The 68,676-nt window shown below is 47.9% G+C and overlaps 5 protein-coding genes across 8 annotated transcripts in view; all 5 read left to right on the top strand.

The window, feature by feature from the left end:
- LOC103049368 (solute carrier family 22 member 6-A-like) overlaps nt 1-1,174 on the top strand; it is a 14,855-nt gene extending 13,681 nt beyond the window's left edge. Inside the window, exons 9-10 of one of the 2 annotated variants that reach the window (XM_007440185.4) lie at nt 528-731; nt 1,037-1,174. In XM_007440185.4, coding sequence (XP_007440247.1) covers nt 528-731; nt 1,037-1,124 — 292 coding nt within the window. In that variant the 3' untranslated portion in view covers nt 1,125-1,174. The other variant, XM_025174369.2, reaches the window with a different exon arrangement.
- Nucleotides 1,175-4,832: 3,658 nt separating this feature from the next.
- LOC103052315 (solute carrier family 22 member 6-A-like) lies at nt 4,833-16,652 on the top strand. Of its 2 annotated transcripts, XM_015889887.3 has the most exons (10): nt 4,833-5,417; nt 6,776-6,879; nt 7,888-8,042; nt 8,926-9,094; nt 10,222-10,345; nt 11,315-11,430; nt 11,521-11,735; nt 13,400-13,508; nt 15,196-15,399; nt 15,694-16,652. In XM_015889887.3, exons 1-10 carry the CDS (start codon nt 5,037-5,039, stop codon nt 15,782-15,784), a joined length of 1,668 nt encoding a protein of 555 aa, XP_015745373.2. In that variant the 5' UTR covers nt 4,833-5,036; the 3' UTR covers nt 15,785-16,652. The 2 variants fall into 2 exon arrangements, with proteins under 2 accessions (XP_015745373.2, XP_087993543.1); XM_088137417.1 differs by lacking the exon at nt 15,694-16,652 and having other exon boundaries at nt 15,196-15,403.
- A 6,575-nt stretch (nt 16,653-23,227) lies between these two features.
- On the top strand, nt 23,228-35,500 carry LOC103051678 (solute carrier family 22 member 6-A-like). 2 transcript variants are annotated; one of them, XM_007438497.3, is made up of 10 exons: nt 23,228-23,798; nt 24,898-25,001; nt 25,301-25,455; nt 26,472-26,640; nt 27,780-27,903; nt 28,786-28,901; nt 29,836-30,050; nt 30,502-30,610; nt 32,088-32,291; nt 33,533-35,500. In XM_007438497.3, the coding sequence occupies exons 1-10, from the start codon at nt 23,394-23,396 to the stop codon at nt 33,615-33,617; spliced, it is 1,686 nt and encodes a 561-aa protein (XP_007438559.2). In that variant the 5' UTR covers nt 23,228-23,393; the 3' UTR covers nt 33,618-35,500. The 2 variants fall into 2 exon arrangements, with proteins under 2 accessions (XP_007438559.2, XP_087993542.1); XM_088137416.1 differs by lacking the exon at nt 33,533-35,500 and having other exon boundaries at nt 32,088-32,295.
- A 2,902-nt stretch (nt 35,501-38,402) lies between these two features.
- On the top strand, nt 38,403-49,674 carry LOC103052553 (solute carrier family 22 member 6-A-like). The gene is made up of 9 exons (XM_007438500.2): nt 38,403-38,801; nt 40,340-40,443; nt 41,874-42,028; nt 43,219-43,387; nt 44,851-44,974; nt 45,429-45,544; nt 46,315-46,529; nt 48,616-48,724; nt 49,293-49,674. The coding sequence occupies exons 1-9, from the start codon at nt 38,403-38,405 to the stop codon at nt 49,672-49,674; spliced, it is 1,773 nt and encodes a 590-aa protein (XP_007438562.1).
- A 4,049-nt stretch (nt 49,675-53,723) lies between these two features.
- Nucleotides 53,724-64,034, top strand: SLC22A6 (solute carrier family 22 member 6). The gene is made up of 10 exons (XM_007438501.3): nt 53,724-54,125; nt 55,334-55,437; nt 55,812-55,966; nt 57,037-57,205; nt 58,582-58,705; nt 59,315-59,430; nt 59,575-59,789; nt 61,147-61,255; nt 62,120-62,323; nt 63,685-64,034. Exons 1-10 carry the CDS (start codon nt 53,724-53,726, stop codon nt 63,779-63,781), a joined length of 1,695 nt encoding a protein of 564 aa, XP_007438563.1. The 3' UTR covers nt 63,782-64,034.
- Nucleotides 64,035-68,676: the final 4,642 nt, after the last annotated feature.

The raw sequence follows: 68,676 nt of genomic DNA, 5'->3' as shown, positions 1-68,676 counted from the left end.
TTTGCAGTTCCTCCCCAGCTTGGGGTTTGGGTGATTTTCAGTCTTCTTCCTCTGCGCAGAGGGTCAGCCCCACAGAGCCTCCCGATTAGTGGGGCAGAAAGTTCTGGGTAAATCCATTCAGAGGAAATAAATCAGTGGGGGGAAAGCTGGACCCCTCCCCAAGGGTGGCAAGGCGAAGCCGATCTCGGCAGGAGGCAACCCCGGCCGGCCTTTGCCTGTCTGAATTTCTCTCTGCCCCGGCTTATGCCGAACAAAATCAAGGCGAGGTCACCTTGACTTTCTTTCTGACACTTTCCTCTTTCTCGGGGCTAGGAAATCTTTTCGGAAAATCCTCCCTTCACGCTTCGCTCCTTCTTTCCCTATCCCCAACACAGGTTTGCCTTCCTTCACAAATGTGCCTGGCAGTGATGCGGCCACTTGGGATCCAGCTTGTCCACATGGGGAAAGGGATCTGGGGTTCCAGATCTCCAGAACTCCCCAATCTCACTGATCTGCCTTCCTTTCTCCCCATCCTTCGCCATCCCCAGACAGACGGGGCTCGGTTTCGGCAGCACGATGGCCCGGGTAGGAGGAATGGTCTCCCCACTGGCCAAAATGTTGGAAGACTATTACGCCTTCCTTCCTCCCATCGTGTACGGAGCTATTCCCATCACGGCTGGAATTATTGCTTGCCTCCTCCCCGAGACTTTGAACGTCCCGTTGCCGGACACGATCGAAGACGTCGAAAACAGGTGGGTGGCCGTCGTTAGGGCTTCTCTCAGTGGGGAGAGTGGTTGATTTGCCCGGGCTCGGCAAGCACAGCTGAGCCTGGTTAATCCTTGGATGGGAGACCACGAGGAAATCCCAAGGCTAGATGGGAAAGTTAAAAAAAGATACAGAAAGGTATGACAATGGTAAACAGAAATGGTTGATTGTGGCTGGCCTTTGATTAACAGTCAAAGGTCCAAACTAGACCTGGGGGGAGCGTTAAGTGAATGACAGGATTGATATGCCTTTCAGCTGACTTTTAATTTATTCTCTCCCCCCCCATCTCCAGATCCAGAAAGAAGAATAAGGAAGAAATAGCCCAAGAAAAAATTCTGCTTCAGAGGCAGGAAAAAGTTTTGTTCAGAGAGACTTGCTGACTTCATCTACAATTTGATTCTGGAAATAAAATTCTCAGAGTTCATTCTTGGATCTGCAGTTAGCAAAGTTGGAACATGGGACGTTTCTGGACGTTTTTCCAAGCACTTAAAAAATAGACCCTTGTTTTGGTCATTTTTCCCCCTTTTCTTGTATTCTACTTGGGCCCTGGGTCAAGGATGGGAGGTCTGTGAGCTCAGCCTGCCTGACGGGGAGGACGCAGTGCTGTGATAATAAAGATGGAGAATGCCTTCTGAACATGTGCAGAGTACATTTCCAAAAATCAACTCTTGAACAGTCAGGGACTTCCCCCTTTAGACAGGAGACCCAAGCTACCACCTTTTTTGGGCCAAGTCTTAGCAGTTTTACTTGTTCTTTCAAACTGGGGTCTTCTGAAGTCATGAGTTTAGGAGTTCTTCCTGATCTTGTTATCTGCCTGCAATTAATTTTTTTTTTCTTGTAATGTTGGAGATCGAACTCAAGAGCAACTTCGGATAATTTCATGGATACAACCATGGAGGCTTTTTTTGGTAAACAGTTAGTTTGGCTAATTGTCTTCTTGCTGGATTTTTGTAAAACTTCCCAGATGGGTCCTCCTGGTGATCTCCCATCCATGTATTCACCAAGTCTGGCCCTGCTTAGCTTTTGCAAAACACAAATGCCTTCAGACGTCAAACAGTAGTTGACTTTTCAGCCCCGGTTACGTGCCATATCTGGTGACGCCAGCCACGAGATAAACCTACATCTTTTGTCAGTTTGCAAACACAGCTTCTAGGCCACTAAGGGCAGGGGGACGTCTTCCTCCAGCCCTCCACCATCTTTCCAAGATGGCAGCCAACGGCTCGGATATGCCAAGAAGGCGTCGGTCGCTCGCCTGCATGGAAATCGTGGTCTCCTCTGGCGAGCAGGAAAGTTAATGAACAGCAGAACTCGCTTTGTGGTCTGGGCTGGCAAAATGAGCGGAATAAAGTCCATTTTTTCAAATCACGGTGGTGTGGGTGCAGTCGGGGGGGGGGTTGGACAGGAAGAATGTGTGTTTGGGTGTGAGGGGGTAGCCTGTGGTATAAACCCATCGCTTCCGATTAGATGGTGATTCGGGGCATTGTAGAAATCCAGAAAATGGCTGAATTTGATAGCCAAGTCGGGGGGGGGGGTGTAAATGCACCACCAGTCTTAGGCAGGGATGGGCAACCTGCAGCCCCTGAGTCAAATCTGGCCCAGAGCAACCTCTACGTCTGGCCCTTGAATGCCATCCCGCCTCCGTTGCTTACCACAGGCTGATGAAATCCCAGCTCAAGCCGAAAAGAAGAGAGAGGAAGAAAGTCTCATTTTTCCAGGGAGGGGTGCTTGCGTTTTGCAAAAGAGAAGAAGGTGTTAAGTCGCTCCCTGTGAAAAAAAGGAAAAAGGAGAGGGGAAGGGAAGGGAAGGGAAGGGAAGGGAAGGGAGGAAAGATGGAGAGAGAGAAGGAAAGAATGAAAGGGATGGATAGAAGGAAGGAAGGAAGGAAAGAAGGAGGGAGGGAGGGAGGAAGGAAGGATAAAGAGAGAAGGGAGGGAGGGGAGGGGAGGGGAAGGGAAGGGAGGAAGGAAGGAAGGAAGGAAGGAAGGAAGGAAGGAAGGAAGGAAGGAAGGAAGGAAGGAAAAGAAAAGGGAGGGAGGGAGGGAGGGAGGGAGGGAGGATAGAGGAAAAGGAAGGAAGGATAAAGAGAGAAGGGAGAGGGAAGGAAGGAAGGAAGGAAGGAAGGAAGGAAGGATAAAGAGGGAGGGGAGGGGAGGGGAAGGGTAGGAGGAAGGAATGCTGAGTTGTATTTTTAATGCAGTGGTCCAAGGCTATTGCAATCTCCACCTTTTCCAAAAGTAAATTTCTCTGAAGTTATTGTAGGACCCCCAGGAAACCGGACCCTGCCTGCCCCTCCACCTCATTCCTTTGGTGCATAACCCCTCCCCGCCCCCCCCGGCGGTCTCTGCCTTCCTGGCCCAGAAGAGCCCCTCGCATGGCTCACGAGCAGCTCGGATGAGGAGACCCACCCAACCCGTGGGGAGAAGCGCCTCCCCAGCCCAGCCCAGCCCAGCCCAGCCCAGCCTCAGCCTCAGCCTCCAGCTGGCACAGGGCCAGGCAACCTTTGGGGAGTGCCAAGACCCTCTTGTGGGCACTGTCACAAAATGGTTGTCTCCGACGGCTTGCCTGGTCCCCAACAGCTTTGTCCAGGGGAGGCACTGGCTGTTCCCAAACATCCCTGTTTCTGAAAAAAGCAAATATTGATGGAAATATTCCCCGTCACCCAATCTCTCCACAGCACCCCCCTTTTTCCTTGGGAAGTTTGTTCTCCCCCCCCCCTTGCTTTCCATTTCTTTATCCTAGACAAAGGCCAGAGTTTGGCAGGGAGGGGATTTTGTGACCCCGGTTGCAGAATGGGCTAGCTTTTACCCTAGTTTGGAGGCCCATCAGCGGGATCCGAAGGACCTGCGTCCTTCATAGTTTGGAGCCCCTTGATATCAGAAAACCCTTCCAGGGCATCAGAAGCCATTTTCCTCTTCCAAATGTTAGCCTCTTAAGGGAAGTTCTGGGGTGGATTTTACAGATCTTGAAATACCTTCCCCAAAACTAATACACTGCTTCATTTTCTGTAACCGATCAGGTGCAACTTCCTGTGCAACGTCTTAAGCATCAACTTAACTGACTTCTGGCTTGGGGGTTTGCAACAGGGGGGTCTTAATCTTCTTTCTTTGCTCATGCCCCCCTTCTGAGCCTCATTTACCTCTGGGGAGCCCCCTCCCCGTAGTCATTGACCGTAGTCATTTTCCAGATTTACGCGGCTGAAATTTGCACGGAGAATCAGATGGGAGGATTATGAGACATCCATCATACGCCTGGCTGTTCAGTTTAGGGGGGCTCTCAGAAGTGTACGATGCCCCCCTAGAAATATAGCATGGCCCCCGGGGGTCCTCAAGGCCCCCTTGAGAACATTAGTTTGGAGAATGAAACCAGCTGGACAATCACCAAGCTGCAAAAACGCATCGAAACCTTAACCCTGCCGCTAATATTCAGCCCAGCGTGAGCTAAACTAGAACGCCCATTTGCACTTGCAAAGAAGGGAGAAAAAGAAAAAATTCTTCTGTAACTTTACGACTTTGGAGGCCAGATGGAGCCCACTTCTGAGACTGGGGTCCCATTATGAAAATGTTCTTCATCTCCAGTTGGGTGGAAAAAGATGAGCAAGGACGCTTGTGGAACGGGTCTTCCATCGTCCATCGTTTTCTTGCAGACCATGAAGTCCGGTGCCGCCGGGCTACATCTTCCTCCCGTATCCCCCTCCTCATTCCTCTATCAGCAAAGTTGTCCATGACCACCAAGGCACCTTGGACGTCCTCCAAGGACAGTTAATTCCTAACACCCGCCATGTGAATTATACACCGCCCTGGGTCAGGAGGCTTCATCTTCTTCATTAAGGCTGCTCTTTGGGCTGAAAAGTCACACCAACATTGCTGCGTCTCGGCCCTGGGTCACATCTCCATCCACGCGGTAACACTTTAACCTAGGGATCAACTAGGAGTTGGCGTTATCTTGGTTTGGATTCTTGGAAGATGAGAGCTGGGGGGGAAAACCCAACTACGCCTCTTTCTAAGGAAGGAGAGAAGAGTCTTTTGGTGGGATGGTCCATCCCACCCAAAAAGGGGAGGAAGTATATTTATTCTTTGATTCAAGGGGAAAACTCCCAAACTCCATCCTTGTCCTCAGTGTCTTCTTGGAAATACGTCCTTCAGGAGGAAATACGCTTTTCAGGGTGGGGAGAAACTGGTTTACGGTCCTTTCTAAAATGATTGCTCAGTGTTAATGCAAGGTAGACGTCCACCAAGAAGGTCAATTCTCTCCTCCAGCTTCTCACGCAGCTCTGATCCTTCCCGTTGACCGTCATGAGCTTCACCGAGATCTTGGAACATGTCGGCAGCCTGGGAAGGTTCCAAATCGTCTACGTGACCCTCATCTCCATTCCGGTGTGCATGATGGCTTGCCACATGATGCTGCAAAATTTCACCGCAGGGACGCCGGATCACCACTGTGTGGTCCGCCGCCACGCCGCTCCTGGGAACCAGAGTTTGGAAGAGGAGGGTCTCCTAGTGGTCTCCCTTCCCATGGATGAGAACCAAAAGCCAGCGCAGTGTCGCCGTTTCCGTCACGAGCAGGGGTGGCCTTTGAACGGCACCGCCAAGAATGACACCCGGATGGAGACCGAGCCGTGTAGCGACGGGTGGGTGTACAACCGAAGCGTCTTCCGCAGCACCATTGTGACGGAGGTGAGACCAAATGCAATCGGATTTAGAAGTTCTCGGTTTGGGCACAGCCGGGTTCTCGAACGGTGGGGCGGGACTCGCCCAGGCATTGTGGCTTATTTTTATAAGATTGTATTGAAATTTGAAAGATACATATTCAAAAGTTAGGAATAGAAAAGAAAAATTGAAATACAAAATATAAAGAAAAGGAAAAGAAAAAGCGAAGTAACGTACAAGAAGAAAAGGGATGAAAAAGAGATAACCTCCAATCTATTTCTGGTCTTAGAAATAATAAGGCTATCATAAGTGCTAGTTTTTAATACATTAAATAAGAATAATTCTTTGTCTAATATATCCCGTTACATTTATAATCTAATCTTCAAATCCCCATGTAAGCTTCACCCCGCCTGCATTTTGCAAATAGTCCATCAACGGTTTCCATTCTTTAAGGTAGGAATTGTTTGAGTTGTCTTCTAATAAGCAAGTCAGTTTGTCATTTTCTGCCATGTCCATCAGTTTTAACAACCTTCTTGCATTGTTGGTAGTGTCTGGGTTTTCCAAAATTGTGCATAAATCATTGCGACTTATTTTTAAATGCCCAAATGGGATATGGAAATATTCTCAAAATGTCTTCAGAGTTTCCCTGCAGTCGGCCCCCGCTATCACTCGGTTTGAACTGCCTCGATTAAGAGGAAATTGGTTCATTAATTGCATTTGTTAGAGTGATTTTCATTCAGGGCTGCCAGGCAACTTCCATAGCACTCCTCCCTCCCATTTCCCCCCACAACAACAACCCTGTGAGGTAGACCACGCTGAAAGAGAGAGAGTGTCTGGCCCAAAGTCACCAAGGGGAGCTTCCATGGACATAAAGCCGGGTCTTTCCAACACCAGTCCAACACCCTAACTACTACACCACACTGCCTCTCCCTCGCAATCCCTGGTTTACACAACCCGGGCTCTTTTGGAGTCTTTTTCCATCTTTTTAACCAAGCAAATTATGATTTCACATTCTAGAAGGTCGAGTTCCTAAAAAAAAGCCTATGTATTTCTCGCCCAACCCTAACGCCAGGGAGGTTAATTTTTTTCATGGGGGGGGAGTTGCACGCAAAGGCATTTATCATTTTAGGGGGTTGTGGCCCTGCAAAGTTGCAAAACTCGGGGTGTGCAGGGCCTCGATTGCAAATCAGGAGTTGGGACACTCGGCGTGGTAGTGAGAAATCGGGAGCGTGCATGGTGTGTGAAAAGCAGGAGCTCCCTTCTCTGTCTCTTCCTTGAAGAAGGGAATCTATCTTTGGGGTGGGGAAAAATACCACGTGGCTTAAAAAAAAAGTGATTTTCTCTTTCCTCTTTTTTCCTCCGGCATCACCCCGCATCCTCGGTAGTGGGATCTAGTTTGTTCTTCCCGGACGCTAAAGCAAATGGCACAGTCGGTTTACATGGCTGGTGTTTTAGTCGGTGGGATCTTATTCGGAGGCCTCTCGGACAGGTGAGGGACGGGGGGAGGCAGCGGATTCGAAATCCAAGCCCCCAATGATGTGAATTGAAACTGCCTAGCTCAGCTCAGCCTGGCAACCCGGAAATGCCTCTGGGGCACGCGCAAAGTGCAAGGGTTTTTCTTTCTTAAATGCATTTGGCGTGCGCCAATTTCCTAAGCGCAGTGCAGACTCAGGATAAAAGGAGCAATTAATGTTGTAACACGCCATGGGGATAATTAACCTTAGCTTCCCTCTGACCCACCCAGTTTTGCACAGTAGTGTCTCACTGAATGACTAAGTAAAATATTTCTATTAATATTTACTCCTCTTTAGAGGGCTAGGTTGCAACGCTCGGTGCTAAACCTGCTAAGTGGGATAAAGCTCACGCACCTCCCTTCTGGAGAGACATGGAGAAAACGAAGTAAAACATCCAAAATGTCTCCCCAAAGCTGGGCCTTTCTGCCCTACAACTTTCCAAGCCGTGCCGAAATCAGTCCGGCTGTTTTCCGGCCGTGCAAAAGAGGCTTCCGTTTTTCTGTTTTCTTCCCAGTAAGCTTGAGGATTCCTTTCAAATTCCTCTTAGTGGGGTTTTGGCGCTGAGTTTCCTGTAGGAAGCGTGACTGTTGGTGCGTCACTTTCCGGTTGCTCCACAGCCTTCCTGCCTGCTCACTTTTTGCAATTGGGGGGGAAACACTCAAACTCTGAAGGGGTTCCTTCCTTGGATTGAATGGAACAGGGAGGCTGCATAGCGCTGGGGAAAGACACATACGAAGAAAGACACGTTTGTCCCTGGGACTCCTTGTTACCAAATTAGTGCAAGAATGCCATCGTCCATCCAGAATTTCACCAACGTTCTCTTTTCCTTTGCAAGAAATTTCAGAAGTCAATTTTCTCGCACCCGATTGAATGAGAACGGGGAAGGGAGGCAGAATTTGAGCCCAGTCATTCATTCCTACCGTTCTCTTTTCTTCCCATTTTCCTTCTCTTCGTCCCTCCTTATCTGTTTCTGCCTCTTGCAGGTTTGGACGCCGGCTGATCCTTTTGTGGTGTTACCTGCAGCTGGCCATAGCTGGCACAGCGACCACGTTTTCCCCCAATCTCAGCGTCTACTGCGCCCTTCGCTTCCTCACCGGGATGGCTTTCTCAGGCATTGTGCTCAACGGCGTCTCTCTGTGTGAGTCCCTGGGATCCTAACCATCGCCACGCAATCCACCTCGCCTGGTTTGGGCCCATCTGGCGTTTGCCGGTTTGCGATCTGTAAACAGAGCCTCCATATTCAGGAGCAGCAGGCCATCAAGTTAGCTGTGCCTGGAGAGCCCCAAAGGGAGGGGGAGGTTGCTGGGTTTATTTGAAGACACACACGCACGCACGCACAGGCACACTCATAGATGTGTAATTGTGATCTGAAAACACAGCGGGAGGATCACAAGATCATAAAAGTGGGAGGGAATTTGAATGCCCCCGTGATTGCCTCGTTGCTCAGTGTGGGATCTGCCCGAGGCTGATAAGCTTCCCAGACAGACGACTGCCTATAGGAAGACATCTTCCCCTGTTGAACTCACTATTAAGGTCCCAAGTGGGGTTGCTAAATGAGGACTACCAGTATTTGTGGTGATTTTATGGAATGTGACTGCCGTGAACAATGAGAATTTACTGTACCAATTGCTGCATTGCCCTCAGGATATGCCCAAATGACCCCCTTGGGGTGATTACAGTAGTTCCCAGTTGACGAGTGAGTTCTGTTCCCAAGATCTGTCCGTAAGTCGAATTTGTCTGTAAGTCGGAACAGTATGATTGTACAATACTGTCTAAGTAGTATCGCGTAATGAACTCGAACCCTTGTGTATTGAACATAAATCACTGTGTATTTAACTCAAATTTTTCTGCAGTAGGCTCTGATTGCTATGGGTCGTCCGTAACCCAGGCGTCCATAACCCGAGGACTACCTGTACTCCCAGTTTAATTACTCCCAGTTTACTCCTGCTGCCCTAAATGCTAAGTTCCCCATTTTACTTCTCACCGAGAACTCTGAATGCTGGTCCTGCTCTTCCCAACAGGCGTGGAGTGGACGCCCACCAGGACTCGCCCCGTGCTGGGGGCCCTCAACGGCTGCGCATACACCACCGGGCAGATCGTCTTGGCAGGCCTGGCGTATTTCCTCCCAGACTGGCGCCATTTACAGCTGGCTGTGTCTCTACCTTACTTCTTCTTCTTCTTTTATTCTTGGTAAATGGAACACGGGGAGTGGGTCGGGGGGGCAGGAAACGGCCATCTTTCCCACGACCCCTTCCTCGTTTTCCTGGGACTCTCGGCCGCGCAAACACGTCGACCTCTCGGATGATTGAGGAAACGTTTCACTGAATTCCTTTTTTTTGAAAGAAAGATTTTAATTCCATCTTTAAAGTCTTAAAAGCAGAAACAAAAAAGTGGGGTGGGGGGGAGAAGAAGATAAAATCAGGAATCTTGGGAGCAGCCAAGGGGGAGGTCAAAAAAGTCAAGATGGCATCCATGACAGTGTGATCGAAGCTCCCATTAGACACCCCTGGGGGAGCCATAGAAACGTCCATGTATTTTTCTCGGCAATCATAGGGAAATAGTTCACCACTGCCTTCTTCTAGCATGTCTCAATCCTAGACATCCTCCAATCTGATGTCCAGCTCAGGAGTGGTGGTCTCCTGGTGGTCTCCTGTCCAATTGCTAACCACATCGAAACTGGTGTAGCTAGCTGGAAGCAGCCAAGACTGGCCTGGTGTTACCCCCTGTTGAAACTAACAGGAGGATACAACTTAAGAAAATAAAGCAAATCTAAAAGAATAAAGTACAATAAAATAAAATAAAATAAAATAAAATCAAAACAAAAAATAACTAATATACCCAAACTCCAACATGCTTAGAGAAGTCACTGGTCTGATTTTCTTATTGATGTTCCTCCATCAATGAAAGCCAGTCAAGAATCTGATTGAATCTGAGAAGTCTCTACATGCTCAGGAACCCTATTTCATGAGATTTCCAGACCAGGAACCCTATTTTATGATAGGGTTCCAGGCTACCATTTAGAACCCCTTTTTAAGTTTTTCTGCTTTATAGCAGGAAAAATTGGAGTGTGAGAGGAGAGGCCGTTGGAGGCAAGGCCCCTATCCTGTCCCAAATTTTAGCCTTCGTGATGACGCGTGTTAATGCAGCAGTCCTCAGTGGGGAAACGAAAGACTCAATACCAGGTTTCCAAGTCCTGGTTCATTTGCAAAGCTGGAAACTGTAGTATTACCTGGCAAACAGCTGGGTAAGGATCTGTAAGCCTCAGTCTGGATCTCATTGTGGTGTCTTTTCCTTTCCTCCATCCTTTGTCCCCACAGGTGGCTTTCCGAATCAGCTCGCTGGCTGATTATATCTGGGAAACTCGAGCGGGCCGTGACGGAGCTGAAGAGGGTGGCCAGAATAAACAGGAAGCACGAAGCTGCTGGAAAGCTGGATGCAGAGGTGAACTCACAAAAGACGCCAAGATTCGTTCTGTTTTCTTTAAATAATTGCGTCTTGCCTTCTTCACAATCCTGTGAGGCAGGCTGGGGTGAAGGAAAAGTGGCTTGTGGTCGCCTGCAGCCAGATGGGGTTCAAAGAGCCTGCGGTTCCTTCAGTACCAGTAGTTATCCGGACAGAAAAGTCCATTTCAAAGATTTGATTCTAAGGAGATTTGATTCAGTCCACTCCGATTTGATTTGATTTGATTTGATTCGGTTCAGTTTCCTTTCCAAGTTGGATGGACTTTGCAGACCGCACTGCCAAACTGAATTAGGTTCCTCCAAACTAATCTGACTATTTTCACTGATCCAGTCTGATGCTTCAATTTTCTGACATGATCTGAATCAAACCGGTGACTCGAATCTGATTGGAGTCAATCTTTATTTGGTATTGGCCCCAAAAGCAGAAAATCCGGACAGAAACCATTGTAATAACTTGATGCAAGGCTGAAGGGAATGATTTCCTGAACCTGATGCCCTGTTCGATCTGTTGGCCTCCTGGAAACCCGACAAATTTTCATTAAAACCCCAAAGCAAGGTGCTAGTCCTTATGACATTTTCTTTTCTAAGGGCAGGGGGAACTGGTTGAAATCTTTAAAAGCAAAGTGGCTTTTTATAGTAGCAAGTGCCATTCTGACTTGAAGCCCCCTTGCAGAAATGGAATGGCCATTAAGGCAGATATATAAATATCTTCAATTAGTATCATATTAATATCAGTCCTGGGGGCCTCTGGTCTTTTGTTAGCCTGGGCAGCCCCCTTCTCTAAAGAGGCGTTTCTCCAGAGGTGTTGGACTACAACTCCCATAAATCTGGATGGGAACTGTAGTCCTACCTACGTGGGGTTTTGCATTGCTTTCAAGCTCCCCCCCCCCCCAGCATGCCTTAAAAACAGTCAAGATTTAAAATCCCAACCATGCCTTCCAATGTGCAGTTTTTGAGATCCAAGATGAAGGAGGAGTTGGCCTCCATGAAATCGAAGACTTCGTTCCTCGACTTGGTCCGGACGCCCACCATGCGCCGCATCTCCCTCTGCATCTGCTTCGTGTGGTGAGTTGTGGCGGAGGACTCTGGAGAAACTCTTTCTCGCTTTTGTGATTTGCCTGAATTTTCTCTTCCTCTGGTCTCCTTCCTTCCAAGGTTCTCCACCAGTTTTGCTTATTACGGCCTGGTTATGGACTTGCAGAATTTCGGGGGCAACATCTACTTGATCCAACTCTTTTTCGGAGCGGTTGACTTCCCGGCTAAATTTCTCTCGGTCCTTACCATCAGCTACATTGGCCGCCGGTTCACCCAAGCCGCTGCCCTCATCTTGGCTGGGTTAACCATCCTGGCCAACATCTTCATCCCTCATGGTAAGAGAGACCTTTGTTCTGAGCAGCACCACGATGCAATCTCTCTATTTCCCCAGAAAAGTTTTGGGGAAACTTGAACAAGGTTTCTGGTTTTCTACCTCATGCTCAGGAAGCTTTAGAATTTCATATTTGGAACTTCCTTTGTTTCTGTGATGGGCTAAATGTATCACTTGGCAGCCCTGATTGTCTCCACTTGCCAATTTGATAGATTTCCCCGCCACTTGGGCAGCTGAGAAGATGTTCCCCACTAGAGAGATTATCATATAACCTATAAATTTAATAATAAATATAAAATAAAATATAACGGAAGAACAGTGTTTTTCAGCCTTGGCAACTTTAAGAAGGGTGGGCTTCAATTCCCAGAATTCCCCAGCCAGCATGCTGTAAGATGGGTGGACTTCAACTCCCAGAATTCCCTAGCCAGCATGCTTTAAGATGCATGGCTGGGGAATTCTGGGAGTTGAAGTCCACACCTCTTGAAGTTGCCAAGGTTGAAAAACACTGCCCTAGAACCTCCTTTGGATTAAAGCAGTAGATAAATGATAGCCAACCATCATGGTTTGGCACTAGATCGGAGATGTGAGGGTAATATTCTAATCAGATAGACTGAGGAGGCTGTGAAGTTGTGAACAGAACAGAACCAGGTATTCTTGCAAACAGAACAGATTCTCTCCTCTGAGAGCTGGATTTGATTGATCGGCAAATTCAGACCATGGACAGCGACACTCTGACAGTGTTTCTCAACCTCAGCAACTTTAAGATGGGTGGACTTCAACTCCCAGAATTCCCCAGCCAGCATGGCTGGCTGGGGAATTCTGGGAGTTGAAGTCCACCCAAAGTTGCTGAGGTTGAAAAACAATGATGTAGAGCTTGTTTGAATGGAGCATTGTCTCTGGAAGGGAGGGAAGAAGACAAGCCCCTGGTCAAAAGAGGTCTTCTGCCGGAGCAAAACATGAGCAGAGCAGGCCCAATGATGTTCTGCTCCCATGAGAAGATGGGAGATGTTCTCCATGGGAATCACGACTTTGATGGTCCCAAGTTGGGGAAAGCCAGTTCTGATGCTCCACTGCTCCACCTCCACCTGCAGAGCCATTCCTGAAAAATGAAAATGAACGTTATCATAGCCCATTCATGAAGCCAGTAGGCCAGAAGCTGGGGAGGTTCAGGCCTAGAGATCTCCAAATTGGGCAGTGGAAGATCCGAAAGCTTGGCCCGCCCGATTGAAATCCGCCCATGGGCCAGAGAGGCAGAAACGGACTCTCTCTTTCATTTCAGTAAAAGTAGAGTTTTGCTACTACTTTTATCAGATACTACTGATCTACGTTCAGGGAGAAAGCAGATCTCTTGCGAGCAAAACCGTAAGCTTTCAAGGTTGCACAGGGTAGGAAGAACCTGAAAAGGCCCTTGCTGGAAATCTCGGAGAGGTGATTCTTGTCTGGATCCTCAACTCTGTTTAATGCCATCGAGGTTAGCCTCCTGAGTGTCCCTAATGATGCTCCAGACTTTGGGTGGCAATTCCCAACTCCATAAAAAGATCTCTTGGGGGAAACAATGCTTGCTTCTGAAGGATGGGTTGGTGGGCCTCCAGGAGACAACCTTCACCCTGAACATTTCGGAGGGGCCGAGAACGTGGTCCTCACCAGAGACCTCTCCTCTTCTCCCAGATCTGCAGACCGTGCGGACTACGGTGGCCGTTTTTGGGAAGGGCTGCCTAGGTGCCTCTTTCAATTGCATCTATTTGTTCACTGGAGAACTTTATCCAACGGTGCTCCGGTAAGAGCTCCCCAAACGAAGGGCAGCAAAATCATTCTTGCAGGCAAGTGTGAAAGGAGAGCTTGGGCTCAGGCGGGGAAAAAGAAGAAGATTGGGCACAAGACGGGGACCTGCTGGGTGTCATTCCAAAGGAGGCTTCAAGTTTTGCTCAGCTCCTGCAGTTTTTTGGCAATCAGTGGAAATGATTTCGTAGAATCATAGAATCATTGGCTCGGAAGGGACGTCAGAGGTCTTCGAGTTCAACCCCATTTCTTTGGGATCTCTTTGCTAACTCCTCAGCCGAGCCTTCAGGTCTGAATTTCCTGGGGGTTTCCCATCCATGTCCTAACCAGGCCCTAACCAGCTTAGCTTCCAAGCCCAGACACTCAGCCGTTAGCTGTTATCTGCTGAGACGTAACTCTTCCCGGTCTCTCTTTCTCCTCTCTGGCCACATCATGCCTTACCCAGATGCCACCTTTCTTCTCTCATGGAGCTCAGCTCTCTTCAGAGTCCACTTTCTCAAACTCATTTCATTTCATCTCCGCTCACTTTGGGTTCATTTGGACGTGGGGGCTGAAATGGGCTTGTCTGTTGTTTTCCAAAGTTTCTCAAAAGTTTTCTTCCCTTGCAAAAGAGGATTTTTTCTCCTACCTGGTTCTTTGGGGGCTTAGGAGTGTCTTTGGAGTGTCACTTGGGGATTTTTTCAGCTCTTTTCACCCCTCTGCAGCCCCCTCCACTGAGAAAGACAGAAGTGTAGACAGAAGTGGGGGTGCAAGGAAAGACCTCCCGTATATACGTCTCTCTTGGCCATTGTCACTAAAGCAAGTCGAGAACGCCACCCGTGGCCCATAGGAATTTCTCTCCAAAGTTTTTCTCCTTCTCTTCCATCAAAACCAGTTGGAGAAAACGCAAGACTGTTTTTCTGCAGAGGGCTCCTTGATGAAGCTAATTTCCTTCCTCTTTTTCTTGCAAGGAAAAGAAACTGCAGCAGTTCCCCTTCATAAGAAAGGCAGCCCCCTTACGCCCGTTTTCCAACCCAGATGGATTAAAACAGGACTATGGTTTGGACCCGGTGTCAAATCCTGGGTTCAACTGAAGCCTCATTGCACTTGAAGGTCTCTCGTTCCTTTTCAGACCCGTTTGCTTGGTCCTTCTGGGTTACAGCCCGCCTTTACGAATCTCGCTGGGTTTCAAAACCAGGGTTCAACTGAACAAGCCCGTTTCAAACTGGTTTTTCTGCAATCATCTGCCGCCCTCTACGTTTTTATAATTACAAACCGCAGTTAAGTCACTTGTGGAGCTGATGTAAGGACACAGAGTTCGAAACACACTGGAACAAAGATGCTGGTGTAGGAAGGAAGGGGTGGGACCAGATGCAGCCTTCCCCAAGTTACGGACCGTGGCATTCATGGGCACTCCGCTTGGCTAATGCATCTTTCACTGTCCTCCGCTAGCGTGACTGGTGGCCTACCACTCCCATAATCCTCAGCCAGGCATGCTGAATGGGAGTTGTAGCCCACGTTGTCTAGAAGGCAGCAGAGGGTGGGAGTAGTTTCATCCTTGAAGGGGAGGGCTGAGATAGGCTAGTAACAAGAGAGTTTTCCAATTCTTGGATCTGGAGACCCTACAGTTGGGAGATTCTCCGTAGAGGGCCTCCATGAGGTCCAGCGGCATGACCAATCCTTTTGCTTGGGGTCTATCCATGCAGGCAGACCGGCATGGGCCTCAGCAACACCATGGCCCGCTTGGGTGGCATCGTGGCTCCAGCGGTGAGGATGACAGGAGAATATATCCCATTCCTACCCCATCTGATCTACGGGGCCGCTCCCATCATATCTGGAATCGTTGCCACCTTCTTGCCGGAAACGCGCAACATCCCATTGCTGGAGACGATCGAGCAGGTGGAGAACAGGTGAGGAAGAAAAGGTGCCCCAGATTTCTGCATTGTTCCTGGAGCCCTCAAAGATCTTCTCTTTGCACGTTGATCCTACGACCTTCTTTAGTAAGAAAGCCAATTTGGGGGATGCACGTTTTAAAATGAAAATGGTAATTTAAAAAGTGAAGGGGGCAGACACCCAGCCTCAACCACTTGAAGGTGAAAACTAACTATGGTCTAGCACGGTTGTCCAGAGTCATCTGCTTGCTTGTCAACGGTGGGTCCCGTTTGCCAACCCGCCAACATTTAATGACATTTTCTTTGGTGCAGATCCCGGAATAAGGGCCAGAAGCTGGACGCACAGCAAACGGAGGGCCTCTTGGTCCCCAGCATGCATGAAAGCAAGAAAATCACTGTTTAAGGAGAGAAAAACAAGATCCACAGGGCCTACCTTTGCAGGAAGATCCATGAGGAACAAGGACAGGGCCACACTTTGGAACAATGCGTCCACGTGAGCCGCCCAGGCAGAAGTGACCGTGCAGATGAAGGGGACCAATAATATTCCGGATTTGGGAAAAAACCAAACGCTGTTTGGAAGATATTCCACTCTCTGTACATTCATTCTGTCTGATTTCTTCTTCTGTTTTAAACCTGGATCCTTTCGGTTGCAAAGCATGGCTAGATCCCCCCAGTTTGCTAGTCCAGGCCAAAACTGGCTTGTAGTTTAATGTGTCTCAGGAACCCAATCCCTATCTTAGCTTGTTGGTGAACGGGGCCATCTTCTTAAACGGGGGCTAAGTCTTGAGCTGCTAACAAAGATTGTCAAGAGGTGGCAGCAGTGAGACACAGGAAGAACTAACTTTGGCTTATCCAGGATCCTTTGAACCTAGCCCCCGAGAAGCCAAAATATGGTTTGTTTGGGTACCACACACAGTGTCAATACAGCCATGCGTTTCATTCACCTGGGTGTAAGTTTAGGATGTTTTGTGCACCCAACTCATGGGGTCTACGCTGAATAAAACGTTCTGGGCCCCAACTCCTCTCTATAAAATGAATTAAAATCCAGAGTTTGAACACTGAGGATATCCAGGTTCATTTTCTCTACCTGCCATTCCGGATTCACACAACATGCTTCATCAGATCAATTAAATGCTGGGTTAGTTTTAACCTCAGGGTGCAAACCCAATGCAGCTGGCCGATGTATAAATGAACACATTGCATAAACCCAGAAAGCAGGTTCATCCCGAAACCCGGTTAAATGCAAATAAACCCAGCCTAGGAAAAAGTGATCATTGCTCTGTTTGGTCCTAACTGATTTCTCCATTTCTGGATTCTGTCGGGGTCTCTGGTGTCGATTTGAGGGCTGGGGGCCGGGTTTGGAAAACACAAGCAATGTCCTCTCGCAAATCCAACCGAGGGGTTGGAATGAAGAAAGTCTGTATCCTATTACAAACCGGTTTTGTCCCAGTCCCTTAATTTAGAACCATGAGGACTAGAAGCTTTTTATTAATAGGGGAAAACTAAAGCAAAGCAGAAGGCGTGCTTTGGATGTTGGTCAGCACAAGTTGAGCTGGTGAATGCGTCTGTGCAATTTTGGGGGGGAGGCATTTCATTTTCTGAGAGTTTTTTTTTTTTTTTTGGACTTCCTAGTTGAGTCTCCCATCTTGGGAGTTCCTGTTCACTCCTATTCATTGCTAACCTGAGCTGACCCTGCTTAGCTTTCTCAGGTCAGTCTTCACCTGGGAAAACAGGAGTTTTTTACTCATCAGATACGACTTTCTGTTTGGTTCATTACATTGCAGAATTTTCCTTGAGAAATCATTGACAAGCCGTGAATAGAAATTAATCTAAACGTTAAGCATCATTCTCAAGCAGGGGCTCCCAGCATCTTTTCCCCTGATCCGAAAAATCCCTTGGAATTGCCAATTCCAATATTGCCAATCTATCCCAGAGAATAATCAATGGGGGGAGTGATGGATTCCAACATGGTTATTTCAATTTCTTCCGCTTGGTTCAAAACCATGAGGACTAGAATCTTACTTCCTTTTTAGGGAAAGGTCTAACAAGGGCAGCTTGCTTTTGAAAAGATCTTGCAAGGAGGACTCCCCTCCCTTTGCTCCACCACTGGGTCAACACAACAGTGCTGGATCCCCAGGGTGAAAGACCTGGGCTGAAAGATCAAGATCCCCAGGGTGAGAGATCTGGGCTGAAATATCAAGATCCCCAGGGTGAAGGACCTGGGCTGAAAGATCAAGATCCCCAGGGTGAGAGATCTGGGCTGAAAGATCAAGATCCCCAGGGTGAGAGATCTGGGCTGAAAGATCAAGATCCCCAGGGTGAGAGATCTGGGCTGAAAGATCAAGATCCCCAGGGTGAAAGATCTAGACTGAAAGATCTGTGCTGCCAAGTCATCCATTTAATTGTCCACCATGCCTCACTGCATGGTGAAAGAGGCTGGTAGCCAAAGAACAGCCATCCTGGCAATGGGAGAAGCCAACTAGATCCAATCTTGCCATTGCAAATCTACCTCCTTGGGACTTCAGAACCTCATGCCGAAAAACAGGGACTTGCAAATCCTTGACACAAATAATGGAAGATGTTTGTCTTGGAACGCAGCCTTAACAAAGCCCATGGAGAGAACGCCCAGCCCGTTCTTCCTGCTCCCCCTCTTGTGCACCTTCCTCTCTTTTGCACTTTTTTGTACCACCCTTCCAATTCCTTCCCCTTGTTTTCCAGGGCTTGGTTAGCCAACAAGAAATAAGTTACAGAACCATTGGAGCAAAGTTGTTGACAAGCCCGGGCAGGACCCTGTGGCTTCCTCTCCAATTTTTCGGAAATCCACCCCCCAACCTCTCCAAAGAATAGAATGGAAGCCCTACCCCTCAATTTAAATATTTAGCCTTTGAATAACTGTGCACATCTGGGTTAATTTTCTATCAACCCACATCTGGGTTTGCACGCCACATTTAGCCAGGTCAGCGAAAGTGTGTGGAGCAACGTTGGCACAACTGCTGATGTGTTATTAATTTTAACTTGGGTTAGTGATGGGGTGTCATATCTGTCATCAAACAATCTTGGATAATTCGGGGTTCAACTGAAGGTGCAGATCCAGAAAACGGATTCCTTCCAGAACCAAATTAAGCTTGTATAAAACCAGTGTATTTGGTGATTGATTTATTCATAAGTCTCTGTTTCTGATATTATATAGTCAATGTTGACTCGTACATAGTGAAGATTATACCATTCTTAAATTATACCGTTCCTAAATAGGAAAGAAGGTTTGGGCTGACTCAGGAGAAATTCAAAGTTTGCAGAACTATTTCTACATTTCCTTGAAAAAAAAATCCTTCAGCCCAAAAGCTTACTTTCTTAGTGTACTGTGGAAATGTTCAAAACTGAACTGAACAGTCAGTAGCAAGAGAATAGATTCTTTTTACACGAGGTAAACTGTGTCTGAAAATTGAATTGAAAAGGGATTCGGCCATTCTTGTCTGGCTGGGGAATTCTGGGAGTTGAAGTCCACACATCTTCAAGTTGCCAAGGTTGAGAAACCCTGGTTTAAACTGAGCCAGACTTAGGAACTGCTTCAGGTCAGGCCTCTTGCTCCAGGATGTGAGAACGAATCCCCAAGAAGAAAAGAACTCTGCACATGGGCAGAGTGTGAACTGGCTGGATTCAGGACTTCTGTGCCAGATATTGGCTGAGTTCCTTTTGGAAGTTAGGCAGAACAGTTGGCATCTTTAGCCTCTAGAAAAGGTGGGGAGACATGAGATTTCTGAATGGTTCTCATTCAGGTAGAAGATTGAGAGTCCCAAGTCACTTATTGAGATGACTTGTTGAGATGGGTGGGCATATAAATCGAATGAATGAATGAATGAATGAATGAATGAATGAATGAATGAATGAGTGAGTGAGTGAGTGAGTGAGTGAATGAATGAATGAATGAATGAATGAATGAATGAATGAATGAATGAGTGAATAAGATGGGGTAGTGGTTCAGGGGTCTTCCAGAAGCCAGGACAAGAAACAAGGGGGTTACATTGCAAGGAATTGTTGAGGTGACTTGTGACATGGGTGGCCATATAAATTGAATGAATGAATGGATGGATGGATGGATGGATGGATGGATGGATGGATGGATGGATAGATAGATAGATAGATAGATAGATAGATAGATAGATAGATAGATAGATAGATAGATAGATAGATAGATAGATAGATAGATAGATAGATAGATAGATAGATAGATGAGGTAGTGGTTTAGGGGTCTTCCAGAAGCCAGGACAAGAAACACGGGGGTTACATTGCAAGGAATTGTTGAGGTGACTTGTGACATGGGTGGCCATATAAATTGAATGAATGAATGAATGAATGGATGGATGGATGGATGGATGGATGGATGGATGGATGGATGGATAGATAGATAGATAGATAGATAGATAGATAGATAGATAGATAGATAGATGAGGTAGTGGTTTAGGGGTCTTCCAGAAGCCAGGACAAGAAACACGGGGGTTTATATTACAAGGAGGTTGATTTTGGTTGGAGGCTGGATGGCTATCCACCAAGGATGGTGAAGTAGTGGAGGTGGGGAGGGGCTGAGTAGGGGATCTCCAAGGTCCCTTCACTGCTGACTTTCTATGATTCTGTGTAGTCGTTTCCAGCCCTGAGTAGGGAGTTAAACTAGATCACCTCTAAGCTCCCTTCCTACCCTGGTATTCTAAGATGAAGCTCAGTTACAAGGAAGCAGATTCCAGTGGAACATCAGGAGGAGGCTCCTAAGAGGAAGAGGAATTCATCAGGTGGTGGGCAATCCTCTACTCGAGGGGTGTAAATGGAGGCTGGGGGGGGCACCTGTCTGGATGCTGTTCTGGTGGTTCTGCTAGAGGCAGTAGACAGCAGTGGGTTGGTCTAGATGATCTTCACACTCCCTCCCAATCTTGGTATAATGGGTAGAAGGAATCGCCTTGAGGAACAGGAGGAACAGCCTCAACCAAGACAATGGTCAGATAAAAGAAACCTGAGTCTGGGCCAGAACCGTAACCTGAAAAAGCGCCTCAGACAAGACCCTCCCTTGTTCTCGTGAAGATAAAGGAAGGCGGGGGAAGCACATTCAGACATGCAAGATTCTGTCACTGTAACCTTATAATAAAAGTAGTACTAGCCTAGTTGGGTCTACCTCAAAGGGCTGACATCAATCTTGCAAGTCTGAATGCGCCAGCCCAGGACTCAGGTTCCTTTTATCTGACCATTGTCTTGGGAGCGGCTCTTCCTCCCATTCCTCAAGGTATTCCTTCTCCCTGTTCCAGTAGCCGGCCACTGGCATTCAACAGGAGAAAGAAATGTGGGGAGGAGACTTTAGCGTCTGTGATGGACATTGGAATATTTGCGGTCCAATATCCAAGAGGGAAACAGACAGACCGAGGCTTCAGGCCGTGGGAAAACGAATAGGAAATGCAGAGGATGCTGTGAAGGTGTCTGACAAAAAACTGAAAATCAGAAGACCAGAGATGGCAATGGAAAAAATTGTTCTGGAAAACGAACACAACGGGAAATGGGAAAGAGAAAGGGAGGGAGGCACTTTCTGACATGCAGGATTCTGTTACTGCAACCTTATAAGAAAAGTCGCATTAGCATTCATAACTTTGGTTTCCCAGTCTGGTCTGCCTTGAAGGGCTGATGCCCTGACCTTCGAGGAGCCCATGCCTTCTCCCATGCACTCAAGTCACCCTCTTCCCAAACCTGGAGGAGAAACGCTGATTCTTGATTTTCCTCCCTGGCCGAAGCACCGATCCGAAGTGCCACCCGTTCCCCTTGACCAGCTGAAGGGTTGGAGTGAGGGCCAGCTGGGTGAAGCATCACCGCGCCCGAGGTCATTGCCCGCTTCTTGGATCTTTTCCTGCCCTCTCTTGGCTGATCTTCTTTTTTGACTGTCAGTTGCCAGGGTGCCACCTCGCTGAAGGGGCACCAGACCTTTGCACACGATTGCCCAAAAAGCAAATGATCAACCAGTTCCGTGGAATTGGGATCGCACCCAAATGTTCACAATTACCCTCCAGAGCAGGGCAGGGCTGATATCAGACTGGAAGGATTGATTGTCCTGCAAGGGGAGAAATGCCAGCCTGGAAACGTTCAACCCAGACCCAGTTGGTCTACTCTTGTCCAACAAAACTTCTTCCAATTTCATCAGTGAGAAAATCAAGAACCTTTGGGTGGGAACGGAGCTCCAGAACAGCCAGGATCAGGAGTAAATGGAAAACCATTCCAGACTTTTCCCACCAGAAAGCTGAGTTTTCTGAAAACAATTCTGCACTTACGAATTATTTTAGCCACATTACACCCCCTCCATGTGATGATTGATTCACTTGGAGATGCAAAGGCATTCTGCCACCCAGCTTCTGGACGTCCCCCCTCCCTCGAAAATGCATTCTCCCTCCCCAGAAGATTTTATAATTAGGATCATGATTTTATTTTATTTTTTTATTGGCCGCAGCTGCGAAATCTATCAGGCTTCAAAACGGCAGTGAAATCACTGTTAAGCAGAGGATGCTCTGCGCTGAACACTTGTGTTAGTTGCATAAAGGGGGGAAATTAAATTCAAACTGCACGGTGAAATTGATTAAGAGGTTCTGAAATTAACTAGATCCGCTTCCCCAGCAAGGGGGGTCAGTGAATTGATTAAAAATGGAGTAAAATGTCAAGGCAACTAGAGGAATATGGACAGGAGAGGAGGGGCTGTGCAAATCCAGAGAATGGGTTAATTCAGCAATGAGGTTCAGGGTGTCTTACAAACCCAGCCAGGAATTTTGCAGCCCTAGAAAATTAAAAAAAGGTGTCCAGGATAATGCACGAATGATAATGAAAGCTGTGCTCTCCAACATCCCTTGTCTAGCTCATTAAAATCCCTCAATCTGGGAAAAAAAATTATTTTTCTAGCAGGCCTCCCAAAAGGAGACAGAGAAAGAGAGAAAAGAGGCCTTTGTAACCCCCTTAAACACTAATTTTTTAACAAAAATTGCCCAACGAAGAACCAACATGATGGAATCTGTTGGGAATGGATAGGTATAGGTGTGTGTGCGTTCTGTCGTTTTACGGGAGTTGAAGGAAACGCGATTCTAGATTTTTTAAAACATCTGGAGTATATATTAAAATATTTCTTCTGAATATTAAAATTTGAAAAAGAAAGATCAAGGCTAACTAAAACTAATGTAGAACAAGGAGAAGAGAGGAAAAAAGAGAAGAAAAGAAAGACAAAGCCGAAATGCAGGAAAAAAAAGAAAGAGAATAGAAAGACGAAGTTTCCCATTTTCTTTACAGCAGTCAAGTATAAATTTGCCTCCTCCTCTATGGTTACAACATGCCTTTCATTTTTTCAACAACCTATTTTTTTTTCAAATCATCAAAACCATCAATCATTTTTTTTCTGTTTCACGCAAAAAGTCCATAAGGAGCAATAAATGATGATTCTAGGTTTTTAATGATCTGTGTCAAAGCCACTTCTCCGCGGAAGCACCTACATATTCCCACGAGGAGCTGGAATTGGCGTGCAAAATAGGAAGGATATTTCTTGGGGGGGGGGACCCGGAGGGCTGCTCCATGGGGGTTTCTTGGAGTTAAAATACAGGGCGATTTTAGGGGAGTCTCAAGCCGCCCCATTTTTTCTCTTGCTCTCCAATGATGCAATGCAAAGTTCATTTTCCGGTTCACTTGTTTCTTGCCCCATCTCCTAAGTATCTTTAGCAGTCCGTGACGTTGGGTAGGAAATTTCCCTTGGAGTAACATTTTAACTAACGTGGCTGAAATTTTATATAAAGCTAGGTGGGCCTAACCCAAAGGACTAAGGCCGAAAGAGTATTCCTTTGAAAAGCTGGAGATTGGGGGCTGCAGGGTGCAGAAGATCTCGACTGACACAAGGCAGCCGGCCAGCCTTCTGCCCATCTATCCATTTCCACGCGTGGGGGTCAGCCTGGCCCTTTCGTGGATCGTTTCCCACCACTGTCGCCTCTCTCATCCGGTGCTGCGAGGACACCATGACGTTTGCTGACGTTTTGGACAATGTCGGAGGAATGGGGCGTTTCCAAAGGACGCTGGTGAGCTTCTTGGCCATCCCGCTCTTGATGCTGGCCAGCCATAACCTCCTGCAAAATTTCACCGCCGGGATCCCTCAGCATCACTGCCAGATCCGCCTCTCCTCCAACGACACGCGCCAGGGCAACAGCACCGTCCGAAACCTGGGGGCTCACCAGCTGCTCCGGATCGCCGTCCCCACGGGCCCGAACCAACAGGCCGAGAAATGCCGGCGTTTCGTGGCCCTGCAGTGGCGCTTCCTGGACTCGAACGCGACTCTCAGCAACGAGACCGTCTTGGACACCGAAGCATGTGTGGACGGCTGGACCTACGACCGGAGCTTGTTCACCAACACGATCGTCAGCGAGGTGAGGAAGAAACCGTTTTTCGATTTTAGAGCTTTCTTGGGACGAGAAGGTTGAGGTATCCCAGACGGGCATCTTCTAGAGCGGTTGGGCTACATGTTCCACCCGAAGGGTTGGGATAAGCAAATTAGCTTCTAAGCTCTTGAGATGTTCAAGCTACAGGATGCTACCAAAGAGGGATAAGAAATGATGGCGGCCAGTATCTGGTGGCAGTGAGTTCCATCATTTATCGGAGCATTAAGATGCTCTCAACCTGAATCTCCTTGGGTTTAATTTCTCTGGATTACCTAAGATTGTGAGAAAGAGAAAGAATCATTTCTCTCAATCTGCATTTTCCTGATTCCTGAAGATCTCAGCCCATTTTGATTCCAAGCTCAGACACCCAACTCTGGTCATTCCTAGTAAGGTAACAGCTTTCAGCCCCCACCCCACCCCCCAATCAATTTTGGGGTGTCTTTCTCTGTCCCCTTTTCAGCTCCACAATCTCCTTTTAAAAGTTCACAAAGGGTGGGTTTTGAAAAGATTGCCTCCTACCTTTTCTCAAAAAACTAAACTGAGTTATTCTGGTGAGCATTTGGATGGGACACCACCAGGAAAGCCCAGGGCCAGGGGTTAGACTGGAAATTTAAAAAAGCAAACCTTGGATTGTTGAATGATTGTCAAGAAAACTATATCCATGAAGTGGCCAGGAATCAAATCTGACTCAGACATTTTAACTTTTTTAAAAATTGCATTTTGAGCCCTCCATGGATTGACTGCTGTGATTTGTTCAGCCATGAAATATGGTGTATTTTAAAGCTTTTTGGAGATGAGCTGGTGGCTCTAAGTGGCTCATAGGTGAGCAGAAAAGGACGCGCTGGTAGGCAGAGCCCCTTACATTGTGGAAAGCCACAATTGTGTGCTCTCGGTCTTCAGGCCACAGAACTTCAGAGCCAATCCTTGCCCTCTGCACAGGCCCAGAAACACTCTTCCACTTGGTCCTTCCAAACAAACGGTAGGAGGTTTAAGGATCCAAGCTCGTAGATCGATGGGATCTGAGGTCCGCAGAAATTCTCAACGGCTTTGGTTTTTCTCTTCCCTGCGCCCCCCAATTATTTTCCAGTGGAATCTAGTGTGCGAATCTCGGTCACTGAGGCAAATGGCCCAGTCCATTTACATGGCCGGCGTGTTGATCGGATCGCTGCTGATCGGAAATCTCTCGGACAGGTGAGAGGCAGCGTGGGGTAGGGGTTAGAGTCCTGGACTAGGAGTGGGGAGGGGGCTAGATTCGAGTCCAGCTTCGGCCCTGGAGGCTCCCCGAGGGACTCTGGGGCAGCTCGGCTCCCCGACCCCAAGGCCAGGTGTAGATGCTGGCCAGGGAGAGGAGAAATGTCATTAGCCCCCTTGAAGCACCGAAGCAGAAATAAAATAACTCCGTCTGGAAAAGTGATTTCCAGTCGCTCCTGATCTCCGTTTAAAAGAAAAAATATCTCTGGTTGCAGACTGTCTGTTGCTGTGTCTTGCAGATTCGGCAGAAGAGCCCTGATCATTTGGTGTTACCTGCAGATGGGGGCCGCCGGGGCTGGCACGGCCTTCGCGCCCAATTTCACCATTTACTGCATCCTCCGGTTCCTGTGCGGGATGGCGATGTCAGGCATTTCGCTCAATTCCGTCTCTCTTTGTGAGTCTCGAGCGACTCTCTTCCCTGTCAGCCAACTTTTCCAAACCCCGGCTCTGTTTTGCAGAAGGGGTTTTCCATTTCACTCTCTAAATCGGTGGCTCTCAGCCTTTTGGGGCCCGCAGCAGAGTATGAAAGGGGGCTGTTGTTCGGTGGCACGCCGGAAAATTATTAATTATATATGTCAAATTAATGGGGGGCTTTTGCAGAAGGCCAGGAACTGCCCAAAAGGACACGGCCTGTTTGCAGAAAAGGTAGTACCCCCTAAAAAAAAAAACTGGGGTTCAGGTTGGTCAAATTCAGGGTGCCACAGAGCGGCTTAAACATACTGCGTCCATCTGACCCTAAAAAGGTTGCTGAACAGTGATTTAGAGCTGTGGTTTTCAAATATATATAAATATACTTTCAAATATAAAATGCATATATATATATATATATATATACGTATGTATGTATTTTGAAAGGTGTAAGACATGGTTCGAGGGGATGCAATTCTTTAAAAATATCTGCCCTGTAGTGAATCTAGGGATCGTACAGAATATACAGCATGCAAAAAAAATTGAAAAGGAAATGAATGGAAGGCAAAAATCGCGTGCCATGCTAGAAGCCAGCCCGTGGCACGCTGCTTGAAAAATTCTGGGAGTTGAAGTCCATCCCTTTTCAAGATTGAGAAACACTGGCCTAGTTGCTCCTCCCACCCACCGGAAGAGCTCTGTGACTCAGGGCAGCGCCCACTGAATCAACTCGCGTTTCATTTAATCAACTCAAAAGTGAAGTCAACCGCTCTGGGTCAAGGCAGGGAGCTGGGGTGGGCATTGCAAAGTGAGCGGACCCCTCCAGCTAGGGCACACCCCTCAAGAGGGGAGCCCGGCTGGCTCCATCCAAGCCCTGCTTTGCCTGTGCCCGTGTGACCAACGAGCAGGGCTTGGATGGCATGGGGGTGGCTCCCATCTTGACTTTTTTGACATGCCGGTGGATGCCCCTGCCCGGCCCATCACCGTATCTTGTCTCCTGGCCAGGCATGGAGTGGATCCCCAGCAAATACCGGGCCATCGTGGGGACGATCAACGGCTACAGCTACACGACTGGGCAGTTCATCCTGGCCGGGGTGGCTTATCTCATCCGTGACTGGCGTTGGCTCCAGCTGGCCGTCTCCCTCCCTTACTTCGTCTTCTTCCTCTACTCCTGGTAGGTGGGCAGGTCCCCGAAAGGCTTTCGCCGAGCTCTTTGGCGAAGTAGTTTTTGCTCAGGTGAAATTCTTTTCCGTCTGACTCTTTCCATGATTTATATCAGTGTTGTCCAAACTTGGCCACTTTAAGATGAGTGGACTTCAACTCCCAGAATTCCCCAGCCAGCCAGCTGGCTGGCTGGGGAATTCTGGGAGTTGAAGTCCACTCATCTTAAAGTGGCCAAGTTTGGACAACACTGATTTATATTATTTATCCCTTTTTATTTTATTTATTTATTTACTTACATTTCAAAGTTAATCGCTGCCCTTCTCGTTCAAGAGCGCCTCTGAGCAGTTTTGCCTTTATTTGATACTTTATATTTGATTTGATTTGATTCTTTTGTCTTGCTTTATTTATAATCTTTCTTTTATTATTTATATTATATTTGATTACTTTGTTATTTTAGCTTGACTTTTTATTCTCTTGTTTAAATTTTATTTTGATTTCATTCTTGGTTCTTTGTATTTTATTGTTTAAGTTTTATTTCATTCTTTTATCAAAATAAAAGCAAGGTCAGATAAACTGTAAACTACATAGTTTATAGTTTATTTGATCTTGCTTTATTTTCTTTTTAAATTTTCTTTTATTATTCATATGATTTATCTTTTATTATTTTCTTATTTTAGCTTTATTCTGTACTTTATTTTTTAAGTTTTATTTTATTCTTTTATTCTTTATATTTTACTTTATTCTTTTATTTTTTCTTTTTTTTAAAAGGAGAAAGCTACCCGACTCACATGATGCTGGGTGGCATATATCATTAAAAATAATACGAGCAAGAAAAAGACAGGGAAAGGACATTGTGCGTCCATTAAAAAACCCACATTTCTGCTAACCATAAAACCTTATAAGGGCCTCAGCACCCCGCCAACCCAAGGCCTGGGGAAAAAGCCAGATTTTCAGGGAGTTTTAAGGGTCCCTGGTTGCTTCTCCCCCCAGAAACTGGTTTTGAATGCCCACCTCCGGGTTCACTGCCTTCAATCTGGGGCTCCTTTCACTCGATCTTCAATTCTGTCTCTTCTTCCAAGGCTCAGCTCTAACCACTAGGTCTCAGGGCTGTCAGAGAGCTGCAGAAATCATGTTCTCGGTCTCTTGCAGGTTTTTCGTCGAGTCCGCCCGCTGGCTGGCCATTTCGGGCAAGCAGGAGAAGGCGGTGAAGGGGCTGAAGAAGGCAGCCTGGATAAACGGGAAGAAGGAAGAAGGCAATAAACTTAGCGTCGAGGTATGAGGCCTAATTCAACCTGAGCCACTTTTGCAAAATACGATACAGGTAGTCCTCGTTTAACAACCATTCGTTAAGTGACCGTTCAAAGTTACAACAGTGCTAAAAAAAAGTGACTTACGACTGGTGCTCAAAGTTACGACTGCCATGCGATCATGATCTGGGCACTTGGCAACCAGCTCGCATTTACGACAGTTACGCGTCTTGGGGTCACAGGATCACCATTTGTGACCTTCCCTGGGGGCTTCCAACGAGCAAAGTCGATGGAGGAAGTTGGATTTGCGTAGCAACCCCTTGCTTTGCTTAACGACCATGGTGATTCACTTAAAGATCACAGCAAAAAAGGTCGCAAAATCAGGTCTGATTCGCTTAACAGCCGCCCCGCTTAACAACCAATTTTCTGGTCCCTATTGTGGTCATTAAGCGAGGACTACCTGTAAAAATGATTTTCAAAGGCGCTTGAAGGCTGGGTTATGAATTCCTAGCAGAACTGGCCCTTCCGTGCGGTACCAGGAAGGGCAGAGATGTCAAAAGTGGCTCTTCGGTGCCGTTAGCAAAGGATGCTGCTTTTCTAGTGTGCAAACCATCTTCACTGCCCTGGCACACTCAGACATCGCCACCTCAAGCCAGGCACTTCTTTTGGGCTCAGCTCTCCTGAGCCCGGCTGAAGGTTCCCCCACCTGCCTCGAAGAGCTAAAAAATGTCGTGGCACAAGGGTAACATCCTTTGGGATGAACGATTTGCCCATTCCCATTGCAAAGAACCGAGAACCCCAAAGGTGCTTCCCGGTTCTCTTTGCTCGTTCAGGGCTGGGTCAGACCTTATGCCTTGCTCCGCTCAGTGTGCACCGACCCATCCAGGCCGCCCTCTCCTTCTCCGCAGGTTTTGAAAGCCAGCATGCAGACGGAGCTGTCTTCCACAAAATCCAGTCACAACATGGGCGATCTGGGGCGGACGCCTGCCATGCGCAAGATCTCCTGCGGCGTGAGCTTGGTTTGGTAAGTGGTTTTCCTTCCCGGCTCCCTGCTTCTTTTTTTTCCCCCTGGATCTGCGGTTTCTTTCCCCTCGAATGTGGTTCAAAGGGGAGCAAAGAGGGGTGGGAAGGCCAGCCTCTTCTCCCTGGCCACCGGCTGGACGTCTGAGCCTCCTCGTTTGGTGGGGATGGGAGAACTCGACCTCTGGAAGAATCCCGAATGGTTCGAGCTGCCAGCCGGCGGAACGGGCCGCCACCTGGAATGGCGATCTCCCTTTCGCTGGGAGTCTTCAAACTAAGGTTGGGTGGTTCTCTGCTGGAGAGGCTGTCGTGGGTTCCCCGCGGAGCAGGGGGCTCGACTAGATGACCTCCAACCCTGTGATTCCACGTTTTATTTTCAGCACCAAGGTAGTAAATGTGGATTTGGAGGGGGGTTAGAAAGGCAGAGAAGAAACGAGGAAGAAAAGCAGAAGAAAAGCAAGAATTCACCTAAAAGGAGAAGTCCTAGTTTTGGGCCAGGAATACTGCCAAAAAACCTGGAGACCAGTCAGGGTTGTCCATGGTGACCTAGGACTCGTGGAGAAGTTCTCATATGAGCTTCTAAGCTCCTGTTTAAATCAGGACCAGGAGATCTAGGAGCTTTGTTTCAAACCGATGAGGACTAGAAACTTTATTTTAAAGCCTCCCCACGGAAGCCACACATCCCCCACTTCCTCCCACTCTCAGCAATCCCCCCCCTCCTAGCCTTCTAAAAAAGGTGCTGAGGTGCCCCCCTAAAAGGGCAGGAAGGCGGTCCCCTCTTTTGCTCAGCCCCATGGGTGGGATTATCCTGGGAAAATGGGAGGGGAGGCGGGGCGAAAACTTGCATCAGGATCTGTAGGGCCAAGGGGGTCCAGATGTTCTCAGAAAAAAAGGGCCTTTTGGGGTCCAAGCTTTCTGATGCTCTCCTCCCCTTGTAGGTTTGCCACCAGCTTCGCTTATTATGGGCTGGCCATGGACTTGCAGAACTTCAACTTCAACATCTACCTGACCCAGCTGGTCTTTGGGGCCGTCGACATCCCTGCCAAGTTCATCTCCGTCCTGACCATCATGTATGTGGGCCGGCGGTTCTCCCAGGCCCTTTCGCTCATCTTGGCTGGAGTGTGTATCTTGGCCAACATCTTTGTTCCTCAAGGTAAGGGTCCCACCAGGAGTAGACCGGAGCATGGCATTCTGCCTGTCTGCTCTTTCACTGATAGTGTATTATTATTATTTTTGTGATTTGTTTTTCTATTTCTTTTTTGTTATTAATTAAAAAGCAATAAATTATTACTATTATCAATAATTATTATTATCATAATACAATATATTAATATTATTGATAATATTATAATTAATACAATACAATATAATAATATTGATAATATTAATATAATATTAATATAATATTATCAATATAATTATCAATATCATTATCATTATTCCAGGTCCTTGGGAAGGACTCGATAGGTGGATAAAAATGCCAAATCCAGTCTAAACATTTGGCAGGCTGTGCAACCAACTAGAATAATACTACTAATAAAAAGATCTTCCCTGAAAGCGAAATATAAATTTGTCCCTGACTGGTGAGTTTCTGGTCTCCCTAGGTCTCAGCAACCTGAGGATGATTTTTGCCGTAATTGGTAAAGGCTCTCTGGCCGCTTCGTTCAATTGCGCCTACATTTTTTCGGGAGAACTTTTCCCGACCGTGATCAGGTGAGTGAAGCCAAAGTGTGCAAATCCTTTCTGCCACCCCAGGGTGTTGATTTTAAGACCAAGAGAGCTTGTGTTGACTTAGGAATGATTTGCAGATCCTGTCTTTTCCCCTTTCTAAAATTAAATTTAAAAAATTTAATTTAAAACAATTTAAATTTTAAAGGGTTCTTCGTCTGTTTTATCCGCCGTGGGCTGCGTTTTCACGCAGCCGAGGGGACCCGGGTTCAGTTTACACTTTAGTTGGTTCATTTCCAAACGTGTATTGGGCAAACGCAGAAATGGGAACGAGCAGATCACAGGAATCGGCCTGTCGGTAAGCCGCTGGTTCAAAGAGGAAGGGAAGAGAGAGTTCAACAGGTTGGGCGATCGACGGGTTAGCTCCTTTTCCAAATCCCTGCTAAAGCCGTGCGGAACTTGTGGGGGGATTTTATAAACTTGTCGCTCTGCCTAAACTACCTCACAGAGACGTTGTAAGGACAAATCGAGGAAGTGACGTTGCGCTCAGTTTAGCCTACCTTGCAGGGTCGTTGTGAGATTAAAACGATGCTGGAGACGGCTCCCTCGGTTGTCATTTCAGCACCATCTTCTAAACTGTGGTTTCTATACCAGGCCCTTTTTTTGCACGTGGTTCGCCAATGGGTTTAAGTTTTGTGGGTTTTTAAGAATATTCTTGGGGTTCTCTGAGCTTGGTTGTTTTCTTGCAAACATTTCGTTACCCGGCCAGGTCACATCTTCAGTGCTTCCCTTATGTGAGTAAGAATATTCTATCATGTACCACCGTATTGCGCACTTAGCGAGCACGTTCGCACAACACGCTCTTCCAGATCACTCAAGGACCAAACAGAGGCATAAACTCTGGACCTGAATTAAATTTCCGTGACATAACGTGTCATGCAAACTGAGAAAAGGAACTATTGTGGTGACCATGTTAGATTCAGTGGGTAAACCAAACCATTGTATATCGACCGTCTCACCCCATAAAAGGCGCTGGTTTTGCAAACTTCCTTGTTATCGGTGAAGAGACCTTCCTCTGTGCTGTTTTATCAGACGGGGCTTAGAAAAAGAATCGGAGAGTCTCCACTTTTAACGGAGATATTTGGGTTCTAACTTGAAACAAAATGACTTGCTTGAATTTTCGCAACATCCTTCCTTTCCTCTCCAGAAATCAGCATCTTCCTTCACCTGGTTCAGAAATATGCTTGGAAAAGAATCACTGACAGCACCATCCACCGGGTGGTCAAAAAGGTCAAGATGGTGGTGATTGAAGCCCTACCCCCTTTTTATGAGTGTTGCACACTTACACGCCACACCTAAAAGCAGGGCAAAGCTTTGACTGCACAGTCAGGGCCACCATCTTGACTTTTTTGACCTGACTACACCTGATCCCCTCCGAAGGTGCTGGAAAAGGCTCTTCTAAAAGCAGCTGGCCCTGATTCATCCTACCAACAAGGCTTTCGATGTCCTTTCTCACCCACAGGCAATCCGGAATGGGCCTGGGAGGAACCATGGCTCGGGTGGGTAGCATGACCGCCCCGTTGGTGAGAATGAGCGGAGAATTCTTCCCACCGCTGCCCCTGATCATCTACGGAGCAGCCCCCATCATTTCTGGCATCGTCACCTGCTTTCTCCCGGAGACCCGGAACGTCCCGTTGCCGGAGACGATCGAACAAGTCGAAAGACGGTGAGTCCTGACCTGTCTCCCTGGTCGTGGGGAGGCTCCGCTGAGATGCAAGAAAGGGTTGGGGCTCCCTAGATAGGAGGGGGTGCCTTTGGGGAGAGGCAAAATGGGCAGTGGTTACATCAGGGATGGGGGCCAGGCTGGGGGGTTTCTTTTCTTTGCCAAGATTTTTTGGGGAGGGTCCTTGAGAGTTTCTCCTTGCTTTTCAAACCAAAGAAAGGGCACGTAATGACTTACAACAGAGTTTTCAGCTCTACCCTGTCGCAAAACGTCAAGGCCACCATCACGCTGTTGGCTTTTGGAGAGGGGCCCTTGAGCAGCAAAATGGGGCTGTGTGAACACTTGGGAGAATTGGTGAACCATCCTTGCCCTAGAGCTCCTCCCTCCCTTCCTTCCTCACCCTGTTTCCCTTCCCCTTCCCCTTCCCCTTCCCCTTCCCCTTCCCCTTCCCCTTCCCCTTCCTCCCTTCCTTCCTTCCTTCCCCCCTTCCCCCCTTCCCCCCTTCCTTCCTTCCTTCCTTCCTTCCTTCCTTCCTTCCTTCCTTCCTTCCTTCCTTCCTTCCTTCCTTCCTCCCTTCCTCCCTTCCTTCCTGACAAACAGCATCTTTCACACCCCATATGTAACCCAAGGCATCCAACTGGGGACTATCATGAATGGAATGCTGGCTTAGGTTGATCACAGAACAAAAGATCAGGAAGGGATCTCAGAGGTCCCCTAGTTCAACCCCTGCTGGGTACAGAATCTGCTGAAGCATTTCCAACCTCTCCTTGAAGACCTCCAGTGAAGGGGACACACCGCTTCCTGAGGCAGCCTATTCTGCTGGTGAACAACTCTTGCCACCAGGAAATGTCTCCCAGTATCTAATCTGAATCTACTCCCCAGCATCCATTTAAACTCTGGCTAGAGCTGCAAAGGACATTCATGGACAAAGACAGTTTATTTCTAAGCCTATGTCTGGGAACAACAGTACAGGGCTATTGTATCTGTGGCAGGCCTGTTTGGCTTCCTAGAAAAATCTAGTGGGTGAATAATGGACTAGAGAAGTCTTCTCCATCTAGATGTGTTGGCCCATCCAGATGTGTTGGCCTTCAGACCCCATCACTGGGAGATATAGTTGATCTAACTTAGTACCAAGGTGTGGTCTGGGTTTCTCTGTCCATGTAAGCTTCAGCTTGGTTGCTTCCTGTGAGATGATTTGTTGACCCATCATATGGATGATCTTTCTCCAACCCTTTCTCCTAAAGGTCAAGACCCAACGAAGAAGATGAGCTGCAAATGAAGGTCCTCCTGCCCTCAATCAAATCAGAGTACCTCAAAGACGAACGCTAAGGGGCGAAATCAGACCGCCTCGCTCCCCACCATCACCGCACGCTATTCCCCATCCCCAGGGCTAGACACTGTTCTTCTGGGACTTCTCAAACTCGGGCTGCTAACCAGAGCTCACCAAAAAAGAAACATCTGAAGGAAGACATGGGTTTGGCATGAAACTCACATCTGTGAACGAAGCTGCAGAAAGGCCAAACATGGCATAGAAACGCAATCTGTTTCATGCTGGTGGAGAAGACTTGGCTAGTGGGGCTGTCTGGAACTATGGTCCGGCATCTGCTAACGACAAAGGGGTATCCTTCTGCTGTCCCTTTTTCGATTCTTCCCATGTAAACGAGACTCAAACTATCCAGGTCTTCCGAGAGGACACCTGCAAAATGAGGCCCGTTGTCTGTATCATAAGACACACGAATGCCTTCTCCAGAAATTCCTGGCTGTGCACGCAGAAGACAGGCGGAGGTGCTGTGATACGCCTTCGTCACTGACACAACTTCTTTGCGGGGATCAATTTCGTACAGGTCCAAGGGCATAAAATGTGAACTTGTCGGCTGTCCCAGACGAGCGAATGTTGCTGCTCATGTTTACGTTGCTTCTATGACAAAGATAGTCACTTTTCTTTTCTTAGATCCCAGCCAGGGTTACAAAATGGCTGGGTCCACAGAATACACTCGGTTATGGGGTTACACAATCCAGTGAACCGTAAATGAACCCAATGGGCTGGTTTTGCCCACGGAGCTAAGCCCCACGTGCGCACAGACGGACACAGTTAGTTCAACTAGCTGAGCGGAGCAGCGGAGCTCGGTCGGTCTTCCCCTGACCTGGTCCAGCGTTTGTGTGAATTCAGCCAATCTGCATATTGGGTTGGCCTGAAGCAAGACAAGGGTTAGATCGACAAAGCACAATCGGTGACTGGAAACTCCATATGGACTTTCTGCGTAAACGTGAAAAAAAAAAAAGAACTTGAGATTTATGGCTTGGATGATTAGAGAGGATAGATTGTAGAAAGAAGAGAGTCAGGATGTAACTTTAGAGAAAGAGGTTAAAATATACAGTGGTACCTCTACTTACGAACGCCCCTACTTACGAATTTTTCAAGATACGACCAGCTCCGGCCCCCAAAATTTACCTCTACTTACGAACTCCCCTCGACTTACGAACCGGATGCGTGGCCATTTTCCGCCCGTTCCACATGGTCTGCGGCCATTTTCCGCCTGTTCCACGTGGTCCGTGGCCATTTTCCCGCCCCTGACACATGGTCCGCGGCCATTTTTCCACCCTGCCGCGTGGTCTGCGGACGCCGGAACGGATTAACGGTAATTACATTGAACCTTATGGGAAAATTTACTTCGACTTGCGACCAACTCGACTTGCGATCAGAGTCACGGAACGGATTAAGGTCGTAAGTAGAGGTACCACTGTAATTGTACTCATAACTGCTGCGAAAAAGATCAGAAGTTACCTTTTTTCCTTTCTTTTCTATTTTTCTTTTCCTTTGTTTTTTCCCTTTCTTGTCCTTTTAGCTTTCTCTTTGAGTCCTTTCTTTTTCTTTTTTCTTCCTTACTTTATATCCTTTTTTTTATCCTTCTTTTTAAAAGTTTGAATAAAAATTATACATAAAAAAAAAAATCAGCAAAGCACAGCTGGGGAGTCGGCCAACAACCGCTGCTTCGAACGGGCACGGCGTTCGTGCTGCCTGCTTTTGAATGTTGCATATATTTAAAAAAAAGCAGCCTGTACTTTTTTTCCCCCTCCTTTTTTGCACTTCTTTGCTGCCACTGGGCACCAGCGTTTACAGTTTTCTCTGTGTGTGTATGTGTTTGTGCACAACGGCTGACAGAGGATGCCTTAATAAATTTATTAGTCCTCAACGGGCAGAGGACTCCAGAGGTTGTTCTTGCATCGTTTGGTGAAAAACGCGCCTCTCTGGTTCGTTGGAAGTGGGCCCTGATGTTGCTTGTCGGGTTTGCTGCAGCTATTTGAACATGCAAAGTCTTCCAAATTGGGTTTTAAAGTTTTAGGAAAGAGTCGGGGGGAAAATCTCAGCCACAGACTGAAAACAGGCAGGATTTTTCTCCTGCAAGCTGAGCAGATTTCTGTTGCTAAATGATAGCCCAGTGTTTGTCAACCTTGAGAATTTTAAGATGGGTGGACTTCAATTCCCAGAATTCCCCAGGCTAGCTGGGGAATTCTGGGAGATGAAGTCCACACAGCTTAAAGTGGCTGAGGTTGAGAAACACCACTCTAAGCAGAGGATCACACTCACACACACTCCTAGAGGGAGAAGCGAAGGGGCTGTGGGGCAGAAATTGATCTTGCTGACCTGGAACACGACAGCAGGATTCACACAACACGCCGAACCAGGTCCGCTGTGAAGCAGGATTGCATGTGCCCTGCCTGATAAGCTCAGTGAGTTTTCCCCTGAACCTCGCACCTTTGTGTGTGCACGTGTCAGTGTGTGTACATACCTTAACCGTCCTGCCCAGATTCTAGCTGGGGAATTCTGGGAGTTGAACCCCACTCATCTTAAAGTTCCCAAGGTTGAGAAAGCCTCTCTCCTAAATGTAAATGTAAAGCAAGTTTCTAGTCCTTATTGGGGCAGGGGGGAGCTTGATGTGGCTTCTATGTCACCAAATCTTTGGTCTCACTACCTTACTGAGTCCGGCACAACGTTTTTGGGGGTGCCAAGCGGGATACATCAGAGAACACATTCACACTTATGAACGTTACATATTCTCACCCTGATCCGCTCCTCCTGCCTTTGCTTCTGCTGATGTTAGTGGTTATTCCGGGGACAGCAGATCTAAAGAATTCCAAGTCAAAGGTTATTTTCAGATTTTTTTTCCATCCGTGCCCACGGACTGAACTTGGCTCTCATTGCACAAACAATGGAATTATATAACACCGAAGGGTGGCCTCTTCGTTGGGAGAAAGTTGATTTTAATCACGGTTCGCCTAAGCTTTCCAAGGTCTGGCCAAACTGTCACCAGGGGGTCCTTCGCACGGGAACGATGACCTTGACAATCTCATCGGGGACTTTCGGGAAGTAAAGCCATAGGTTTGGTGGGGGGATCAGCCCTGTCCCGCTTCTAAGAGTTGGATCCGTTGCAGTCGTTCTCGGCGATCTAATAGTTGGATCTCCTGATAATCGAACAGTTGGATCGATAGCAATCGCTACATTTTGCCATCCACATGGAACCCAGTGACTGAACCAGGTGTGAGTTTCTTAAGTTCAAAGTGATCGAGCTTTTAAAACAAAGCTTGCACAAAAGTGATCCACGTCAGCCCACATCCAAGAGCCTTTCTTCCTCAAAGATTCGGTTCTTTTCTTTCTTTTCTTTCAAAAAACTCTTGCTTTTCCAACGCCTCAAACAGAGAGGCTGGATTCACACAACTCAATAAACCCGGGTTATCCTTACAAAACCCAGTTACACTGCTGGAGTTCTCCTAACACATCCCACCCACCCAAGAAGCCCCTTTCTGACTTAATGGGAGGCTTGGTTCCCAGAACAAGCCAAAAGCTAGATTGTCTACGACGCCACAACCCACAAACTTCCCCACCCCATTTTAATCTAGATGAGTTTGTAGTGCAAACCCAGCCTAAAAGATATTTCCGGTCACTGGGAGTGGATGTCCACCCATCTTAAGGCCACCAAAGTTGAGAAACACTTCTTAGAGCCACTCTCCTAAATGTAATGCAAGATTCTAGTCCTCATTGGGGCAGGGGGAAGCTTGATGTGGCTTCTATGATGTCAGAGCCTTGGTCTCACTACCAAGTGAGCCCAGCACAAGATTTTTGGGGGTGCCAACCGGGAGATATCAGAAAACACATGTGCACTCATGAACATTACATGTTCTTACCCTGATCCACCACTCCAGACCTTTCTGTCACTGGTTCCCCTCCAGGCAAAGTTGAGGTGAAGGCACTAAATTAGGACTTCTTTGGTAGCCAAGGATGCTGGGACCTGTAGTTCCACAACTCCAGGAGGACCCCTTCCCACCTCCTGCGTCTCTGCATCTGAAAACACAGCAGAGCCAAGACAGGGATTGTAGCTTGATGGCAGCGGGATTAGAAAATACCATTTTCGACCTTCAGTTTGCACCCTGCCAGCCTACCTGCTTTCTTGTGCAGCTGGCTTGGAGCCCTGAATGCCAAGGATTTAGAAGAAAAAAGCCCTGATTTCTTAGGCTTGACCCCGATTGACCCTGCCGTTGCCATCTCACCTACGTCCCCAAGGCATAAACCCCATTTCCCCTTTCTTTCCTACCTCCCAACTGGGGCGATGCGTGTCTAAGGAAAGCAGCTAAGCCAGGTGAGTTCAGAAGGAGCTCATATCCAGCCGAAACAATCAGAAACCCCACGACGGGCAGCGGGTGGCTTGGCTCGGCTGGTCTCCTGGAGCTTAGCGGCCCTGCTCATTCCTAGAGGTGGAGCGAGGAGGAGGAATTTGGGTGGAATTGCAAAACACCCCGGGATGACCAAAGTGGAACACGCAGTGGGCAGTGGCTGAATCTGTTTGCCCACCAGCGGGGGAAACGGGGACGCTTCCCCCTTCGCTGGCTTGCATTTCACCCGCTCGAGCAGATGCAAGCCCCAGGAGCCCAGCTGGCATTGCGCAACCCTTTTGGCCCCCTCCGCCGAAGCGTCTCTTCGCTCCGTCTTTGCTAAGGAGGGCAAATCAGCCAAGACGGGCATCTCCCCCTCGGTCAGCGAGCTTTGCCTCGTGCAGAGTCCCTGGTATCCTTTCGCAGGAGCTCGCCGAGTCTGCGCCGCCCCGTGCCCAGGCCACCATGACGTTTGCTCAGCTCCTGGACCAAGCAGGGGGCATGGGGCGCTTCCAAGTGATCAACCTGGTGCTGTTGTGTCTTCCCATGCTCCTGATGGCGCCCCATAACCTGTTGCAGAATTTTACAGCCGCTGTCCCCGGCCACCGCTGCCGGGTGGCCTCGAACAACGCGTGTGCCGATGGAAACGCCACGGGAAACTCAGACTGCACGGCACTCCTCAGGGTGTTCATCCCACAGGACAGGGACTGGGTGCCCCAGAAGTGCTGGCGTTTTGTCACCCCCCAATGGCAGTTGCTGGAGTTTAATTCAACAGGACCGGTGCCAACAGAAGCAGATCAGGAGCCGTGCCTGGACGGGTGGACCTACGAAGGGCAGGTCTTTACGTCCACCATAGTAACCGAGGTAAGAAGGCGACACGTTGACCGGCCCAGTTGGAGATTGCTAGGTTCGTGCTTGATGGGGCTGGACTACAACTCCCATCTCTCCCAGGTGGGGGGGCTGAGCACCACAGCCCAACACTGCTGGAGAGGGGGCAGCAGGTTTGGCGAAACCTGGGGGGAATGATGGAATTGTAGTTCCACACATCTGAAGATGACTAGATCAGAGGGGTATCTGCCAGAGATGGGGAGGACCCCCCCCATGAAGACCTCAGCTTGGGAGAGGATTGCTGAGAAATATGGGAACTGTAGTCCCACTCACCTGGACGCCACCAGCTTGAGGGAAACCTTGGGCTAGCACAAAACTTTCCAGGCTGTTCTGGTTAGGAAAAGCAACATTTCTGCATTCAAGGGCAAGTCGGACAGTTGAGAAATCTGGCTCCCTCCCCTAAAAGGGAAAGGCCTACACAAAAGGAACGTGGTTTAAACTACCACCACCATTTCTAGCTGAAAAGAATTATGTAGGGTGACGAGGTGATGAAAAAAAAGTATTTCTCTGCCTTGATTAATCCTTAAAAAGACGAAAGCCATCAGGGGTACAACCAGCTCCAGGTTTGGAGTGACCACCCTCCGCTGTCACAGTCAACAGCCTCCTTTGTGGAGGGCGTCGTGGAAAAGGGAGCGTTTTTTGGAAATTGTAGAAATGCTGGGAATTGAACCCAGCACCTCTGCAACCCCAGGAGATGTTGGACCGCTCCCCATGGGATTTGGGAATCAGGGCTGTCATTTTCCCCCGTGCCTCTCCCCAGGTCAATGTCTTCCCTTAGAAGTTGAATGTAGAATCATCGAATCGTCTGGTTGGAAGGGGTCCCAAAGATCATCAAGCCAAACCCTCTGCAATGGGCAGGAAAACATTTAACCCATCCATGAGAGATGGCCTCTTTTAACTCCTACAGAGGTGGAGAGCCCATCACCTTTGCAGAACAAAATCTAGGCCAGTGTGTCTCAACCTTGGCAACTTGATGACGTGTGGACTTCAACTCCCAGAATTCCCCAGCCAGCATTCTGGGAGTTGAAGTCCACGCCTCTTCAAGTTGCCAAGGTTGAAACACACTAACCTAGGCAGTTGTAACTTCTACCCATTATTTCTGGTCCTAGTTCCTGGCCATTTCCCTTGTAGCTTCATTTAATGTCCCCAAACATGGTCTTATCTCCTTCCAGTCTTCTGTCCTCCAGGTTGGACATCCCCAGTTTCTTCATCCTGTCCTCATACAGCATGCTTTTAGGTCCCCACATCATCTTTGCCACTTGTCAGACATGTTCTAACTTGTCCACATCCTTCTGGAAATGGGATACCCAGGATTGTACACAGCCCTCCAGGTGTGGTCTCACCAGGGCCGGGGAGAGAAGGAGGAGATCTTCTCATGTCTTGGTATGATGCTTCTTCTGAACTTCATGGGCCTTTTTAGCAGCTCTCTCCCACTGGTGGCTCACGTCAGCTTGTGGTCAATGACTATATGGGTTGTTGATGGTGATATTTCCATTCTTCTTGTCCTCCTGCAGTGGGACCTGGTGTGTGACTTCCGGAGCCTCCAGCAACTGGCCCAGTCTATCTACATGGCTGGTGTGCTGGTGGGTGCAATCGTCTTTGGGGGCCTCTCTGACAAGTAAGAAGTGGGTCTTTATCCATGGGTCTGCCTTCGATCAAACCAGATTCTTTTGACCCTAATGAGAAAGTTGGTAGATGTAGCAATGGATCCTTCAAACACAGTTGCCTAATCTGTAGGATGTTAGCCAACATTTCATAAACTCGGAGGGTAGGATTTTAAGCATGCAACACTCAATGAGGCCTTTGTGGACCTCCTGAGATTTCCACCGCTTAATAAAAGACTTTGTGCAGTGAGAACAAGTTCAGCGTTCAGAGCGGCCTGTTTATGGCCAAAAATAAGAAGAAGGTGATCTTCTAACATTGATTGGCACGACATTTTCCACTGCTAATATATATTTACAGAGGAAAATGGGGAAACATCTAGGTTCTAGTTCCATCTCAGCCATGGGATCTCCCTGGGTGATTTGGAGCCAACCTCGTAGGGGTGTTGTGGTGGCGAAAAATTGGAGGAGGAAACATGCTGTACACCCCCCTGGAACTCCTGAAAGAAAGGTGGGATAGCAATCTAAGCCAATATATAAAATAAAGAAATAAATGGGGGGAAAAAACCACCACTGAAAATCTGTAGGATTTTGAGGACATGGCTAGGGTGGGGAGGGAGGATCTGTAAAAAGGGGGAACCGCCAGTTACAGCTTCAAGAAAAGGTGGTTTCTTTCAAGAAAAGGTTGCTTCAAAAAAAGATTGGACAACCATTTGTCCGAGATGGTATGAGGACTCCTGTCTTGGGCAGGGCTAGATGACCTCCAAGGTCCCCTCCAACCCTCTGGTCTATAACTTATTGGTTGAAAAGGATCCAACTCTGAAATTGTCTGTGCCTCCAAACCATGCAGGGCTAGGCAACCTTTGCAAGCAAATCTGTATTAGGGGCCAAATGTCGAGGGGGGTCTTGGGGGGTTAACGGTGTAATGCCTCTTTTGGCGCCCCCCCCCAGATAAAGGAACCCTGTACCATATGACCCCTGGCCCCCTTCCATAGGCTGAGTTCGCTCTCCTGCAGTCGGGTGCCCCCCACTCGAAAGGGAAAGCGAAGGCTGTCCAGCGCACATAGCCTGGGGAAGGCAAAGAGGTGCAAAAATGTGAAATCCGAGTTCCCCGCAAACAGGACTTCCTTCTGACACCCAGCAGGCCCTGGCACGCTTTGAGAAGAGCTTCCTCGCTTCTCTGCAAGAAATCCCTTAGCTGTTCCTGGAATTCCTGCGAGTTCGGTGAACCCAGCAACTGCGTGCAGGTGCAGCGGGTTGTGTGAACGCGGCGAATCTGGGTTCCGCGACGCTTGCATAACATCGAAGGGCTGGGTCCTCCGTTAGCGGGGCGGATACTTTCCTCTGCTCCTTGGTCTTCCTCAATTCTTCTTCAGGCCACCCCGTGCACGAGATTTTCACAATCACCCGAACACCCAGGGTTAAGACCGTTTTTTCCTCGTTGTAGATTTGGCCGGAAGGCTTTGCTTCTCTGGTCGTGCTTCCAGATGGCCGTTGCCGGATCCTGCACGGCGTTCATCCCCAGCTTCACCCCTTACTGTGTCTTTCGCTTCCTCACGGGAATGGCTGTTTCCGGGATTGGCCTGAACTGTGTGTCGCTGTGTAAGTCCTCGCCCTCCAACAAACCCAGTTCTGGTTTCTTTCTGCCAAATGGCGTGTTCGGCCTTCTAAAGGAGCAGGAGAAAAGCCAGCGGGTTAACCTTTCGATGTAGGCTTCCCAAGAGCATCTCGACCCCAGAACTCAAGTTAGACCAGTGTTTCTCAACCTTGGCAACTTCAAGATGGGTGGACTTCAACTCCCAGAATTCCCCAGCCAGCCATGCTGGCTGGGGAATTCTGGGAGTTGAAGTCCACTCATCTTAAAGTTGAAGTCCACCCATCCTGAAGTTGAAGTCCACCCATCTTGAAGTTGCCAAGGTTGAGAAACACTGAGTTAGATGCTTGTATAATTTCCATTAAAATGGCAGAACGCTGATTTTCAGCACATTTGGACTTGGGGAGGTCCCTTTTTTAAAACTGGCTTGGCCTCTTATGAGGATATCCTCAAGAGCTTCAGAACTTCCAAGTTCTCCTCCTTGCTTGACCCATCAAGGGCTAATCCCTGATTGTTTGCGAAGGATATGGAGATGTCCTAACAACTCCATCGCTTTTTCAAGGAGGTGGCAGACGGGAACGGGAGGCATGCCTTGGGGGGTTGCTGCTCTGCGCCCTCAGGTGAGAGCTGGGTCCTCAGCCGGTGCCCGATGGGTGCTCAAGACGTCTTTTTTGGCACTGAGTTGAACAATTCCAGAGAAAGAAGATGATGTCCACCAATTTGCAGATTTGATCGATTGATTACATGCCATCAAGTCATTGTTGACTCTTAGTGACCACCTAGATTGATTTTCTCCATGATGATCTGACCCCCACCTGGTCCTTCAGGTCTTCCAATGGTGCCCCCATCGCCCCTAACTGAGTCCATCCCCCTTCCTGTTGGTCCTCTTCTTCTCTTTTTGTCCACCTTTCCCAGCATCAGAGTCTTCTCCAGAGATCTGGGTCTTCGCATCATGTGTCCGAAGTAGGATCATTCAAACCTGGCCATTTCTCAAGTGTTTCTCAACCTTGGCAGCTTGAAGATGCATGGACTTCAACTCCCAGAATTCCCCAGAGTTCTGGCTGCTGGTCCTCCTCTTCTTCTCTTTCTTTCCACCTTTCCCAGCATCACAGCCTTCTCCCCAGAGCTGGGTCTTTGCATCATGCGTCTGAAGCAGCAGCATCAGGGCCTGAATTCACAGATCATCTTCCTTTTCCAGCTGTGGAGTGGACGCCGATGCGTTCTCGAGCCATGGTCAGCATGGTGACCGGGTATAGCTACAGCATCGGGCAGTTTGTCCTCGCGGGCGCGGCGTACGCCATCCGGGACTGGCGTTGGCTTCAATTGGCCGTGTCCCTCCCGTACTTCGCCTTCTTCCTGTACGGCTGGTAGGTGGCGCTGTTTCCCACCCTTTGTGTGGCTGGGTGGGGAATTCTGGGAGTTGGAGTTCTTAAAGGTGCCACGGTTGAGAGATGCTGCATTAGGCCAGAAGAGGAAGAAGGATGGGGTCGATCCAGAGGAGTTTGATGCCAGGAACACTGCTGTGGAAATGGGAGATAAAAAAGGCCGTGTTGCTTCAAGGCCCTGCAGGGAGAAAGAAATCACTCCCTATAGGCCAATCGGAAGCCATGATGAGGTTCTGCAAATAATGACATCATTGCCCAAATGGTGATGTCAGACATGTGACGTCACTTCCCCTCCTTTCCTCCCTGTGCAGATTCCTATCAGTGTCTCCCTTTAATGACAAATCCTGTGATCACTCTCTTCGCTTCTCCGTCCTCCTTTCGCATGGCTCCTGTTGCTGTAATTCAGACGTGTCCTAACTTATTTTTTTGGGGGGGGGAGAAAGACACCCTTAGCTTTAAGAGGACATTTGGAAGACCTGATTGCCAAAAGCGGATGGATCCCCCCCCAAAAATGGACATGGACTTGGGTTAACTCAAAGTTCAGTGGAAGTGGGACAGCCAGGGTGGGGTTGCAGGGAAGGGGTTGGACTACAACCTGGGAGACTTGGGTTCAAATCCAGCCCCAGCCATGGAGACTCCCTGGAGGACTTTGAGCCAGCCGCTCCCTCTCCGCCCCGGGGCAGGGCGCTTCAGTGGGGAAGATGCTGGGCTAGGAATGGGGTGATTTGGGTTCAAGTCCCCTCTCAAACAGAGAAGCTCCCTGAGGGACTTTGGGTCAGTCTCTCAGCCCAACCTACCTTACAGGGTTGTTGTAGTGGGGAAAAAGTAGGAGATAGTTGTAATAAAAAATGCTCCATTCCATCTGATTTTCCCCCAGCATTTCAGACAATTTCCCCTTCGGTCACTCTACGGCTGTATTTGCCCAGCTTGAGTAAATCAGGTTACTGAACAGATCCCTCTTGGGTTTGCACAAGATGCTGAACCATCCACAGACCGGGATAACCCTTAAACCAGGATAGAACAAACCTAGGACTTACCCCTTAGGATTTTCACCGACCAGATCCGGTGCGCTGTGTGACTGCAGCCGAAAACAACCTGCAGCTCCTTTCAGACACCCAGAGGCTTTGAGGAAGAGCTTGAGCATCCCTACTGAAGCAGGCAGCTGTTCAACAGGGAAAGTACAACAAGCTTCACCAGTTGAGCTTCTTTTTTCCTCTCCAGGCTTTAAAGACACAGGAGCCTGGGCAGAAAAAAAGGAAAAATAGGAGAGAATAAGAGAGGGCTGAGGGTTGAGAAGGAGATGCATAGAGTGAAAAAAAGAAGATGCTGGACCCACAGTGGCCACCGGGAAGGGCGTCTCTCCATCAAATTTGCTGGCTTCTAACCGCCCCCCATTTTCGTTCCATGCCTCTGTCTTCACCGCCCTTCCATTTCCTTTTGCGCAGGTGGTTTACAGAGTCCGCCCGCTGGTATGCCACAGCGGGCAAACTCGATCGGGCGCTGAGAGAGCTGCAGAAAGTTGCTTGGATGAACGGGCAGAAGGATTGCCAAGAGAAGCTCAGCCTCGGGGTACGAAAGCCGAAAAGCGATGCGGCTGTGTCATTTCCTTGGCAAGCAGGCAGGAAACGCTCGCCCTTTCTTTCCTCTGGGGTGCGGGTTCAGATCCCCAGTTGAGCCTCCAGCTCAGGGATCTCCTGGTGGCCTCCCATCCGTGCTTAGTTTAGGAGCCCAGATGAGGTCCGCTGGGAATAGGATATGTAGAAATCCTGACTCAGTGGATCCATTCCTCCCACACCCTGGCATTTCTGCTCTAGGAACAATTCACCATTAGATGAAGAATTGTAGTCTGGATTGTACGGGGATCTGTATTATGAACAACTGTACTATTCTTCATTCTCGCCATTCAGAGCTGTTGGGAGGAGGCAGCATCGAAAAATCTGCCAATAACTTAATCTTCGCACGTTGCAGCGAGGAAACTTTGGGGCCCCTAAAAAAGCTGCTTCTTTTTCGTCTTTTTTTGCAGGTTTTGAAAGCCAACCTCCAAAAAGAGAGCCCTTTGGCCAACGCCAAGTTCCCGGTGGCCGATTTGGTGCGCACGCCGTCGCTGCGCCGGATCACGGTCTGTCTTTGCTTTGTCTGGTAAGCCTGGTCGAAGCACGATGTGCCGACAGAGAAACAGGTCGAAAGAAACAGAGGTTTAACTCTCCTCAGCTCTGTGAATACGCCGCGCGTCTGAGAACGGGCTTCTTGCAGGACAGCGAGCTGGGAGGGTGCAAATTACCCCAAATCCGATTCATCCTTTGGAATCCATCTGGAACATTAAATTAGATGCTTCGGTCTCCCATCTCCACTTGGAAAAAATGGGTGTTTGCGCTTCGGCCACCCAGCTCAGCCAGATCCACGTCCTGCCCCGTCGACTCAGAGGCACCAATTCAACAGGAGGCTTCAAAGCCACGGGTGTTGCCTCATTCCTCAACCTCCCCCCCGCCCAAACTGCATGGCTGTGGAAGGATTTCTGCAGGTCAAGCTTCCCAAATTCCCTTCCCTGGCAAAAGAGGCTTCCGTTTTTCGACTTTATTCCCAGGGCAGGAGAATTGACTAAGTTTTAGGGGAAATGAGGGCCGATGGTGTGTTCTTGTCTGCACCTCTCCATCCCTTTGGAGTCTGAAAATTCCTCCTGGGTTCTCTCTTGGGATTGCAGATTGCTGGAAAGAGGGCAGTGCAAGGAAAGATTCAACATTCACAGACCTCCCAGCCACCCCCAGCTGTCCGTAAATAAGAATTTCCGTTGACTTCCTTTCCTACAAGGAATTGCAAAAGCCGAATCTCTTTCCTCTGATGATGCGAGAGGAGGAGAAATTGCCAGCACCACGTGAGTTTTGATGTCTTTCATCCGTTGGCCACTCCAGGTTCTCCACCAGCTTTGCCTATTATGGTCTGGCGATGGACCTGCAGAATTTTGGGGTCAGCGTCTACCTCATCCAGGTGATCTTCGGAGCAGTAGACATCCCCGCAAAGCTGGTGGCCTTCCTGGTGATCTGCTATTCGGGCCGTCGGAGTGCTCAGGCGTTGAGTCTCATCTTAGCTGGGCTATCCATCGCAGGCAATATCTTTGTGTCCCATGGTAAGTTTCCGGGAACGGATGGGCCGAGGGTTTCATTTGTGCAAACCAAAATTACTTTTCCATTATATTTCTTCTTGGGCTCTACTTGTCAAAAACGTCAAGGATCTTCCTGTCCCGGACTTTCCTGGATGAACAGAAAAAGCATATTTACTCCTTGCTGCTTATTTTGTTTGTTGTGGCTCCACGCCATCTTTCCATCGAGAAGTTGTGGACCATGTTTCCAGGGTTATCTTCACAACAACCCTGTGGGGTAGGTCAGACAGAGGAGTTGCTGGCCTGAACCTGCCTGGTGGGATTCTGACCTGCATAGGCCTAGTTCTAATCCCTACTTCTGAACCAATGACACACTGCAGGCTGAAAAAGGCCTGGAATTATTGTGGCAAATATCCTCGACTAGATTCACACGCAGTGTGCTAAACCTGACATCTCAGTCACAAATCACGGGATCACTTTGGCTATAATATTGGGGTTGCAATACACTTACTGACCAGCGGATGGCGCCCGTGAGCCAGGAAACTGGGCTTTGCTGCCATCTAGTGCCTGTCTCCCTTTGTGCAACCCAAATCTGAATGTTCAATTTCTTTCAGTGAATTTATATAGTTCAATCAATTGATATAGTTGCAACAGTGATTGGGCAGCTAACGTAGGATCAAAATTCACAATGATATATTGGGACATGTGTCCAAATCAAGAAGACATATTCTGGCTTTAGGGCATGCCCTGATTGACTCAACGTGCTCAGATAAGGGGTGTGCTTCCACAAGTCATAAGCCATAAAACATACAACCTGGTTTGAGGTTGGGCAAACCCAGCCTTTGCATAGCTCCCGGTGCAAGCTTCCACACCTGGCTGGGTTCCAAAAAAGATAATGAAGAGTCCCTGTGCATGTGTCAAGTGCATCGCTCCTATTCAGTGCTTCCCTCCCAAAACAAATAAGTATCATCTTGGCATCCTGTTCCCCATAAACAGAAACCTGAAACCTAGTTAGGGTCTTCCAGCAGCCAGGTTTGTGCTGAAACCCCACCTTGCCATTTCTGAGAAGTTTTCTGCCCTTGAGAACGAGGCTTCTGTTTTTCTTCTTCTTCTCAGGGAGCTTGAGAATTCCTTTCTAATTTCTCTGGGTGACACATCAGATCCAGGTGCTTCTGGGGTGATGTGGTTTTTGGGATTCACTTCTTTCCATCCCCTTGTAACATCCCAGACTGTCTGTCCTTCCCTCCCTCGGATTGCTGAGCCTCCTTGGATGAAAATTTGGAAAGAACAGCTCTTCTTTAGGAGCCCCATAAGGCCTTCTGAAGTACAGGGAGTCCCCAGGTTAAGAACACCCGGTTTAAGGATGACCCATAGTTAAGAATGGAACCTATTGTACCAAAATTTGAATTAAATCCACAATGGTTTGAGTTCATTACCCAATATACAGTGGTACCTCTACTTACGAACTTAATCCGTTCCGTGACTCTGATCGCAAGTCGAGTTGGTCGCAAGTTGAAGTAAATTTTCCCATAAGGTTCAATGTAATTACCGTTAATCCGTTCCAGCGTCCGTGGACCATGTGTCAGGGGCGGAAAAACGGCCGCTGACCACGCGGCAGGGCGGAAAAAATGGCCGGGGACCACGTATCAGGGGCGGGAAACGGCCGCGGACCACGTGGAACGGGCGGAAAATGGCCGGGGACCACGTGTCAGGGGCGGAAAACGGCCGCGGACCACGTGGAACGGGCGGAAAAATGGCCGCGGACCACGTGGAACGGGCGGAAAATGGCTCGTAAGTTGAGGCGAGTTTGTAAGTAGAGGTAATTTTTTGGGGCCGGAGCTGATCGTATCTTGAAAATTTCATAAGTAGGGGCGTTCGTAAGTAGAGGTACCACTGTACTTATATAGTACTATACAAGAATACTGTTCCAGCTTATGTACGAATTCGACTTACGGACAGACCTTGGGAATGGAACTTGTTCTTAAACTGAGGACTCCTTGTAATATAAGTAAGGTGATGGACTACACCTTATGTTCTCCCAGCTTCGAGTCCATCACCTTCACTGCTAGACCAAAGGGACACAGCAGCACCTGTTGTTTCTAACCTTCTCTAGATATGCAGATCCTCCGGACCGTCTTTGCTGTCTTTGGGAAAGGATGTTTGGGAGCATCTTTCAACTGTGTCTTCTTATACACTGGAGAACTCTACCCTACAGTGATCAGGTACCACTCAGCGATATCCCAGGAGGATGTTAGAAACAGCCCCAAAGGTCCGACTGCCTCTGAAAATATGGAGGGGGACTTTTGCTGCAGTATAACCATGGGATTAAAGGGAGGGAAATCTCTCAAATCCTCTCTGTCCAAGCAGGCTATACTACAACTCCCAAGTGCCCTGGGTGAAGGGGTGCTGGGAGTTGTAGTTCAGCCACACCCAGGGAGCTGAGTTCTCCCTACGCTGCTGTCAGCCTTACTAGGTGGACCAGACAGGAAATACGACCAGATGAGCTAATTCTACTTTATAGTAAGGATACATTGACAAAAACTTGTAAGTCTGAAAGTACAAATCTCCCGCCATCTCCTTTACAGCCTGAGATGTTAGGGAAGTTCCTTTCTGAGCCTCTTACCCCATCCATTATACAGCTGAGGGCTATGCCCTCTCTTATCTGACCGTTCCCTAGGCAGCATCTCTTCGCCCCGTCTCCCAAGGTCTTTCCCACATCCCATTATATCTGCTTTGCCATTATGGCAAAGGGTTAGGTAAAACTTAATTCTTCCCTCTGTTGCACGTCAGGCAAACCGGGATGGGCCTTGGTAACACCATGGCACGTGTTGGGGGCATCGTGGCCCCCTTGGTGAGGATGAGCAGTGAGTATTCCCCATCCCTTCCCCTTTTCATCTATGCCATGGCCCCCATCATCTCCGGGGTGGCAGCCTGTTTTCTTCCTGAGACCTTAGATGCACCGCTACCGGATACAATCGAAGACGTGGAGAGCAGGTCAGTCGCCAATGAATCCTGCTATTCCCCTTGTTGTTTCTTAATCGCATCTAGCAAATTCTTCGTAGATCAGGATGGTGGGAGGGGAGATGGAAATGGGAAGGAACTGACTGGGGAGACATTTGGGGTCAAGCTTATTGAAAGCCACATTTTTGAATCAATAACCCAGGAGCAATAATTGGTCCTTTTTCTAGTTTAATGCAGTGGACGGTCTAATTTCAAAAGCCTTCTGGTGAGGGGTAATTCAGAAAACTCTATTCTCAAGGGCTCCTGGTAGTTGTGATTTCCCGTGTTCTCATCCCATACTTCGCCAGGATCCCATTTAGGAGCTGTAGGTTTGCCCCCAAAGAATCATGGTAAAATTGTGATTTCACATAATTCCCAGGGTGCTAAGGGTCCTGGGGATGCTAGTCACTAAGATTTCCCATAGGTCCCTTTCAATGACATGTGGGCGAGTCTGAATTGAAACTAGATCTGGTATAGTGGCTAGTTCATATTTCGTATTACTCTGCCATAATGTAAGCAGGCCAAGTGGATCCCTTGAATTGCCCCATTTGACGATCCGCTGCATTTAAAATTTCCTTCCTCTTTTAATAAGCCCACTGCGGATATTATTACTGAAACGGTTGCATCCTGTTCCACCCCTCCTGATTTTGTCCTGTCTTAGGAACATGGAGGAACGGAAGAGGGAAAGCGGCAGAAAAGGCGAGGTCTGTCATCGAGGCATAGTTCTCCTGGATATGAGAGAAATCAAAGAGACAGAAAAGGATTCCAGGCTACCGGAAAACACAGAAAATAGAGACACAGCTAGGAGGAGCTGAGACGGAAGTTTGCTCTGACATCACCAAAGGAGCCATCGCGATTTCCAATGGGTTATGATAATACAGTGGTACCTCGCTTTACGAACGCCTCTGTTAACGAACTTTTCGGGTTACGACCAGCTCCGGCCACAAAAATTTACCTCGGTTTGTGAACTCCACCTCGGGGTACGAACAGGATACGCAGCCATTTTCCCTCCTGTGACACGGTCCGCGGCCATTTTTCCGCCCCTGACACATGGTCCGCGGCCATTTTCCCGCCCGACACGTGGTCCGCGGCCATTTTCTGCCCCTGACACGTGGTCGTAGGGAGGGGGACTCTCCCTCCAAGCAATAGCCGCCTCCCTGTCCTCCACGCCAGAGCGGATTAACGGTAATTACATCGAACCTTATGGGGAAATTTCCTTCGGGTTGCGACCAATTCAGGGTGCGACCAGAGTCACGGAACGAATTAAGTTCATAAACCGAGGTTCCACTGTATTGTTAAACTCAGTAATAGTCTTTAAAAACCTTCCTGCTTTCTTAGAGCATATCCAAGTTGAGGCATTTCCTAACATTCTAAATAGGGGTGGGCAACCTACAGACGCTGAGCTATACTCCGTCCAGAGCTCCCTTTCAAAATGGGTCTGGTTTTTGATATGAACAATTGGTTCCTCTTCCTTGCTGGGGAGGGAAAAAGAAGAAAGAGAAAAATGGTGGCGATGAATGAACTTGAGCATCGAAGTGATAGAATGCTTTCATTAACAAAAAAAAAATACCCAAGTGAGTAGAATCTACGATGCCCAAATAAACAGACAACATTTTGGCTTAAAGAGACGGTCTACTTCTTACAACTTCTTGAGATGATGGTTGGAATTGCCACAGCCCCATCAATGACCCAACCTCTATTTTTACCTAGATTGACATGTATGAACCCAGTCCTGATTCCTTTCACAAGTTTTCTTTGGAGAGGTAAATCAGAGGAGATCCTCGTCTTTCAGGAAGGAAAGGGACACAGTGAAAATTCGGGAAGTGACTGAAATATAGCAAGATGTACACACCTCTCAAATTGCAGGACTGAAGGTGGGCAGAATAATTGACCACGCTTTGGAATAAAAACCAAACCATGGGATATCTCATGAAAAAGGTTTTAGGTGTGCAAATATGTTTACAATCCTTCTATTAGAAAAGCAGCAGTCAGCTGTTCATGTTACCTAATAAGATAACTACACAATGACTGAGTTAACCCACCATATTTAACGGGGTCAGTGGAAGGGGGGGAGGTTAGTGTGTTGTGGGAACACTAAAAAAGTAATTCATCCAGACAACTAATTCCAAGAGGGCTCAGTTTTCATCCAGATTACGGAAACACAAAAACCAGAGAAATGCCCGGTTTGTTCTACCCAGTCCTCCAAGAAAACGACCTAGAGGGAACAAGAGGCTGAGAAAAGAGGCCTGTCTATCCATTGTGGAACTCAGTGCCAAGGTGGGGCAGCAGAGGACACACCTCCCAAGCTTGGATTGGCTGCAATCATCAAATCATGCCTACTTCTCTCCACGTGGCCAATAGGGAAAGGGCTAGTGATGTAATGAAGGCTGGGCAGTATTTTCTGCATTTCTTAGAAAAAGTTTGTGGAGAGTTTGTATTCTTGTAAATGGAGGCTTTAGACCAGGGTTTCTCCAACTTGGCAACTTTATGATGTGTGGACTTCAACTCCCAGAATTCCCCAGCCAGCCATGCTGGATTCCCCAGTTCTCATGCTGGGTAGGGAATTCTGGGAGTTGAAGTCCACACCTCTTAAAGTTGCCAAGTTAGAGAAACACTGCTTTAGACCCAATTTGTATAGTTGTACACTACTGAAACAGACTAGAAATTTGACCAGGTTAGCAACTAACTTGGTTATGTTCTGGAACAGGGGCCCATGGGAACATTGATCATAAGTGAGGGCTATATCCGGCGAAGACAGTGAAAAGCAACAAGTGAATATTTTTGCAAAGAATTAAAGCTCCCTGAAGAAGTTTTATTCTTCGTCTGATAAGCTGAAGATTTTGGGCCAAAAAAAGAGGGTTTTTTTTCTTTTTTCTTAGATATCAAGACAATCCGTTTAAGGGGAAGCAAATGAAACAAAATCTGATTTCTCTTTGCCATCAGGTTAATTTCAGAGTTCCAAACTGATTCAGAGAAGAAGTGTCTCTGTGCATGTGCAGAAGTCCCCAAATTGGCCACACTGAACTGCCTTCCATTTAAGGATTGGCCTCACCTTGCCAGTTTGACTCCCAAAACGTCCTGGCTTGGAGACTTGATCGAACTGCTTTGAAATCCAAATATTCAACCAAATCTCCTTCGCCCAGGAAAAAAAAAGACGATTGCGTACTCTTTGGACAGCATCTGTGAGACAGATAAGCTGGGAAAAGCGCTGATGTCTTATACTGAGGACTTTGTTTAACCAGGATAACACAGGATTGTCTATGCAATTCTTGTTAGTTAATTGTTCACCAGCTTCAGAAACAAAGTTTGAGTAAGACCTAAATAGCCCACTGTAAAAAAAACACACAGAAGGCTATCACATCTCGGCACCAAAATGGGGACTATATGGTTTCCAAAAATCTCAGCTTCCTTTCTGGGGTCGTCCCCTCCAGGGGAGCCGCCAATTTTTGCAGTTTCAAAGCCCCCCCTCCCATCTCGCTGGAGTAATTTAACGAAGAATTGCCTCCTCTTTCATTTCTGGGGCATGTGGTTGACCACGGCTTGGATTTCCTCCTTGCTAAGAGAGGGAGCACGGGACAAGGAACAAAAAGTCACATTTCTTCCAGCCAAGACAGCCCTGCCAGCTCTCCTTTCTTTGCTCCCCCCTCCCACTGCCTAATATTTGTTCCCCCTAGCATCTTGCTCCCATTGAATGAATGGCTGCATTTTCTGCTCTTTCCTTTCCTCGCCAGCTAATCCTTCAAAAACTCCTAAGAACCTTGACCCCAATGGTGAGGTCTTGCATAATCCCACCCCAGGAGAGACAGCCCCCCCCCCCATGTTTTGCAACTTCACCTGAGCATCCCCGAGATCACAGCTCATCGTCCAACCCCACACGCATGGTTTCGGGTGTCCCTCGCGGAGGAAGGGGGGGAAAAATCCGCCTTGCCTGGGGGTGCCCGGCTCAGACTTGCACACCAGGTTGTCCCAAGAGCGTGTTTTCATTCCTCCACCCGTGTGGCCCCGCGAGCAATGTTTTCAGCTGCTGCCAAGTGGGGTGGGGAATAACTTTCCAAAATGCTGAGCCTGAATTAGAAGAAAGGTTTTCCTCCAGCGCCAGAAAAAGGCTGTGGATGGGGCTGGCACGATCGCCAGAGAATCTGGCCTCAAACGTTCACCTCACCAAGGAACGACTAACTGGAAACCCTCCTTCTCGCTCTCCAAACGTCCTCCTTTTCGGCCATGACGTTTGCAGAGCTCCTGGATCAGATTGGGGGCATGGGGCGCTTCCAGATCCTTCAGGTGACCTTGTTGGTAACCCCTGTTTTACTGATGGCCAGCCATAACCTGCTGCAGAACTTTTCAGCTGGCATTCCCGATCACCACTGCCGGGTCGCGCTAGTGCACAATGGCACCCCTCACCAGGCTAACCGGACTCGAATGCCAACCAGTGAGGAAGACCTCTGGTGGATTCCCAAAGACGCCAGGGGCCAACCTGAGAAATGCCGCCGGTTTGTTGCAGCCGAGTGGCATCTGCCCAACGCCAGCGCCGTGGGTGGCAATGAGACGGGGATGGCGACGGAGCCATGTAAGGACGGATGGGTCTACGACCGAAGCATTTTCATTAATACCATCATCACGGAGGTGAGAGGGCAGAGGGGGTAAATGGCGACTGGATCTGGATTCTTTCGAGGTTTCAAACGTTTTGAACCCGGGACCCACAGTGGGTTCCTGGGAAAAGCCAGACTCAGACTCTTGGAGATCAGCCGTGCGACGGATCTTGTTTGGTATGCCCAAATCTGTTCAAAACTCTGGAAAGTGACCAATTGCATTGTCAGAAAGGAATCTGGTTTTTCCACCTTCTTCATACTTTAATTTATTTTAATGGGTCTCCAAGATCCTCCCCCCCCATGAAAAAGAAGCTTCTGCAGGGGGAGGTGGCCCCAATTTGGGGGGGGGAGTCAATATTTGCAAAGAATGTTAAGACTAGGATTGTGAAAACCAAGATTCTTGCAGAAATTTCCCCTTTTCCCCATGCTAAGAAGACCCAGCCAAAATGAGCTTGGTGTGTGTGTGTGTGTGTGTGTGTGTGTGTGTGTTATATTTAAGACTCAGGGACTTTATTCAACTTTTTTGCAATTGCTCCAATTAACTAGAAAGGGAGCACCAGTATTACCCACCAATCTCTTTGTAGTCAGTTGAAGCACTTACAAAAAACCAATATTTTTCAATATGTGCTCCATCCCAGAGCTAAATGAGAGGGGAGTAGGGTTCGCCTAACATCCTTAACTAGGACGCAAGGAGAGAGGTTAGTAGGTCATGTGAAGGAGGAGGAGGAGAAGGGGGTCCATCAGTTAATCCAGGGAGGGTTTAGATTCAGCCCTGAACGAACCAGATTTCCAGCAGCTGCTTTTCCTATCAGAATCAACCCTCTGTGCTGCTCTTCCCCCTACTTCCTACAGTATAGAGATAATTGTCCTTTTTAGCTGTTTCTTCCCTGGGGTTTTTACTTTGGATGCAGACAACCGTTGTTAAACACCAGGAGTTCTCTGGGATGAAGGCACCGTGCAAATCTAAGACCCCCCCCCCCCGGCCATCTTGATTTCATTCATTTGCTAGATTTCCATCCTGCCTTTGGCTCAGGAGCTCAAGTATTTTCCCCTGAAACAATCCTGGGAGGGAGGTTGGGTGGGAGAGGGAGGGAAGGACTGGCCCAAAGACACCCAAGGGAGCTCTTTGCACTCTGGGTCTTCTGTGTCGTGTGAACAGGACTCATAGGAAAGGATGCACACCTGTGGGCGCTTCTGTCTCCCTCCCTCTCTTTCCCCTCTCACTGTTTTCCTTCCCACCAGTGGGACCTGGTTTGCAGCCGGAAGACACGGAGGCAGATGGCCCAGTCCATTTACATGGGAGGAGTTCTTGCTGGGGCTCTTATATTTGGAAGCTTAGCAGACAGGTAGGTGTTTATAACCAGAGCCATTTTTGGGGCCAAATGCCACCAGGAAGCTGTGGAATGCAATGGTGATAGATTCTCATCCCACTGCTGACACCAATCCCACTCGCCTAGGCTTGAGGAAGTCACTCTCTTGGCCTCAGCCCTCTTTCCCCCTGCCCCAAACAGGAATAATTGTGACCTCTCTGGAAAAAAAAAGAGAGAGAGAGGGAGAGAGGCCTGTCTTCCAGGTTCTAAATAAGAAACTAGTCCTCATTGTTTCTTATTGGATGCAGAGGAGGTGCACGCTGTTCTGCTAATATCGTCGATAGATAGTGTCTGTAACATCTGGAAAGGAGAATCGTGACCATGGATTTACACAGAATTCTGTGCTGCAGGTTTGGCCGCAAAGCCATCTTAACTTGGTCCTACCTCCAGATGGCTGTCTCAGGTGTATGCACAGCTTTTGCTCCAAATTTTGCGGCATACTGCGTGTTCCGCTTCCTGGTTGGAATGTCGCTCTCTGGGATCTTCCTAAACTGCATGTCTTTAGGTAAGACGTGAAGGAGTGGGTCAAGCAAAGCCAGCTAGAGCAGGGTTCCTCAACCTCAGCAACTTTAAGATATGTGGACTTCAACTCCCAGAATTCTGGCTGGGGAATTCTGGGAGTTGAAGTCCACCCATCTTAAATTTGCTGAGGTTGAAGAACCCTGAGCTAGTGATCTCGGGCAAAGATTCCCAGTGGGTGGGATGGTAAAAAGGAGGCACTGAACAGCGTTCCGGAGTTTCCAAAACTACTTTTAGAATTTCCAAGTTTTTGCAAACTCTGGAGCCGATTCCCTAAACCACCCTTTTTCTTCTTTTGAGTCTAAGGAACCCTCAAAGGTGAGTCCTGTCCTGTGGGTATTTCAGTGCATAAAGACACAACTGCATGCACGTTTTGCTCCATGAAGGCTCTCAGAACTGACAGGGGCTGTTTCTCCCTGGGGTAGAAACAGGGCTCCGGCAAAGCTGTGCCTGTTGGATTTTGGCCTGGCAGGCCACCGTTGGGAGCAAATAGCTTGCTACGAGGGATGCAAAAGGATATTTTGCATGCTTGCACTTTTATGCATTCCTGACTCTGTTAGCAATGTTTTGTCCTCAGCGTGTTGTGGACCTGTCCAAATATTTATCTCTGCAGTGTGGCAGATCTGACATTTAATTTGATTAATGCCCACTGGGAGGAACAAGTCACATGATGCGCAGAGAGCAGAGTTATATCTTGGGGAGAGGACATAATCCTCACTCAGTCACAGGAAAGCAAATGAGGCACACAGAACCTTGTGGCATCTCAGGTTGCCAACTGATCAGGGAAAAAAGGCCATTGCGGGGTGCTGCTGCGCTCTCCCTGTGCCACTTCGTAGGACTCAGAAATAAGTAAAAACTTTTTCACAATCTGGAGGAAGGTATTATCACCTGCCACTGTCTGAACAGTAAAAAGAAGTTTAATAATGGGACAGAGGAGCATGGGGCTGGGAGTAAGTTGGCAACCGACTTGCAAATCAGCTGCTATGGTGTTCACTGATCTGGGTAAGCTAATAAGTAATGCCCAGGTTTTCTTCTTTTCTTCTCCCCTTGCATTAGTCCTGGAGTGGGTGCCCACCAACGTCCGTACCATTGCGGGCACATTGGTTGGGTATTCTGCCACCATTGGGCAGATAATCCTTCCCGGTCTGGCTTATGCGCTCCCAGATTGGCGCCAGCTGCAGTTCACCGCATCCATGCCGTTCTTCGCCTTCTTCATATATTCGTGGTGAGCAGGTAGCCTCCCCGTGTAGATCACGCCTAAGGTCCTTCATCCTCGCCTTTTTCCGTCAGGTGGGCAATGTCATGCCCACCGATGCCCGCCCGACGTCATAGCATCGGTGGATTCCCCGAGACTTCTTTTTTCCCTTTACAAAAATTGAGCCGCGATTTTACAAAAATGCTCCAAATCTCAACGCCTGCGAGAAAACGTGCAGGGGATCGCGCTAGATTTTCAGCCCGACCGCCAACATTTGGGGAGTGAGATCGGGTGGTGTTTTCATAAGTGTTCAGAATGGGGTAGAGGCAGCCTGTTGCTGACCCCCTGCTCTGAACCTCTCTGGCCACGTTGTGGTGAGCGAAGGGCTTGTCCACCAATCAGGGTTTCAAGACCCTTTTGCCAGACAGACAAAATACGGTTAGGAGATTTGCGTCAGGGTCAGGCCAAGGAATTGATTAGGTAAACCTTCTAGATCTGGAACTGCAGTTTAATCTGGATCCTTCGTTCACCGCTTGTAAGACCCCAACAATCCTTGATGGGAGAGTCATGGCACCTTATCTTTATTCAACAGGTCAACCCTAAATATTGCTGGCCTTTCACAAGGATTGAGAGAGAAGCTATAATGTTCCTCTAACTCAGTGTTTTTCAAACTTGGCAACTTTAAGATGGATGGACTTCAACTCCCAGAATTCTCCAGCCAGCCATGGGGAATATAATGCTGGCTGGGGAATTCTAGGAGTTGAAGTCCACCCATCTTAAAGTTGCCAAATTTGAAAAACACTGCTCTAAACTTTTCTTTAAAGGGCAACATTAAATGCAGGGTTGTATATAATGGATATGTGTGAATGATCTCCAACCCACCTCGAATTGACGACTAGATTCAGATTCGATTAGACCGAAATCGTCATGCCCATTCTGAAAACTGAATTGATCCATTGCTTCAGATCAAATCTGCAAATTGGGTCAATTTGATAAGTTGATTCGAGTTTTTTATTAAAAAAAAAAAGCAGGGGGAGGCGGCTTCTTTACATATGCTAAAGCCTCTCCAAATTATTGATTTGTAGGCATGCAATCTGATTTGAAGTTTGGATCCCAATTCTTAATCCCATTTGAGAAAATAGTTTCATTGGGGGATTTCTCAAAGCACTGTCAGAATAAAGCTTTGAATCAAAGCTTCCCACAGACCTAGTAGACAAGACTCATTCTTCCTCAATCCCTGGGAACTGTTACTGATTATTCTGGGATGGATGACGTACGCTGCCCTGAGTGATGTGCTGAGTAGGGCAGCTATTAAATTGGATAAATAAATAAACTACCTTAGAATGCTGTTTCTGGCTGAAGAGGCTAGCCTCTCCAAAGTCATGAGGCTGGGCTCTTTGGTGCAGGTGGTTTGCAGAATCAGCCCGGTGGCTGGTACTTTCCGGCAAAGCCGAGCAGGCTGTCGATGTTTTGAAGAAGGTGGCTCAGCTTAATGGGAAGAAAGACGAAGGACAGAAACTCAACACCGAGGTATGAAGGCTAGATCAAAGTCGACGCAGGCAAGCAGGGTTGGAGCTCCCGTGGGAATCGTCCTTTCCGATTTGAAATCTGAATTTGAAAAACTGGGCCTGGGGTTCACTGTTCTGAACTGTGCCTTTTAAAAATGGGGGGCTTCTGATCATCAGTTTAAAAGAAGCCAGTTTGGGGCTCGAGAGTTCAAGTCCGAGTCGCTGATCTGGTTTCAGAAAGGCGTTTCGGTTTGGAGAGTCACCTTCTGTGGGATCTACAGAACTTGAAGTTGTTTGAGAATCCCAGCTGAATTTCTCCTGGGGATGTTTCTGAGCCAATTTCCTTGTTGTAGGGCAGTGTTTCTCAACCTTGGCCACTTGAAGATGCATGGACTTCAACTCCCAGAATTGAAGCTGGCTGGGGAATTCTGGGAGTTGAAGTCCATGCATCTTCAAGTGGCCAAGGTTGAGAAACACTGTTGTAGGGGGTTGGAAGAGGCTGCTCCTTCAAAAGAAATCCAGAAGGTCAGTTCCGTTTGGCCAAAGGAGACAGAACCTGGGAGGAAAACAAAACACTCAAGAGAATCACTCTTTGTGACACTCATTTGTCCTCTCTGTGGTTGGGTGGCAGGTCTTGAAGTCCAGCATGCAGAAGGAGATGACTCTGGCGCCATCATCCTACACCCTCGCCACCTTGGCCCGCACCCCCACGGTGCGCCGAATCTCCTGCTGCATTTCCAGTGTTTGGTACGCTTTGGGGGGCACCCTTCCTTCCCTAAAGACCATGTTCTGGGAGCAACCATGAGGACTTCGGGGTTGACCTCTGCGAGCCTCAAAGACTCCGGGTGGTCTCCGGGCCAGACCCTGAGCCTTCCTATTCTCCGGTTTTAGGTTTGCAACCAGTTTCGCCTACTACGGCCTGGCCATGGACCTCCAGCATTTTGGCTTTAGCATCTACCTCATCCAAGTGGCCTTTGGCTCCATCGACATCCCTGCCAAGCTGGGATCTGCCATTGGCATGAGTTACATCGGAAGGAGGACCACGCAAGCCTCATCCGTCATCTTGGCTGGGCTGGCCATCCTGGTCAATATCTTGGTGCCCGCAGGTGAACCATCTAGAGTTGTGTGGGTGCCAAGGGGAAGCATCTTTCTGCCCCTCTGCTCAGAATTAGTCTCCTGACCTGAATGCCGCCAGCTTAGAAAGAAAGCTCACAGGTAGTCCTCGGGTTACGACGGTGATTGGGGCTGGAATTTCCGTTGCTAAGCGAGGCGGTTGTGAAACACAATGTTACATGACCGCATTGCTTAGCAACAGCGATTGCAGCAGTACCTGTTGCCGTCGTTAAGCGAGGATCGTGGGTCATTAAGTGAGGACCTCACATGACCAGAACGTGGGAAGAGGTGGGAGTTTCAGGTAAGCAGGCTGGTGGGCAAGACCTATAGGCGGGTAGGTGGGTACTATGGAGTATGAGTGGGTAGGTGCTATGAAATATGAGATCCCCATGCTGCTCGGGGGCTCCTCAGGAGAAAAAGTGGCAGGAGCGGGAGCAACTAGCAGGACTGACTTGCAACCTCCTGCTGGCTTCTCCATTGACTTTCCTTGTGGGAAGCTGGCAGGGAAGGTCGCAAATGGCAATCATGTGACATGGGATGCTGCGACTGTCATAATTGTGAGCTGGATGCTGAGCGCCCAAACTGCGATCTGACTGTGGGGATGCTGCAACAGTCATAAGTGTGAGGACTGGTCGTATGTTCCCCTCATTCAATGCCATCATTGAATGGTCGTGGAACAAGTGGTCGTAACCTATAGGACAAATTCTTTTTCGCAAATGTCTTCCTCCATTGTGATTTGGGAAGGAGGAACTAGTTTAGCTGGCCTTGGCATGGAACCTTCTCTCATTTCACAGGGGCACCTGCAGGGTAGGTGGGTCCAAAAAGTCAAGATGGCAGCTGCAACAAAGCTCCACCCCTTTTTGCAAAAGGTGGGTGGCTTTAGGTAATTGTTCCAGAGCAAAAGCTAAAATACAAAAAAGGCATTGTTGAAACAAAGGGTAAATTTTGTTAAATCTAGGTCAGTGTTTTTCAATGTTAGTAACTTTAAGATGAGTGGACTTCAACTCCCAGAATTCCCCAGCCAGGATGGCTAGCTGGGGAATTCTGGGAGTTGAAGTCCACTCATCTTAAAGTTGCCAAGGTTGAGAAACACTGATCTAGGTTAAAGCTTACCCTAAAAGTTGGGGCTCCCACCTTACAACAGAAGAAAATTATCCCCTGATTTTTGACAATATCTCTAGGGGTCTCTTATGGTCCACGGGCCCAAGGTCACCTTCTTTAGAACTGGAGTTTTCTTTAAAAACAGGCACAAAAATAAATGTGGAATTTGTTTTAGCATGGACTGTCTTAACATTCCTCTTTTTACCTCTTGCTTTCTTTCTCCTCTACTGTCCCCCCCCCCAAAAAAAGATTTACGAACACTAAGAACTTTCTTGGCCGTGCTTGGCAAAGGCTGTCTCGCTTCTTCTTTCAACTGTCTCTACCTGTACACAGGAGAACTCTACCCCACCGTGATCAGGTACATAGTTCCAGCTCCTTGAAGGCTTTTCAACTTTTGTCTGGTTTCCAAAAGTTTCATAACAGGCGTCTTCCCCTTCTCTGCCCTTGGAAGCATTAGCAAAATTCTATCTACGCTTAGACATCTTGCAGTTGTATGGCCAAATGACCACATTAATCTCTCTTTGGGTCACGATTGCATGATCTCACACCTGGTGCGGACCCAGGAGTGGGAAATCAATTTCTAAAACATGAATTCAAAGCAGGGGGTGAGATTTGAATCCAGGACCAAGAGCAAGAGGCCAGTTTCCAACTTTCAGACTTGCAAGATTGATGTCAGCCTTCCCAGGTAGACCAGACAGGAAACACGACCAGATGAGCGAATTCAACTTTACGGTAAGGCTACAGTGACAGAATCTTGCAAGTCTGAAAGTACCAATCTCCCGCCGTCTCCTTTACGGCCTGAGAAGTTAGGGAGGGCCCTTTCTGAGTTTCTTCATCTGCCCATTATGCAGCTGCGGGCTATGCCCTCTCTTATCTGACCATTCCCTAAGCAGCGTCTCTTCACCCTGTCTCCCAAGGTCTTTCCCACATACCATTACAAGAGCTAAACCAGATTGAATCAAATGTCAGCTTGGCTTCTGGCCTTCCCACTTTGTCAAGTGCTTAAACAGCACAGCATTGCAAAGTTCATGTTTGACCTGGAGAGCTGTGCACCCTTGCAGCCCACAGCATTAGGTCTGCATAAGTGTACAAGGGGAAGTCCCCGTAGCGAGCAAAGATCCAATACTCATGAGATAAGGGTGGGTGGGAAATGCAAATGTTCTTTTTTTCTTTAACCATCCCATGATTTCTATCCTTTAAAGGTTATTTCTTACTGTTGCAGACAAACTGGAATGGGTCTAGGGAGCACTCTGGCTCGCGTGGGTGGCATCGTGGCCCCCATGATAAAAATGACGGGAGAATATTGTCCCTACCTCCCGTCGCTCATCTACGGGACAGCGCCCATCCTCTCTGGTGTGGCCGCTGTCTTCCTGCCCGAAACGCTCAACGTGCCGCTTCCAGATACCGTAGAAGAAGTGGAAGGCAGGTGAGTTTCCTGCACACCTGGAAAAACCAGGCAAAGCAACGTGTGATAACGAGAGAGCTGGTAGGGCTCAATGACATCTACAAATGTTCCCCCTCCCTTAAAGTAGGCAGATATAAATATTAAAATGGAAGTTTTAATTGGGGTCTTCCTTCCATTCCATTTAAGATGGGGTTCAGAAATTCTTAATGGGTTGGGGGAGATGAGAGCCTTTCTCCTCCAGGCTGTTCAGAAGTTCATCGTTCAGGAACATCTTCATTTGGGACCAATTACTTAACTTCTCTTGATACTTGATCTTCATTGAGTTTGGAAAGCCCACTTTCACCACGTGTTGGAGGCACCGATGGGACCCCTTTTTTCTTCACCAGGACACCTTCTCCAAGTTCTTTTTTTCACTCCAAAATCTAATGAGGATTCTTCCCACTCAATGTTGTGTTTGAGCTCTACCCATTTTAGGCTAGTTAATCAGACCCACCCAATCTCTTGGATCTTGGGACCAGCTTAAGGAACACCTTCAAGGGGTTTTGAGGAATTCAGCAGACATCAAAGTGGTGGGAGCATTTCCATCCAACCCAGTGTTTCTCAACCTTGGCAGCTCTAAGATGGATGGACTTCAACTCCCAGAATTCCCCAGCCAGCATGGCTGGCTGGGGAATTCTGGGAGTTGAAGTCCATCCATCTTAGAGCAGCCAAGGTTGAGAAACACTGAACCATTTCTCATGGAGGAGCCATTCTCAAGCACAAGATATGTTTAAAAAGCAAAGAAGAAAAACCACTAAATCTCCATGGATGTGGCCCGAGAACTTCCAAAAGTTGTCTCCGGATTAGAAATGTTTATAGGGCAGAAATAGATGTTATTAAAATATGGTAGAATCATCACATGCCCTGTAATGTATCATCTCCTTCCATTCAAAGGGGATCCCTGGTGATTTCATGGACACGGCCATGGGGTTTTCTGGGCAACAGTACAGAAGGACTTTGTTACGCTCTTGGGGAGGATGTTCCAGCCCAGCCTCTAGATTTGGGATATCCTGGTGGTCTCCCATCCAATCATCATCCAAGCCTGACCTTACTTGACTGTTCAAAGCCACCTAAGGCTGACCAAGGGTTGCAAACTCAGCGAGTTGTTTTCTTGGCAATTCACCTGGAAAGTAAATCAAATCCAAGTTATTTTTTCTCCTGGCCCTGCGGTCTCCTTTCTGAACCAACAACTGTTTGGTTATCTCTCAGCTCAGAAAAAAAATGAGAGGCAAGGGCTCAGTTTTTGCAGATTTCCTCCAAAAATGAACAAAAAGAGGGCTGCTAGATCCATAGCAGCGTCAGGAGATTTCTTGCCATTTTCTGCTTGTCTTTAAATCCTCCAGAACAATGCCGGAGCAACAGTCCCCTGTGCAGAGCCAAGAACCAGTTTTGCTCCGGAAATTGGGCCAAGGGAGAACCCTGGATGGTGAAATTTGCTGAAATGAGGAACAGGCGGTCTATCGGAAATCACTGCGGCCTCGTCCAACACCTTGAACTGTCGTTGGTTCGTTCTTCCGGCTGGAGGTGGGAGTTCGAGCTTCAAAAAGAAAAAATCAACGAAATAAATGAATAAGAATAGAAGAAGATTGTAGTCATGCTTCCCTGGTATTTTGGAGCCAAAGATATCCACAAATAGTCCCAGCTCTAAGATGAGCCACAATTTAAAAGCACAGCTGCACCCACTTTGGCCTATGGTCCCGCCCACTCAGCCTTAGTATCTCCCACTATGGAGTTATTTCACCCACTACTCCCCACAAGTTAAATTGTGCCTCCAATTTAGTCACCTCCAAGTAGTCTTCCCTGGGTATGTGACCCCCTCATGTAAATTAGCCTCCTCTTGCGCCCATTTTTCAGATGGTATAATTGTTCTTTTTTTTTTTTTTTTTTCCAGACCGTACAATTGTTCTTCCTTTAGGGGAGACTTTGTTCAGAAAGAAAGCTCCATCCCCCCCCCCCAAAAAAAAGGGCCGGGACAGGACACATCCGTGGCATTTAGTCCACAAGCATCCATGTCATGGATTTAATTTGCCGGGCTAGCGAAGTGAAAATAAAGCAAATTAAAGATGCTCAATATTCACTTCTCATTATTTAAGCAATCTCCCACTGAGGTCACGTTCACGGTGGTCTGGTGGCAATGCTGGAGCTGCGTTGGCTCTTGCAACTCAGCTGCAAAAGTTTAGAGGCGCATTAGAGGGCGAGAGAGTTCGTTTTCTGGCTCTCTCTGCCACCATCTAGAGGTGGTTCCGTGTCCTGCAGCCCAGTTCGGTCTCCCACTTCTAAAGAAGGAAAGAGGCTTGTTCTCCACCAGGATGCGTCCTGCTCCCCGATCCCGGCTGGCCCTGCTCAAAACGTCCTTCAGAGCCAGAAGGGTTGGAGAGTCGGAAACTTTCTTGTGAAAATAATACCAAAAAAGATGAGTTCCCGGCACACGAGATCCCGTATTGCAAGCAGATTCCTGGATGGGAATGGGAGAGGGGCCTTGCCAAGGGCGGACAAAGAAATCCATCACAAAAATCAAATCTCGTCTCCGTTGTTTCTCCAGCTGCAAGTTGAGCATTTTTTCCTCCCCGGGAAAACGCTGCAGCCCTGTGTCCCATAGTGAGCCTGCCCCATTAATCTAGGCCAGTGTTTCTCAACCTCAGCCACTTTAAGCTGTGTGGACTTCAACTCCCAGAATTCCCCAGCCAGCCATGCTGGCTGGGGAATTCTGGGAGTTGTAGTCCACCCATCTTCAAATTGCCACGGTTGAGAAACACTGATTTAGGGCCAAATACCACCAGATGTGTATAAGCAGGAGTTACTCAGGCTAAAGAGGTGGTGTTGAAAACATCAAGCTGTTTCTTGCTTGGACAGGAAAGAAGGAAACCGCTGACTCTTCAATATAAGATGGGAAAGCCACAGCCGGTACGTCACACGTGAATGCCATCCCATTTTGATCCCAGGTGGTAAACCATCATCCAGCACATTGACTCCTTCACACATCCCAGAGAAAAGGTTGAGTCAAGCATTGACCCATTTGCACATCCCTCTAAGACGTGGTTTTAGAACGCCGAACGAACCACCATTGGCTAGGTTTGCTCCAACCAAGATTAAACCAATCCTACAATGGCTTTTGCGCAATGCCAGGATGAACTTCAAAATCCTAGTTAAGAAAACATGTCACTGGGGGAGATGGGCGGCCTATAAAGTGAATAAAGGAATTAATTAATAAAATAAGCCCAGTGCTGCCAAACTAAGAAAACGTATTCCGGTTCCCACAACATAGGAAGACCATGGTGGGGGGTGTCTTACCAAACAGTGTGTTATAATTAATTTATCCAACCCTATTTTAGTCTGGGTAGTGCCAAGTTAAGACCCGTTTCTCAGCCCCACCTGCTTCGCAAGGCAGTTGTGAGAACAATCTCGAATGAATCATAGAAAAGGGATGGACAAAGCAGAAGGCAGAAAGAAGGGCAGGAAAGAAGAGGAGTGGAAAAATAGGACTTCTTGTTCAGTCGTTAAGTCATGTCCGACTCTTCGTGACCCCATGAACCATATTGCGCCAGGCCTTCCTATTCTTCACTGCCTCCCTGAGTTTGCTCAGTTTCATGCTCATTGCTTCAGTGATGCTCTCTAACCATCTCATCCTCTGCCGTCCTCTTCTCCTTTTGCCTTCCATCTTTCCCAGCATCCGGGTCTTTTCTAAGGAGTCTTCTCTTCGCAGTAGATGACCAAAGTATCTGAGCTTGAGCTTCACTATCAATCCTTCCAATGAGCAGTCAGGGTTGATTTCCTTTAAGATTGACTGGTTTGACCTCCTAGCAGTCCAGGGGACTCTTAAGAGTCTTCTCCACCACCACAGTTCAAAGGCATCAATTCTTCAGCGCTCGGCCTTCTTTATGGTCCAGCTCTCACAGCCATACATTCCTACTGGAAGAACCATAGCTTTGATTATGCGGATCTTTGTCGGCAAGGTGACGTCTCTGCTTTTTAATATGCTATCTAGGCTCGCCATAGCTTTCCTCCCAAGGAGCAAGCGTCTTTTAATTTCATGGCTGCAGTCTCCGTCTGCGGTGATCTTGGAGCCCAAATAAATGAAGTCTGTTACTGCTTCCATTTCTACCCCTTCTATTTGCCAGGAAAAAAAAATAGGACAGTAAAAACCTAACTGTAGAAAAAGACTTTTTTTTCTTGCAAAGGTTGTAGCGGAAACACATCACACCTGCCAGAACAGCCTCCCGTTGCAAAGGTTCGAAGTACTGGCTGGGATTGCTGCACGACATCCAATCGGCCAATGCAAAAATCCTCATTTTTATTCGCCTGGAACTGAGATAATGGCTTGAGCAAAGCAAACCCAAGCTTGGTGCAATTGTCCTTCTTAAATAAAAATCAGCGCCTGTTGTCCACACTGAGAGATGCCTTTATACTATGGATCCTGGGTTTTTTTTGGGGGGGGGGAGATCCATTTCATTTGGAACTACTCCACCACCCTCTTCCAGATGTGGTGAAGGGGCGGGTATCCTTTTCCACTGGCTATCCTGGCCAGGGCTGTCAAGGATGCTGGGGTTTGGGAACATCTGGAAGAGCATCAGTTTATCTCCCTGCAAAAAAAAACCCTCGTACAAAGCTGGGAGGTTCTTGGCCTTGTAACCAGCAGAGGGAGCAGAGTGTTTCTCAACCTTGGCAACTTTAAGACGAGTGGACTTCAACTCCCAGAATTCCCCAGCCAGCATGGCTGGCTGGGGAATTCTGGGAGTTGAAGTCCATGCATCTTAAAGTTGCCAAGGTTGAGAAATGCTAAGGATCCGTTCTGGGTATTTGCATTTCCTCCGGTTCTCCTTGCAGCAGCAAAACCCTAAGCTAGGAATGACTGCTTGGGTTACAAAGGAACTGAGAGCCCGCACACATCTGGCTTGAGCAAGACGTAAAGAGAATCCACTATAGCAGGTAAGTGAGGCATGGTTATTTTTTGAGACAACCCAGGGGAAAAAAGAGGGGCGAAGGGAAAGAAATTCTTGAATTATGTCCAGGAAAGTGGATCCTACGCCAGCAAGCTGTCTCACCGCTTTAAATCAGACCCTGATTCTAAATATCACTTTTTCAAGAGATGTGTTTGTTTCTCTTCTTTTTTTCTGTTCCATATGTCCTACAATACGTGTTTTTATGTTGGTGACCTCATGCTGTTCTAGACAAGCCGGGTTACTTTTTCCCAATATGAAGCTGAGATCAATTTTTAAACACACACACACACACACACACACCCTTTAGGGCACAGATGCGAGTGGGTTATGCTAGCCTTTAGATTCCATTCTTTTGCCCCACTTTTAATTCCTTTAGCCTGTTATGGTTATTCCTTGGGAGTAAGCATCATATTCATATAGGGAAAAATACGTTATTTCTCAAGAAAAAAGATCACGGGGCTCTGCGGTGGTGTAGATTGTACCGTGGCTGTCATATTTTGCAAAAAATCAAGCCGTAAGACGCAGCAGCAGTGACTGGCTGTGTTCATACGTGCTAAACCCAAACAGATAGGGGGAAAAAAATCTGTCCATGGGATCGCTAGGAATTGGAAATGACTTGATGGCACGTAATCCGTCAATCATAAAACCCAAACCACAGATGAACTAATCCTTTGAAACCAACTTGGCAGTTCATGTCCGGCTTATGGAGTCAATACGCTGGCTTTCAATTCAGAATTCCTACAAAGATTTCCACGTTAAAGGATTCAGAGAAAGAGGCACGGATTCAAAAGAGACTCTTGAATCACGCAGAAAAATGTTTTTGCTCTTCTAGGCTGTTCAAAGGGAGGAAAGGGAATTTTGGTTTAAAGATCTTCCAAAGGAGAACAGAATCACCATGACCTTCTCTTTGATAGAGAGGGATATTTTAACGCGTCCTGGTTTTTCCTCAAACCACCTAGTTGTCGAGTCGTATAAAGACCCAGCAGCTATGTTTTAACGACAGGTTACATCTGATCTGTGGCAATCTTAGTCAGCGGCTTTGAAGTTCAACATCTTGGGCAAAGTCAGTTAATCTATGGCCCAGTATATTGCAGGAATCCAGAAAATGGGACCATTTGGTCACCAGGTTAAACATGTCCTGTGAGTACAGCCATGACCAAGGGAAGGGAATGGTAGGTCCCATCTTGCATCTTACAATCCTGTGTCCCATGGTTCCCAGCCTCCGGGCCTTCCCATCCTTCCATGCAAAGGATTTATCTGGAATTCTCCAGCTTGGGAACCTGGACATCCCATTGCAAAACAGTTGGGGAAAATGGGCCATACAGGAAACTCACGCACCAGCTGTTACTCTGATCACCAGTTCCAGCCATTCAGTTCAAAACACATACAGAGAGA

Source organism: Python bivittatus, unplaced genomic scaffold, assembly GCF_059951505.1.
Source record: "Python bivittatus isolate LINGU-HERP-01145 unplaced genomic scaffold, Pbiv_v1 ctg000180_np1212, whole genome shotgun sequence".
NCBI lineage: Eukaryota > Metazoa > Chordata > Lepidosauria > Squamata > Pythonidae > Python > Python bivittatus.
The sequence above is the reverse complement of the archived record's forward strand: the minus strand, read 5'-3'. Positions and strand labels throughout refer to the sequence as shown.

Bases quoted from the DNA above. Each gene is read 5' to 3' on its own strand.
- LOC103052315 (XM_015889887.3), top strand. From the start codon at position 5,037: ATGAGCTTCACCGAGATCTTGGAACATGTCGGCAGCCTGGGAAGGTTC. The intron at 10,346-11,314 runs GTGAACTCACAA...TCCAATGTGCAG, and splicing joins CTGGAAAGCTGGATGCAGAG to TTTTTGAGATCCAAGATGAA. The intron at 13,509-15,195 runs GTAAGAGCTCCC...CTATCCATGCAG, and splicing joins CTTTATCCAACGGTGCTCCG to GCAGACCGGCATGGGCCTCA.
- LOC103051678 (XM_007438497.3), top strand. From the start codon at position 23,394: ATGACGTTTGCTGACGTTTTGGACAATGTCGGAGGAATGGGGCGTTTC. The intron at 25,456-26,471 runs GTGAGTCTCGAG...TCTCCTGGCCAG, and splicing joins GCTCAATTCCGTCTCTCTTT to GCATGGAGTGGATCCCCAGC. The intron at 30,051-30,501 runs GTAAGGGTCCCA...TGGTCTCCCTAG, and splicing joins CAACATCTTTGTTCCTCAAG to GTCTCAGCAACCTGAGGATG.
- LOC103052553 (XM_007438500.2), top strand. From the start codon at position 38,403: ATGACGTTTGCTCAGCTCCTGGACCAAGCAGGGGGCATGGGGCGCTTC. The intron at 38,802-40,339 runs GTAAGAAGGCGA...GTCCTCCTGCAG, and splicing joins CGTCCACCATAGTAACCGAG to TGGGACCTGGTGTGTGACTT. The intron at 48,725-49,292 runs GTACCACTCAGC...GTTGCACGTCAG, and splicing joins CTCTACCCTACAGTGATCAG to GCAAACCGGGATGGGCCTTG.
- SLC22A6 (XM_007438501.3), top strand. From the start codon at position 53,724: ATGACGTTTGCAGAGCTCCTGGATCAGATTGGGGGCATGGGGCGCTTC. The intron at 58,706-59,314 runs GTATGAAGGCTA...GTTGGGTGGCAG, and splicing joins GACAGAAACTCAACACCGAG to GTCTTGAAGTCCAGCATGCA. The intron at 59,790-61,146 runs GTGAACCATCTA...CCCCAAAAAAAG, and splicing joins CAATATCTTGGTGCCCGCAG to ATTTACGAACACTAAGAACT.